The sequence below is a fragment of the Hyaena hyaena genome, unplaced genomic scaffold (assembly GCF_003009895.1).
Source record: "Hyaena hyaena isolate Hyena2069 unplaced genomic scaffold, ASM300989v1 scaffold_490, whole genome shotgun sequence".
Lineage (NCBI taxonomy): Eukaryota > Metazoa > Chordata > Mammalia > Carnivora > Hyaenidae > Hyaena > Hyaena hyaena.
In genome coordinates, this window is record NW_024081123.1 from 325,524 (window position 1) to 386,190 (window position 60,667).

At 36.0% G+C, this 60,667-nt stretch overlaps 1 protein-coding gene across 1 annotated transcript; it reads right to left on the bottom strand.

Annotated features, from left to right (window-relative positions):
* Nucleotides 1-2,741: 2,741 nt before the first annotated feature.
* DSC1 (desmocollin 1) lies at nt 2,742-30,468 on the bottom strand. Its single transcript, XM_039254452.1, has 16 exons — nt 30,406-30,468; nt 27,368-27,452; nt 25,904-26,106; nt 24,576-24,695; nt 23,486-23,641; nt 18,553-18,697; nt 16,887-17,053; nt 16,062-16,196; nt 14,320-14,505; nt 12,163-12,422; nt 11,937-12,079; nt 7,760-7,972; nt 6,106-6,348; nt 4,971-5,089; nt 3,978-4,232; nt 2,742-3,121 (listed from the first exon to the last, which is right to left on the bottom strand). Exons 1-16 carry the CDS (start codon nt 30,466-30,468, stop codon nt 2,924-2,926), a joined length of 2,691 nt encoding a protein of 896 aa, XP_039110383.1. The 3' UTR covers nt 2,742-2,923.
* Between the last annotated feature and the right edge of the window lie 30,199 nt (nt 30,469-60,667).

A 60,667-nucleotide genomic window follows, 5' to 3' on the forward strand; every position in this document is an offset into this window, starting at 1 on the left:
AGGCTCTGTGCTGGCAGTTCAGAGCCTGGAACCCGCTTCCAATTCCGTGTCTCCTTCTTTCTACCCTTCCTCTGTCCATGCTCTGTCTCTCTCTCTCAAAAATAAATAAACATAAAAAAAAATCTACTTGTATAGTTGAAAGTTGTTATTTTATTGTTAGTAGTAAGGATTTGAGATTAAGTGTGGTTATTTTTTTTTAACACAATGCTACTAAAGAGTTTGTTTAAAATTATGCTCACTTAATTTTACTGAACCTTACAAAATATACAGAGGTCTATCCATTCTTAGTAATGTTTTCTCTTGCTATAGTTCTATTTTCTTTTCCCTGCATAAGCAGAAAGGCAAATGCGGTATCTGACAAATGGAATGTTCCTTTGGATTTACTAGAAAAACAGGTAAGAGACCAGAGACATGGAACAACACACACAGTCTGCTTTGTTTCGTTACCCTGATCGAATTGAGGATTTTCTCCTGGTACAGGACTTTTACAGCTAAGACACCACCAAATAGAATTGGCTTTTCTTTTCTGTGATAATAAAAATCCTCAACTCTAAAACATCTATCATGAGCAATTTCCAAATAATACAACATATTCCATTTTCTAAAAGTAAGCATAAGCATAGATATCAAGTTTTATAAAATATTTTTAATAAACTCAGGAGAATCAAAAGCTCGGTAAAGTTAAAGAGGCATTTAACAAAGCTAATTATTATAACAATTATATCAATTTTCATCTGTCTTGGTGTCGCCATGGGATTTTTTCACATGAAATACTTTGAGATCTGGATCAAGATAAGAAAAAATTAAATGTATGTTTTCCCTAACTACAGATTTAATTACAGAAAAATAAGTCATAATGATTTACTTATTGACAATTGATGATTAACCTATATAAAATAATCCATAAAATACAATGTTTTATTAACAAACTAAATTGGTCAACAGTACAGCAGAGTTTCAAAAATTTTCTCAATCATACAAATAACATTTAATTTGGAGTGTAAACTGAGAATGTGAATTTCCTAAATAAAAGACAAATCATCGTTCCTCTGTGAAATAATTTTTAATAATATTTGAAAGTATTTAAAACAGCCAAAACTACTTAAACAAATTCATTTTCCAAACTTTCTAACAATTCTGCTAATAATTTTAGAGTGTCTTATTTTGCTGACCTTTAGCCTTTAATTTTAGTTTATGTTCAGATATAAAATTTCTTTTCCTATCTAAGTAAACATAGGAAATGAAAACATAAATTAACAAATATAAGTTAATGCTCAGCTAAAAATTTTTAATTGCTGAAAAATGTTCTGCACCTATATTCAAGGATATAACATGGCATGCTATATTTCCAAATTTTTAATATTATATTTAAAAATCTCAAAACTGGTACCATTGTCAGAGTAATGTATACATCAGGCAACAGAAATTGCATTATCCCCCAAAATTATTTTACTCACAATTGCTATAAAAATCATACATTGTCGACATCTTATAAAATAAAATGTCATTTATTAAAACTACTTTTTAAATTCTGCTCAAATATCCAATTTCACATAAAGAAACACCTTTCATTAGAAGCTGTAATTGAGAATCAGAAGACTAATTACAAAATTTTACTTACAAAATTTTAAAAAATCAACCACCCTCTTTTCAATTGTTAACTAGTTAATAGATTCTTAAAAAAGAAGCATTTTTTTTTTTTTGTCTGAATGAGAAATTTCCATTTGATATATACTGTCACTGTTTGTAAATGTATAGAGTTTGGCACAAAAGACTATTAAAATATTATTTAAATAGATAGCTTCTTTCTAAATTAATATAATATCCTATTAAGATGTTATACTTTCAAAATAATTTATTAACTCGTATTCATTTATCCATCACTCAATAAATGTGTGATTAGATTTCAATGTTTTAACATTTAATGCCAGAAATTCATTATTTCTGATTTTCAATTTTCTTAAAGTAATTACCAATGTAGGCAGAGTATTAAATCCTATTATGGATGCTCATTCCATTTTTAGCATATTTAAAGGTCGAAGCATCATGGATCAGCATTGAAAGTCTAATGCCTTCCAGGTTGGTTTCACAAATGCTTGAAGATTGTGGAGCCTCGTCAAACTAGAGAGTGCATGTTCTTGCTAAGGTAGTTATACCTTAAAAAGGTAACAGTGCATCCTCCCATCTGATCTTACAAAATCTCTGTGGCTCAAATTGCCATGAGCTTCTTCTGGTCCTGTCTTTCCCCCAAACTAGAAGCTGTAGGAATCTGATTATGCATCCATAGGGTCAGAGATCCAAGGACCAAGTGCCAAAGGCTCCTGAAAGCAAACAGTGCTGGGAACACCACCGCAGGGTGAAAAGTGTAGTGAGAAATTAACACCTATTTACCAAACTGAAGACTGTACCAAAGAATAAATACTCAAAAGTCCTTCAATACATAGCCACTCAGGTAGAGGAATAAATTCTCTGGCACCAAAGACAATATTTCTAAGAGCATCTCTAAGAGCAACTTCCCCAGGTTGTTGAAGAAAATTATTTAATTTTCATCTAAAATTAAAATTCTTTTCTCTATTAACCTCCACAATACCCAGCTCTTCCACCATACACTTCCATAGCATACAGAGTAACAGAAGTTTCCACACAAAAGAGGCAAGAAAGCACATAGCACAAGTCCTGAAAAGGGCAATATATACATGCATACAAAAGAAAATTAACACATGAAACTGCTATCTCTAGAGAACATGGAAGTTATATCAGACGGGGAGAATTTAGGGGAGTTTCGTATTTATAGTATCCTTATCTATACATGACTTGAAATTTTCCTCCAAGAAACAAACATATTAGCAGATGCTGCTATCATTTTACATTCACTAAGCCCCTGCGTATGCATTTGTAGATGTTTCTCCATTAAAACATACATTTATTTCTTGACACACGTCTTTGCTAGCGTCCTAAATTTGGGTTCCAGATGATCAAGAAACTCAAGCCCTTCTTCCTCCTGCCGATCACTGCAGCAGCCCACAGAGCCCGCCACAGACCCTTTTCCTTCGTAGTTATACGAACGAACGTAGTCTTCAGAGTGTTTATGCTCCTCATCTTGTCCACACAGATACACCTTCTGTATCAAAAAAGAGCACATTTTATTATTTTTTTTTATAAAACACCTAAACATATTAGCTTAAAAATAATGTCTTTGATTTACCTTTTACTGTTTAATTTTTAACCAGAGTGTGTCCTCTAACGGATTCCTACATATAAAAAATGCACATGATTGGTCTGTATTACATTCATTCTGAAAATATAGCAGATATACAAATGCTCCTAGTGAACACATTTATGAAACTTAAAGCTACACACAAAGTTAACTTACAATTCCCCATTGGAACATAAGATTTGTATAGTTGCAATGTATCTATGCAGCTTCACATATTTGGGGGACCAATGTAGGTTATGATTCTTCTGTTTATACATTAGTATATAGTGGTAATAATGTAATATCTTAAACTGGTTAATACTAGTCAATATTGATTAATCTGAACATAAAACAAGGAACTAACACCCCAAATAAAAGCTTAACAGTCTACCTGATTGATGTCGGCAGCTAGTCCTTCATGACTGAATAGGGGATTCAATACACGAAAAAATATTTATAATTTATGATCCCTCCACATAAATCTTTCAGTCCAGGTGATTCTCCTGATAATTTTTAGGGAAGAGGCTATTGGTCTTTTTATACTTCCTAAACATGTCTACATATGCCACCCCTAGATGGTTCTGTAGTTTTGTAAACATTATTTTAAAAATTAAACTTTAAAAGGTCATTTTGGGTTTGGTCTGAAATCTAGATCTATGGTAATTAAACACTAAAAGGTGATGAGTTCCACTGCATGAAGAGTAAAACTTTTGGGAATTCCTGACTTCTAAATCATGCTTAAACTTTTATGTAATACCATCTCGCAGACATTGGCACTCACTTCGCCAAGCCGGGGTTGGGTGAAGCTGTGCCAGTCAGTGTACGTGTATCTGCCAGTGTCCGTCACTCCCTGTCCTGCTCCCTTGACAGATTCCAAGGTCTGATGTCCACCTCCTTTGCTGGAATCCAAAGTGTAGCCGCCTTTGACCATCTCAAAGCTTTGCTGTGTTTTGACTCCCTGGCCACCAAGAGTGCCACCAGACATGCTTGTGTCACAGATGTTGGAGGTCTGTGTGGGCAGTCTAATATTTGCTTCCTAAAAATACAGTTAGAGTTATAAAATGATGAATGAAATTGAAACTAACAATTTACATTCATTTCTTTCCCACCAAAATTCATATTTTGAAGGCCTAATCCTCACTGCTTTGGAATGTAAGTCATTTGAAAATAGGCCATTATATACGTATTTCGTTAAACTAAGATCAGGCTCAATTAGGGTGGGTCCCTAATCCAAAGGCAAAATTCGTTTATTTATTTAAAAAATATTTTTAATGCGTTATTTATTCCTGGGAGAGAGAGAGAGACAGTGTGAGCAGGGGAGGGTTAGAGAGAGAGGGAAACACAGAATCCGAAACAGGCTCCAGGCTCTGAGCTGGCTGTCAGCATACAGCCTGACGCAGGCCTCGAACCCATGAACCGTGAGATCATGACCTGAGCCAAAGTCAGATGCCCAAGCAACTGAGCCATCCAGGTGCCCCTCAAAGGCAAAATTTAAACACAGGCAGGCACACATGGAGAGAATGTCAACTGAAGATTTGATTTATGCTCCCATAAGTATAGGAACTTCCAGTTGGTGGTTCTTTGCAGTCCTATGAAACTAATACAATAGGACCATGAAGTTTAAATGAATTAATTCACGCAGGTCATCTGAAATTCTGCTTGGCATAGTAAGTGCTCAATAAACATTAACTGTTACTATTACTATTATTATATTATAATCAACTGTTATTATTGGATCACCATACAATTCATAGGAAAGTGAAATCTAATTTACCGTCACTTCTTCTCCAGGTCCTTCAGTATTTGACACAATTAAATTTTGCTGGGCTACATCTGGAAAACATTTCTTTACTGTTCTTTTAGCGGTAACACAGAAACAAGTAAACAGAATACCTAAAAAATAGAAAGTATTTAAGCACAATAGTGTTTTTTCATGCAGGTATATATTAAATCATTTAAATCATATGATTTTTTTAAAAGTTTCTTCACAGAACTTTAAAAATTTTATTCCAAATATTGAGATTTTTGGGTCATAAAATTTAAAACAGAATATTAACAAATGTATGAGTATATAGACCATCTCTGCCTTATTGAGATTATGTTAGCTAAATGAGAAAAAATCAATAAAAACTAGGAAGATGAAGTGAGCATAGTTTATTAATAAGTCTCTTCTCAAATTCAGAATTAACTTAAATGATTCTCTTATTTGCTCCGCAGTCGAATGGCAACTCCCTTGGATTGAAATTTAAGCGAGTATTACTGGTACTTAAGATGCATACAGAACCCACTTAAAGGGCATTAGGCGTAAACACAAACATGAGAGGCAATTACATAAAATCAGTGGCTGATTTTGAAAGTGCACATCGACAACTAATAGTGCTAAGGGGAACATGCAGTTTAACATGAAACTCCAATCCATGAGTTAGGACACAGTAAAGACTATGGGGAAAGTCTCTAAATGCAAATGGGTTGTAGAGTCAAATAAACTCTTAAAAAAGAAAGCATGAGGGAGTGTAAGTGGGAAGGAGAGAGAACAGAAAAAGTGTGAGCAATGATTTCCATTACTTTTGCATCTCTGAAACAATGGTTTGTAGAACACAAAATCTTAACCTTCTTTGCATGGATTACTTTTCCTCAGTGGTTTACCCCGTGATCGTTTTCCACACACTGGGATCTTTTTTTGTTTGTTTATGTTTTTAAGAGTTCTATTTGTTTTCTTATTTTTTAAGATTTGTTTGTTTTTAAGTAATCTCTACACCAACGTGGGGCGTAAACTCAAGATCCTGAGATCAAGGGTTGAATGCTCTTTTAGCAAAGGCTATAAAGGTCATTAAATAAAGAACTACCATACATATTTTTTAAATATTAGATAAGACTTCAACTAATACATTCTAGATAATTATACTTACATGACAGCAATGCAGAACCCAGCACCATGGCAAGAATAGCCCATCTTCCAAGTATCACGTTTGATGGCTTAAAATCTCTCACATTTTTGACATTCATCTTACAGTCAGATGGGGTCGTACAGTCACATACTCTCACTTTTAACATGTGTTTTGCATCTAAACCATGTCTGTCTTTTATTATAATAGGCACAGTATAATAGTTATAGTCAAGAATTTGCCGCTGATGAAGAATTGCAGTTTTACCTAGAGAAAAGAAGGCAGAGAAAATACATATTTATATGACATTTTTTTTTGAAAGAGAGAGACAGAGAATGAACATGGGAAGGGCAGAGAGAGAGAGGGAGACATAGAATCTGAAGCAGGCTCCAGGCTCCAAGCTGGCAGCACAGAGCCTGATGCAGGGCTTGAACTCACAAACCGTGAGATCATGACCTGAGCTGAAGTCAGACGCTCAACTGACTGAGCCACCCAGGTACCCCTATGACCTCTCAATAGCACTATTCTTCTTCCTTGGTATTTCTGGGGTAGAGGGGGGGGGAAGAGAGAAGGTGCAGAATTTAGCTTAAAGGAAAAACTTCAGTGGTTTATTTTTATTTCTTAAAAATGATTTTGATTTCTTGAAACACTAAGAAAATTAATTAATATTACTCTACACTTATATTAGGCTAAGCTATACTTATTCACATATTATATTTTTATGTTTTCTTAAAATATATTTGGAACAAGAATCTAAACATAAATATATTATTCATTGCTTTAAAGAAGTAATGTATTAGGGCCCCGGGTGGCCTCGTTGGTTAAGCATCTGACTTTGGTTCAAGTCATGATCTCACATTTCACGGGTATGAGCCCCACATCCAGTTCTCTGCTGTCAGCACAGAGCCTGCTTCAGATCTTCTGTCCCCCTCCCCACTGGTTCTCTCTCTCAAGATAAATAAACTTAAAAAAAAAAAAAGGATATTGCTCTTTTGTCTGAGCTGCTACATGCCACTCACACTGAGGAAAACCCAGAAACTTTGGAGCCACATGAGCCAAAGCCACAGTCGCATTGGCAAGTCCCAGAAGCAGCCAGGAGGCCAGGGTAATGCTAGTGGCATGCACCACCACAGGGTCCACTTCAACAAATATCACCTGCATCACTTTGGAAAAGTTGGTAGGAGGCATTACCACTTAAAGAGAAACCAAAACTTCTGCCCAATTTTTCAGCCTTGATACAATGTGGACCTTAGTCAGTGAGCAGACACAGGTATATGCTGCCTAAAACAAGACTGGAGCTGCTCCTATCATTGATGTGGTCCCCCTGGGATACTGCAAAGTTTTGGGGAAGAGAAAGCTCCTGAAACAGCCCATCATCACAAAGGCCAGGGCTTCCAGGGAATAGAGCAGAGGAGAGGATATAAAACCTACAGTGGGGCGTGGGGTGTGGAGCTCTGCATCCTGGTAACCTGCAGCCATGTGAAAGGAGGTTCATTAAATGCTAAGAAGTGTTGTTTTTAAAAAAAAATAAAATTAAAAAGCAAGGTATTATCCTTTTGGCGGGATCAATAAAATAATTTGTTAAAATGAATATTTATTGTAATGAGCTAAAGTGAATGTCTAAACCATCAGCCACCTTAAGGTCCTAATGATTAGAAGAGTTAGCATAATTACATACCATCCCTTGTTTCTAAATTCCAAAGTTTGTTGGCAGAATTATCCAGAAAGAATTCAAAAGGTGGACCATTCTCAGGTCCATCTGGATCTACAGGTTCGAGAACAGCATAATCCTTAGCATGCTGGCAAATTGTCACTTCATTATCAATCTGTGGTGCATGATCGTTATTATCTTCCAAATGAACTACCAGGGTTCCCGTGCAAGATCTGCCAGCTAAGAAAAATTCAAAATAGGATATTTCTTTACTTAAAATTTTATTTTCAACATCTCCATGCTACTCAGATGACAGATATGCTTTCTACTGGCTATCTGCACTTAAATCTCACAGTTTTTAGAGCACAAATACTATTGCTACAAGTACAAATAGTGACATGTCACTCTCCCTTAAAGGTTGATGGCTGTGTCAGATATATTGAGGTGCTTTTTAAAATGAAGAGGCAAGACATTATGAGTAATATCACTACAGAATAAACGGTTGAAAATAAAATTGATGTCTTAAACCTTTCTGAAGAGCATATATTCAACCTGAAAATCAAAGACTTTGGTCATCAGTCAGTTCCTTGACCCTCTTCTGATTCATTTCCTCACATCCTCTTTGCTCAGACTTTGGAAACTTCTCATCAAACCCATGGAGTATGTTCCTTCTTGTCTGCTTTGGTACGTTCTTTTTGTTGCCACTGCTAGGAATACTTTTGTCTTTCTCTTTGCCTGATAAAATCTGATTATCCTTCAAAAGTCCCCTCAAATATCACCTCCTTGTGAAACTTGTTGTGTCTTCTATGGATAATGGTAGCAATATTCTCTTTTGATTTCTCAGAACACTTTGCTCATCATTGACTCACACACTGAACTGTGAACACTTTCATCCTGAGAACTGAGTCATACTCACCTCGAGAGACTATTGATCTCCCTAGCATTTCTTGGGTAACTTATAACTTCATACTGACACACTGAACATAAGGTTATGACTATTTTGCACTTTCCAAAAAACTTAATTGAATAAACTATAAAAATAAATTTTCACTCCCTCCTTCATTCAAAAAGTATGTTTTTGACAATAGGAGCTCTTACTCAGCTTTAGATGGCCGCTAGTGTTGTTCTAATACTTTACACATTGTCTCAGTAAATATTTTTAATGACAACATTGTCCATTATTTGTGTTTAACAGATAATGAAATTCAAAAAAACATGTTTAGAATTTATCATTTGTGATAAGATAATAAACTACAGTAAATGGCAAGCTTTCAAAATTGAAGTAAACAGAAAAATAACTGATAAGGTTTCTATTTTTTTTTTTGCTTCAAATGTCAGTCTACATTTGGAGCATATATGTTGAATTTATCATAAACACCACTATAAATTATATGTAAATAAAATCCATTTTTAGTTTGAAATAAGACGTAAGTCTTTACTTGTATGCTTTGGTGATTTTTTTTTCCTGTTGAGTAACTACAAAATTAATTTATTAAAAGTGACTTTTAAGTTAATTACTTAACAAAAGACAACCACTATATACCTATTTAAAAGCTATTCTTTCTGAACACGTTTTAAAATATCTAGAAATGAAAGAGAGATCTAGGTCCCCCAATAACAAATCTACAATAGCATATAAACACTTTGATACTGCCAGAAATTTGTAATAAATCTGAATACAAGTAACAACTTCAAAATCACCAAACTAACAAAGATGTGTTAATTTTCACAATCAATTTAATTAGAGGAACAGAATATAAATGAGAAACAATGAAACACCCTTTTATAGAGAAGACACATCACCTGTGATAATTAACATTATTTACTCCCTGATAATATTACTCCCTGGAAAGGGGATTTTATGAGATATTAAGAGAAGACCTGAACACAAATGAGCGGAAACACTCACAAATGTCACTATCATTCATTTGCAGAAGTTAAGGGACTTGAATCTCAAACAGGTGGGGCAGTGCTACACTAGTCAGAGGTGTATAAAACAGTGTTTTCTAGAGTGACAGCAGGGAAACCAGCCTGCTTAACTTTACAAAGACTAACATAGAAAACTGACTCAAGAAACAGAAGTAAATAAATTGAATTCTAGGAAAGCTAGAAGAATGTCTAGGTCATCACCCTGAAATATTTATGAACATCAAAAGTAAATGCTCACGTGGAAATGTAAGTAATTACTTATATATTTGGTCCTTGGAAATACAGATTAATGGATTAAAGTGCAAATGAACAAAAGCATTGGTGTCACCATATCATCTTACATTAACACTTGTAATATCCATGTCTTTACTTCTTGAGCACACCCAGGTTATTCATGAGCCTAGGACATAGAATCTTACAGTTTACAGTTTGGCATTTCATTTCCTTGTACGTTTAGCACCAAAAGACAAAGTTCTCATATTTCTGTTCTCCATATTCTCCTTCTCTTCAAATAGTATTTTCATGAAGAAAGCTTCTTCATTTCTGTTAAATTTCCCTTTATCCTTTAATCTGGGCAGCTCTTCACTGATTTCTCCCTCTTATGATATCCATACATTTTTGGGGGAAAGTTGTCACACCAATAGCCTCTTATGAGAATATAATAGTCCTTTAACTGATGTCATGTGAGAATTTGCCCTTCTGTTGTGAATTTTAGTTTTCATGGTGATGTGTCTGGTACTTGGAGCTTACTAGACTATCAACATTCATGGAATAAGTGAGTAGAAATAAATCCTTCTGGACAGCATAATTGTGTTCTTGAACCATTCAGATTTCACTTTTGTTTATACAAGAGGAGCAAATCACCCATGGTTTTAGAGTGGTGGCAACATTAACTATATTTCCCAGCTAATGTTTTCTCCATTCTTTGGTAGCTTTTTTGTCCTTCCTATATTGAAAGAACTACATCAAAAGGCTGTGTGATAGGTATCAAGAAGAAAGGAAGATCAAATGCACATGGTTATATAATGATAGTCACATTTAGTTTTTCTTTTAGATTTGGAAACCCAAATATTTTTGGCACATGGGAATAACACTTAACAACTGCTTGTTTGTGTATTTCTATGGTGCATACATTAGCATAGTAGCACATGTATACAAACATACTGGTAAATATAGGGAGGTTGCTGTGTGCAGATTTCAGCCAGTGGACAAACAATTTTGTGGCTGGACTGGCCCTTGTGAGTCTTATATGATTGCAAGGTGCCCTAGCCATCAGGAGACTTTTGGAGAAAAAAGGTCCTGGAAATTATGTGGTCCAGCTGAGGCCGCACAGCAAGGTTGTTGGGGGTAGGACGAAGAAAGCAAGCCTGGGGTACTGCTTTTATCAGGGCCAAGAGTTGGGACTAAGGGTTTCTGGAGCATGAGTGGGGAAGGGGCAGAGAGAGAGGAAGACACAGAATCTGAAACAGTCTGGAGTTCACTCTTTACTGGTGAATTTAAAACCTAAGAGCAAGAATTTAAAGCACTGGGAAGTGATAACACAAGCAACCAGTGGCCAGTTATTGAAATCAAGCAAGATCTCTAAAAGGAGACTGGGCTGGTATTGGGATGTGGCTCAGGTTTTTTGTCTTGTCTGCTTGGCGGACTAGATGGTGCATAGCCATCTCTGAAGTGGACGCCTTAGCAATCAAAGCTTAGGTCAGGCAAGCACTTGCATTACAAAACAAACAAAAGTGTCAGGGCATACACTACAATGAGCACATTCAAAAATCATTTACTGTAGGGGTGTACGTTCAAAAGGGTTTTGAAAACATTACTTCATGATATTTGAAGGACATTTCTTCACAACATAAGTTCTAGAATTAAGTAGAACTGCAAACCACAGCGCAAGACTTAAGAGTCATTGTTTGATCATTCTTTAGGAAATAGGATGCATGTTTTGTTCCCCATCACAAGAAGCTCAGAGGAAACTTAACTTGTGCCAAATGGTTTTAGGTGAGTTAAACCCTTTCAGCAAGTTCAGACCATAATCATCTAAATCTGTGCTTCTGAAAATAATGGAGATCCTAGAGGATGCCACCGTGTCTTTGGCCACTCATTCATCACCTCCTAGCTTTGCATTACTGATGCACTTGAGATGATGTTGGGTGGTCTCTAATAAATTGAGCAATCAGTGCAAACATATTTCACACCAAGTTTGGATCTGACCATAAACAAAGTTCACCCGAAAGTTTGCTTAAAAACATATCCTCCATTTCTAGGAAACTGTACTCACCTGCATCCATTGCAACCACGGAAACATTGTATTGGTTGTTTTTGACAAATTTTGATTCTCTATCTAGCACTTTTATAGTTCTCAAGTCACCAGTGTTTTCATTAATTTCAAACCAGTTATCTTCATCTCCTATCTTCTTATACCTAATTTTTAGAAATCAAATGTAAATGCTCAGACCAAAGATTGAACATAATCTCAAAATATGTCACTTTGAAGAATACATTACCTTAAGCCTTCACCACTGCGAGTTTCTGGATCCAACGCTTTGTATCCATGGAGTTCTTTTCCAATTGGGAGGCCATCTGTACTCTGAAGAATTTTTACCGGTGGTTGGCATTCAGGGCCCTCATCACTGTCTTTAATTTTAACAGTGACAGTTGTAGTGCACATAGTAGGAGGTTTTGAATTTGCTGCTTTAGCAAATTGTACTTCATTAAGCACACCAATTTGCAAAACAACCTCACGATGGACTTCGTAGTTCAATGGCTGTTCAATAAACATACTTTAAATCAGTCAATTTGGACCACTGTATATAAGTAGAAGACTTATAAGTATGATCCCAGGTTTTAGCACAAAAAGGAGTATCATTTTTGCATATAAAATGTTACCCAAAGCAGGTGCTAATGTGGTTAAAGACTAATAGTTAACTTCCTATAATGAGAAACAAACACTATTAAATACAAAATTGTTGACTATTTAACAAATATTTCTTCACCCTTTCCTTCAGGAAGGTCTTGCCTTCACTTTTTCATTATGGGTTTAAATATTAATAGAAATTGAATAAGTGTTTTAATAAATCCAAATTTATCAAATGAGATAACAGTGATAACTAAGCCAATATGGAAGTATATTAAAAGTATGAAAAGAAATATATAAAATAGACTACTAAAACATGATATTTGGCTATAATGGAGCAGTTACTTTGAATGTATGAGTAAAAATTATGATACTATCGAAGTCCATTACATTTATTTTTTAAAATTATTATACTTAGGATTGTATAGCTCTTAATCAAAGTGCTCAGTTCTGAACTGAATAATGAGAAGCATCTTGAAACCATAGTTAAACAATTAGAGACTAAAATCTATCAGGACAACAAACAAAGGAAAGCAAGTGAAAAAAACCTAGACCCCTCAAAAAAAAAAAAATCAAAAAGAAACAAACAAAAAGCCCAAGGAAGAAAAAGAAAAAGATGGGTGAGAGAAAGAAAAAGCAATATAATAATTAAATGGCATTTTCTAAAAGTCTTAGAAAAGTAAGAAAATCTTAGAAAAGTTGTACTTAGGAAAGTACAACTCATGCATATATACACAAGAGTGCATAGATGCACAACAGTGCATAAGAAAATACAGTGTCCCTAAGAAATTGATTAGGGAAATTATCCAATAGGTTAGTGGGGACTCTCGGTAGAAGCAGTCCCAAAAGAATCAGATATGTCTACAGCTATAAAACCTTGAATACACCTGATCTCATCTAATCTCCAAAGCTAAGCAAGGTCAGTCCTCATTAGTACTTAGAAGAGAGACAAAGGAACCAGATTAGTTCAAGTAATCATTTTGGGTGCCACTAATGGCAACTGAATTTTTAAAATGCCTAAATGCTGGCTACCTCAAATAAAGGAGAATTAGTGGGAATAGCTGCTGAATATTTAATAGTCTGTCTTATATATCATAGAAAAGCAAAAGTATAATATAAGAATGAGGACACTTGAAAAGTCAAGAGGTTTGATTTCCAGTAATAATTCTTCTATTTCTCTCCATCTTGTGTTCCATAAAATAAGGGATTTGGACAAGTGGGTATCGAAGACCCCTTCTAAGTCTAATACTTGATTACTAACACAATATTTCTCTGCCTCGGATTTCCCTCATGTATAGACAATGTGTTTTGTACCCACAATGCCTGTCTTCTTCCTCTCTTTTTATTTTGAGAGAGAGAGAGAAAGAGAGAGAGAGAAAGCATGAGCAGGGGAGGGGCAGAGAGAGAGGGTAAGAGAGAATCCCAAGGAGGCTCCTCACTGTTTGTGCAGAGCCTAACACAGGGCTCAGTTTCATGAACCACAAGATCATGATCTGAGCTGAGATCAAGAGTGGTATGCTTAATCAACTGAGCCACTCAGGTGCACTATTGTCTATCTTCTAAGAAAGAGGATGAGCATATAATAATAATAATAATAATAACAAAACATTTATGTAAGCCAACAATAAATCATTTTAGCATTATACTGTAATTCTCTAGCCACATACATACAGTCAAATACATATAGAGATATATAGTACATAGGATATAGATATAGATATGTAGATATCAATGCCCAAGTGTAAGTTAGTATTTTTTAAAGTATTGCGTGATCTTTGTTGTTGTTGTTGTTGTTGTTGTTGCTTACCTTGACAACACACAAGACTGCTTCATTTGTATTGGGGTCTGTGCTAATTTTGAAGTTTCCATTTTCATTTCCTTGTAGGATTGTATATACAGCCTTTGAGTGAGGAGTGTTTGGTAAGTCCTGGTCATGTACCGCCATTCGTAAAATCTCGACATCAATTCTGTTTTCTTCTACTTCTGTAAAATACTAAAACAATTGTCTCTTGTTATAAATTCATAGCATCAACAACATGATATTCAACTCTAAAACTTACATTTAAAAGAAAAGAAAAAAAAGAAAATAAAGTGATATGGGAATGTACAATCATATATTGGAAATAACTTAAAAATTTCATGTATAGTGTACTTCTCTCCTCACTAAACTGATTTTTCAAATCTTACCCATTCTTTTATATTAACATATTAACTCTTCAATATTTATAGATAATTATAACCTACATTGATTTCTTCTTATTATTTTTTTAAAATATTTTTTTAATTTATTTCTAGGAGAGAGAGAGACAGCGTGAGCAGCGGAGGGGCAGAGAGAGAGGGAGACACAGACTCCGAAACAGGCTCCAGGCTCTGAGCCGTCAGCACAGAGCCTGACGCGGGGCTCGAACCCATGAACCACGAGATCATGACCTAAGCGAAAGTTGGACGCTTAACCGACTAAGCCACCCAGGCACCCTTTGATTTCTTATTATTACTGGATGACTTGTTACTATGCCAATTTTTGTTTTTAATTTACTTCTGTTTCACTAGCAAACATTTTAAAGGAAAACTTTTTCATTTTTTTGAGAAATTAAATCACATTTTTTCTCTTCCTCCCTCCAAAAAAGAAATATGTTTACAGAAGCATATTATATTAATTAAAAGACTAAACAAAGTAGCAAGTCAGGATCTTCTAGAGATGTAAAATGAATTTGTAGAAGGATGATAGGCTGATAGCATCTGGAGCATAACAGATCTTAATTCTAATCCCAGGTTTTCCTCTTACATGTTCTATACGTATGACATTATGAGCAAGTTATTTAACTGAATTTTTATTTTCTCAAGTAAAATACGGGATAAACTTATCCTCACAAGTTGTAGGGATCCACATAAAGCAGTGTATGAATATGCCTATCACTAGGAGTTCTCTTTTTTTAACTTGTACTCTAGTATACATAGATCAATGAAAACAATGAAAATTACCATCAAATGTTCCAGAAATAAAAGTCATTTCCTGGAAGTATCATCCTGTATATATTTCTTGTATTGTGTGCTTCCTAAAGGAAAGTTGGCTCATATGTGATGCTGGAAGTATCTACATATAGATGATGGGGGGTGGGGAGGCACACTGTACTTACTGATCTTCCAGCAGAGCAGAAAATACAAAGCTAGTCTTTTTTTTTTTTAATATCTTGGGAAGTTAAAGTGCAAAGGATACCAGAGAGAGGGTCTCTTCTGTACTCTATAAAAGGAATTTAAATCCAAGGCATCGATAACAGACTTCGGCATCCAAGAAAATGGTGAATACGTGAACAGCAAGCATGAAGGGTTAAGCCATTAGATGGTCAAGAGAATAGTTTTCTCCCTAACATTTAGAAGTAACTGGTCTTTCAATTATTATTATAGAAATCTGGTTTTTTTTGCATGTCATCTGTAAGCGACAGCACTCAAAACCAAAAATGTGTAGTCTCACAGAGCTACCAAATTCCAGGTGTGGTTTTTTTGAAAAAGTAAATGAACCTTGGTAAACGAATACAAAGACATACTCACAGATGTTTCCGTAAAATATGGTGAATTGTCATTTTCATCCTCAAGTGAAATTGTAATTGTTCCTGTATTAAATAAACCAAAAGGTTGGCCCCCCATGTCTCGCACCTCCATTATTAACTGGTATGTATCACATTTCTGAAAAAAAGAAGAAAAAAGAAAAGGGTACATTGATGAACACTTCTATTTCTTATCACTTGTGATTCTCATAGCCATTGCTTAGGCTCTGATTATTTTACATTCTTTATTTTTTTTAAATATTTTTATTTATTTCTAGGAGAGAGAGAGACAGCGTAAGCAGGGGAGGGTCAGAGAGAGAGGGAGATACAGACTCTGAAATAGGCTCCAGGCTCTGAGCTGGCAGTCAGCACAGAGCCCAACGCGGGGCTCGAACCCATGAACCGCGAGATCATGACCTAAGCGAAAGTCGGATGCTTAACCGACTAAGCCACCCAGGCGCCCCTTTACATTCTTTATTTTATTTTATTTTTTAAAAGGCCACCTTAAATATAAATATAGACCAGGAGATGGGTTAGTCAGTACAATAGAAAACTATGTGCTTAACCTAACATTTCATAATTTAAAACTATTTTATCATTCACATATCAAATTAGGTCAATGACCTTAAGTGAGAACTTGTCTAACATCTTGTGCCTTCCCTAAATCTCTGCAGAGACAAAGAAAGGCAAAGGGAAGCCCTAAGCACAGCCTGTGTAGAAGCAAGCTGGGAGATGTGGCCGTAGAATGCCTTACTGTAACTTCTCTGGGAGTTCATTATCAGTTGAAATATAGCTTAGTGACTGTAAAATTAATTAATCAGTTCCTTACTTCTCTATCCAGTAAAGGTGTAGTTGTGGTGATGACACCTGTATCTGGATGTATGGAGAAATGCTTTGGATGATCTGGGATCTGCTGTAAGATTTTATATTTCAGGCGAGTATGTAGAGTGTCAGGTTCATCGTGGTCTATGGCAGTCACTTGTCCCACTGAAGTTCCTGTTTAGATAAACGCAATATCATCAATAATTTAAAAGAACAATATAATTGAATTACAAACAAGGCATGGTTGTAACATATTCTCCCAAAAATCACAAGTAGATTTATTTTATAGGTGGAGTGGAGTATCTAAATGCTCTCCAAAATGCCAAGCTCCCCTTACTTGGAAACTTTAATTATATGGGTACTGTGAATAACATGGTTTATATTCCACACATTTGGGAATATCCACCCCACCTTTGGTAGCAGTGGTTTTCAACTTCTTCCCCTCCACCCACCACCCCAGTTCATGGACTATTTTTGGATGGGGCCTTCTCTGTATATCTTGTTTCTTTTATAGCTGAACTGGACAAAGTTAGAGGAATAGCACAGCTTTGAATATGATAGGAAAGATTTTACACTTTGATATTTTAATAAATGTACTGAATTGTTAATATATGCAAGTAACTATGAATACACTGTGCAGCAGTCTGAGTATCATTTGGACAAGCTTTACGGCCCAGAAATCAGAGTATTAGAAATGTGTTTAATCAAACCATTAACTGTGAAAGAACAATATTAAACATGCATGCATACATAATGACAATAGAATGGATTAGGCATTTCTTGTAACTTTTTCCTTTTTTTTTTTTAAAGTTTACTTATTTATTTTGAGAGAGAGTGAGACAGAGTGTGCACATAAGCCAGCACAGGAGGGGCAGAGAGAGGAGAGAGAGAATTCTAAGCTAATAAAATTAGCTGATAATGCAGAGCTTGAAGTGGGGCTTAATCTCATGAACTGGACCACGGCCTGAGCCAAGATCAAGAGTTGGATGCTTAACAAACTGAGCCACACAGGTGTTCCTCTTGTAACTTGTCTCTTGTTAAACCTGGTAGTCTTACGCCCATTGATGTGCCTAGGTCACAATCTCAGCTGCCTATAGCATCAAATCAGTTTAGCTTTTTAAATCTGCCCTAAATATATGCCAAGTAAGGCAATGTATTTATTTTTATAAATCAGATAAACATTTCCATGAGATGATCTATTTCTGAGTCCTTGACAATGTATTAAAACGTTGTAAAGATTCAAATTATTTATTGCTTTATAAAGGCATCTGTGACACCTACGTACATGGTCAAAACAGAAAACATAAACAGCATTTGTCTGTCACACATTCATATTCATCGTGGATTCAGCTGCCTTCTATATGAGCACCACGGAAATGAGGACAAAAAGGTTTGCCTCTGAAGAGTATATGATCTTGTAAGTCTACAACGTTTTATATAGAATACCCTTGATATTTCAAGCATTTTAAAAAATATTTATTTAAGTAATCTCTACACCCAACATGGGGCTCAAACTCACAACTCTGAGATCAAGAGTTGCAGACTCTTCCAACTGAGCCAGCCAGGCAGCCCTGACATTCAAGCATTTTGAAATGTTTTGCATAATTGTGTTTAAAGCGTGACTGAGGAATTGAATCAAAGCAAAACTCTAGTGTTTTCCTAAGTGAACTCACCAGTTCGACAATTTTCAGGCACACTGAAGATAGTCACTTTGTTTTCAAAATATGGAGCATTATCGTTATCATCTTCAACTTTGAATAGCAAGGGGAGCGGGTACTCGGGTGCGTAGCCGTCTGCAGTGGTGGCATAGGCATAGAGCTAAAAGGCAGACAAACACCATCAGCTCCTTCTCAAATGACAAGTGACACACAAAATTAGACTTAGTGGTTGGGGTAAGACATGATGTTTAAAGAAGCCTCCACAAAAGAATGTGTAACTAAGAACTTATGCGATGGAAAACACACCAGCACAGTCGCTGCTTTCACGTGGCTTGGATCCTCTCTCTGTGTTCATGTTCTCCCACCAGGTACCAGCATCTCAGCTGAATGAGTCTACTCTGCTCTCTGAATCATTCATATGCCCTCTACTTGTTAGAATGTATGCAAATTTTCCCCAGTTACGCTAATGACAAGAATATTTTTTAAGTTTAGAAAAAACAGGATTCCATTTATTTACAGATTTGCATAGACATATATATACATAGATATCAACAATCTTCAGTGATTGAATTATGAATTCTTTACTTATCAGCATTTTCTCATTTTCCTATCATAAATATATATTTATTATGTAATAGCGTTGCCAATAAAGTCATATACATATTTCAAGCTCAATCTCAAAATGCTATATCTTGACCCCAAAGCCAGGATTTAATATCTTTTCCTTCTAAAAACCATCAATTTATTTCTTTACACTTCTTATATGTCTTATGCATAGTAAGTATTCAATAAAGAGTTGTTGAATTAAATAGATTTTCTCCACTGACAGCACCAACTAAATGTGCCCAAAGTAATTCTGCATTAATTCACTTCTTCAGCACAGTCAATTCTTGATTGTTCTACTGTAACCATCTTCCAAAATGAGCCAGGATTAAAATTCCAGGTATCTAACTTTTCCCTGTCTTTCAATAGCCTGTTTAGTCAGTTGCCAAGTTCTAGGGATTATGACATTTCTGTGTCTCTGGCATCCATTATCTCTTTTTAAATCCTTAAAAAAATTTTTTTTTAAATCTATTTATTTTGAGATACAGAGAGAAAGAGGAGAGAGCACACACACATGAGCAGGGGAGGGGCAGAGAGAGAGGGAGAGAATCCCAGGTACTATATTGGGTACCTGGTTTTGTTTTATTACCAATGATAAGCTAAGTATCTCCAAAATAAATCAAAAGTGAAGTCATTACTGTAGAGAGAATGATCCAGATTAGGAATATAGCTAAACTTTAAAGCATAGCCTCACTCCCTAGGAGAATCCATTTATACTCCTATAATAGAGAAATTAATTATACATTTTCTTATTTAGTCATTAAAGTAACAGTTTCAAAAAATAATAGTAATGGTTTTACAGTTTCGTTCCCATTTTTTTATACTGAAAGCAATAATCATATACATTCAAGTATATGATTGTTGTTTAAAAGAAGTATAATATAGGATATTATACTTTCAAATTAGTCACATTTTTAGCTGAATTAGAAGTTATTTACATTTCAGGTGTGTTTTTGATATATTGTTTCTCCCTTGAATTCTTCTGTAGCTTGGAGAATCTCATCTCTTTTTAGCCCTTTCACACTGCAATTTGCTGAAATTTCTTTAATCTTTGAGAAGATGCAAACAGTTGCCAGCAGGAGTGGGGACTTGAGTTTGACCTTGTAATGAAAGATATCTAATGTCGACTGGGGAGAGTAAGGAGAGAGCAGTGGCATCAAAGCTGAGTGGGTGCAGAATGTGATTTGCAACATACATATAAAGACCATGGGTAGACCTATGAGTCTGGAAAAGAAACGCATGTTGCAAGACAATAAGGCTTTGGTTGGATAGGTAAGAGATTAGAAGGAAACTAAGTTTTCCCTATGTATTTACAAAAGATACAGATTATCCTCAGTGCTCAAAGACAAAAGTATTTGTAACTGCTTTCTTTCATAGAATAACTTGGAATTATTGAAGAAAATCCTCTTCTTATACAACTATTATTTGAAAAACTTGGAAAAAATGGCCTTGCACACATCCCTAAAAGATAAGATGAATTTAATGGTTTAAGACAAACTCTTTAAGCTGCAATAATGGTGTGACTCATCCAGAAATATATTTACAAGCCAAGATTAAACAAGATAACATGTGGCAAGAGAGAGAACAGGAACATAGTAAGGATATGCATTGAATTAGACTCATGGCAACTTGTTTTCAATAATCAATAAAATTGAATTATTTCAAGTAATAATAACTGGTTAACACATAACATTTATGTATAGGTTGTACAAATGCAAAAAATAGGGAAATCCCATTAAAATCCTACTTTGAAGACAAAATCCTGTAGCAAGAGTACTGTCTGATCTGCCACTAGAATTTTTTCAGAAGCTGTACAGTTTATATATTGATTTTACCAATATTATGGTATTTAATGATCGCAACAGGTCTAAGGTACGTAAGACAACTATTAGCAGTCCATAAAACAGAGAAGGAAACAGATTCTTGAAGGTTGTGAACTGTCCAACGCTAAAAGAAAAGTGGCAGATACTGAAGATCTACTAATTTCCAGAGAAATAAGCTTTCCAATATAAAGCAGTAAGTAAAATTGATTTGATAGGGAAGCAAAGACATATTATTTTTCACCTTTATGTTGATAAAAAAGGCTTCCATTCTATATTGCCTCAAGTGATTTCAGAACTTGCATCATGTTTACATCTGTTTGTTATACTTCCTTTTATGAATCTTACGAATTTGCAAGTGGCATTTCTTAATATCAATTCAATCTTAAGTATGTTAATCAAAACTAGAGAAACATGAGTAATTCTGAAATAAAAATTAACCAAAAGCCACTTAAACCATGAACTCCATACTGCTTTATTCTTTCATCCTTTAAAAGATATTTAAAAATAGCAAAGTAACTTTTTTATAAGTAATCTCTGCACCCAATGTGGGGCTCAAACTCATAACTCTGAGATCAAGATTCATGTGCTCTACCAACTTGAGCCAGAGAGGCATCTCAATGTAACTTATTTTTAAAGTAAAACTATTCCTTCTGGCAATAATCCAATGGGAAGCAGCTGAAGACCTCCAAATTCCAAAATCCAAAAACAGAATGTTATCAGCAGAATAAGAAATGAAATGTACATTGCAGCATACAGAGTATGCAGCTTTTTATTTCTCCTCAAGAGAGACCACTAGTGTTAGATCTTTTCTTTCTGTGAAGGAGCTATAAAAGGGACAGAGAATTTACATATTTACACCCACCCTCCCTCCCCCACATACACACATCTCTATCTGTATATTTATCAATTATTTATTTGGTTTCTAGATAGATCAAAATGTTTACAATAATGCTGAACATACCTTTCCTGTAAGAGTCTATGTAAGTCATTTTTTAAGATTTTATTTTTAAGTAATTTTATACCCAACATGGAGCTCAAACTCACAACCCTTAGATCAAGAGCGGCATACTCCATTGACTGAGCCAGCCAGGTGCCCCATATGTAAGCAATTTTTTAAAGTAACAATTTGGTATTATTATGAATAAATATGTTTATTCAGAGAAATTATAAAGAAAATATGTCATTTTAATCCAATCATTTAATTTAATTATGAAATCCCTAAAGTGTGATGTTTGTATTTCAAAAATTTCACCACCTTATACAGTGCTTTGACATCCTTAGGATAGGATGTCCACACTCTACCCCATACCACCCCCAATCATTAACTTCTTTCATAGCTGCCTAATGGGGCTACCATTTCCTATTTATGTTCCATATATCTGCTAAGATGTTACTTTCTAAACCTCCAAAGTATGAGATAATTTTCCCTTTTATGTACTCCCTTAGCAAAGAGTTCTTTAATTATGCTCACGATTCAAATCTCCAAATGCTTAAACAATTTAATTTATCATCTCCCTGAAACTCACTGTTAATTTCTACAGTATGTCAGATTAGACATCAGAACATAAGGAAGTATGTGAAGTTTTAAAGAGAAAAAAGAAGGATTTAATTTTCAGGAGAGCTAAAATTTTTCTTTGGATCAAATTAGATAGACTAAGAGGAATTGGTAAACTTATTCTGGATTACCAAAGAAGTAAAATAATATCAACGGTTTCCAAGGGTCAGAGAGGAGAAAAGAAAAGAAGCACCATATTATTCAAGAGGTTAAAGCAGTGGATCTCAATCTTAGGATACATTTAGAATTACATTGGGTGACTTCAAATTTTTAACTGTCTGGGACTCATCCCAGAACAATTAAATCAAAATTTCTGGGAAGTGACTAGAGCATCAGTAGATTTTAGAAAGTTCTCATTTGATTTATAGTGTACAGTTGGGTTGAAAATAATTGAACCATATTATTATGGGAAATTCAAACTCAACAAAATTTACTGTTATTGTTCCAAGCTTCTGTAGATCAAAGCCTGTCATTTAAAATTCTGTCATTACATTAAAATTTTGTTAAGTTTGTTTATTTATTTGCTTATTTGCTTATTTATTTATTTAGTGTGTGTGTGTGTGTGTGTGTGTGTGTGTGTGTGCGCACGCGCAAGCAGGGGAGGGGCAGAGAGAGAGAGAGAGAGGGAGAAAGAGAGAGAGAGACAGAGACAGAGACAGAGAATCTCAAACAGGCTCCACGCTCAAACTCACATGAGATCATGACCTGAGCAGAAATCAAAAGTCTACCACTTAACCGATGCTCCTGTCATTAAATTTTCTATAGCTTTTCTCCCCTATTCTTCCCTACAATATCCATTATCTTTCTTCATCAATGGTACTAATAGAAATTTAAAGTTTATATTATATATTAATATTTAAATATTACATCAAATAATTGATTCTTCTAATATGTAAATAAGCAGCATTGAAAATATTAATACAGTAATTTAAAAGATAATTCTGAATAAACAATCCAATAATCTTACTGGAAACTGTTCATATTGTTCACGGTCTATACTTCGTGTACAAAAGATATCTCCTGTGTCCTTATCTATGTAGAACAGATTGAAGGGCTCTTTGTCCACGCCTGGTCCACTTATGGAGTAAAAGATGGTGTAGTTCTGTGCCGCATCAGATTGGACCTATAACAACAAGTGACAACTTAGAAAAAGAACAAATATGTTATGAGAAATATCTTCAACCTAATATGTTGCGATGTTTCAATTTTTAGCACTTCCGCTCTTTCCTATTCACCTATTCTTTCTTTCCCCTGCTTATTTTCTCATCATCTCCCATGTGTTTTAAAATTCTTATTCATCTTCTGTAATGCGCAAAGCCACAAACTCAATCGTCTATTGATCCCAAGTTCTTTTGAGTTATCTGCATATTTATGGAAAATCTTGGAGTTATACCTTTACAATTCTTATTCACTTAATTATTATTCCTATATAAAGTATAATAACAATGTCAGTGGTTTGAGTTATTTGGAATGGAAACTTCTCTGACAAAAAAATAGAAATAATGCAACTTTCCTCCCACAATTAATTCATAATTTCAAAGCTGGTCTATTTTTACACTCTAGCTATCTGGCAGTGACGTCACTTTTTGGTAAACAAAAATACTGGTCTTTTCTGTGCAGATAACTATTATTTATTTATTTAAAGACTTTATTTTTAAGTAATCTCTACACATAATGTGGGGCTTGAACTTACAACCACAAGATCAAGAGTCACATGTCCTACCCACTGAGCTAGCCAAGCACCCTGGATAAGTATTAATTAAAGGGACAGTTGAATTATGCAAAATCTGTTAGGTATGTCTCCTAAGAATGTTATATTCTGGGGGAGTACTCAGGAGTATCTGGATATAGACCTAAAAGCATCAAAAACTCAGTATCTAAAACTTGTTTTTAAATGTTAACTATGATTTCTGGAGGAAAGTGACAAAAGACATGGATTCTTTTCCAGTTCTGGTGAATAGATGATCCTTATTAACACAAACAGGTTAAAGCCTTGATTCAATTCAAATGGAAAGTTTTAAAAATGAACAAGCAAAGCCTAACTAGGGAAAATGTACCTGCTGAACATGTTGCGGAAATGGACCTAATGAGTTCTCCATCAGTGAACAGGGAATAGGGGCCCATCGTCTCTTGCTGCGTTTGAGAACTGCGTCTTTGGTGTGTCTCTTCTTGGGAATCTGCATGCAATGAGACATGGAGAAATACCGTGCTGCCTATCATCAGGAACTGTGGTTTTCACACATACATTAACATGAGGAAAATAAGTAAGAGTTGTACATGACAAGATCACGGGTAATACCCACACCATTTCTGTTTTGTATTAATAAGATTCATATACACACATACAGATACACATAAGAACCAGTTTCACCTTGATTTAGTGGGTTAATCAAACAGCGCTTTGTAAGGCATGGCGAAAGATGCCATCTTGAGAAGTATAAACTCCCTAAAAATAGGTAATCTGTTAACAAATATCTAAAAATTAATTTTATTCCATTAGGAATGATACAACCAACATTTGTTAAAACACTAGCTACGCTGCAAAGCATTTGTATAGAGAGACAGAGGTCAGCATTTGTTCAGGTATGTTTTGTTTTATGTGATGTGAACACTCTCCAATATGAAATAATGTTTTACAAGGCTTTTCCTAAATTCGTAATATATATAATGTGTATTAATATGTAAGCATATTCTAAATTTGGTGAAGAATTCTTGTAATCCAAAGGAATTTAGCTAGGGGATTCTCTCATATCAAATCACTTATTAATAAATTATTTCATAAAGCCCAATTCATTGGGCAGAATTTGATTAAAATGAGATTTATGTGAATTTCAGTAAACTCTCCCTTCCTACTCTTTGATCACTACTACTCACTTCAAGAAAATGAGCCTAGAGCCAGAACATTCAAACCAGTCTTGTGGACTGGCTATACTTCATTCTCTGAGGAAAGGGACCCCGAGGAATTTTCTATTAAATTGAGAGTAAGCTTTAGACAATCTCTTTAAAGAGACTGAACCCATAGTCGCTTGGGAGAAAGCCATTCAAGGTAGAGTGCCACACCTCCAACCTGAATCCATTTCCACTGAGTTTTAGACTCACCCCTGCGTGTTCTTCAGGTTGGTTGTTCTCATAGCCACACCTCAAACCACCATCTGAAACCTTTGATTTGATATTCTGACTTTGCTCCCCAGCTCCCGAGCTCTTCATTTTTACATCATTTTGCAAATAGCTCTACCACTCCTTAAAACAGTCTAGTCTTTACATAAGTTAATTAGAAGTAAACAAACAAGCGAGTGTTAAGAAATGATTTTAAAGTGGAAGAAAATCTATGAAATGAAGAGCTCTCATAAAGCAGATCATTATGCTTAAGTCTTGGCCTATATACCTTCTTTTCTTTCACATCCAGTACAATTTCTATCTCTTTCTGTTCCTGCCTCTGGTCATCTGAAAGAAAAACGTAAAAGCTCCTCCGTTCAGAAGACAAAATGAGGTCGTGTGTTGTGTAAATGGAGCCATCTTCTAGAATTCTGAAGTCCGGGTCACTTGACCAGATTAAGTGGGCTGACTGGAAGCATTCTTTTGGATTCACTGTAGGGAAGAAATTCGTAGTAATTTGTAAGATAAAACAGGAATAGAACAAGTTTTACAGGAAAGGCAACTGGGAGTTAGTGCTTGAGAAACAGAAAGAGGGAGGTTACGCTTGGAATTTGTTGAGTACCTACTATTATAAAATTTAGGGGCTATGGAAATTAAATAATTAAATAAATGGAGTCATCGTTTCTCGTATTTTCATCATAAATTAATTTGTGAATAGATATAAAGTACTTTGTTAGCATTCCTAGATTTATTGTTTCCACTTTAACTCTTGTTTATGGGTTTGTACATATATATACAAACAAATTTGTCATTTTATATGTAGTATAACTATATGATATCAGTAAATTTGGAACTTGTTTGCAATAATCTTTGGTAGTTAAAACTACCTTGCAATAAGTAGGAAAACTAGTCTATAGTTTACTAAGTATTACTTAGTACATATTAAGTACTAAGTACTAACAACCACATATTGTGTTTGTTATCAAAATACTTCCTTTACAGATTCATATTTAACATATTTAGCGTATTTGCTATGTGTCTATAAGGTATAGACTGTATATCTTTTTAGTGTTTTCAGGTATAAGGCGGTGGATTAATTTAAAGCACTGGGCAAAGCAATGTTTGTCTTGGAAAGGATACCAATTCTGTATTGAAGGTGTAACCTTAAGGCCAATGAAAAACCTTGCTGAAAGGAATGTGAGCCTTGGACCACCAACCTATGCTTTAGGGACTGCTGTGATAGTAAGACTTGTTGCAATTTTGACTTTCACAAGCTCTTCGGTGTCATAGATCACAGATCACAAATTCTTGGTGAGTATTTGTTCGTTATAATCAACCTTAAGCACAAATATTATGTGGGGGCATTTAAATTTTGACACATTGGTTTCATAACAAATGTTATAAAGCGTTTGTTTTATATCTAATCAATTAAAGAATGACTGGCTTTGGAATTTTGGCAGCAGATTAGCTGATATGGATTAAGATATGCTACTGGTTTTGGTGCCTTTTTCGTTTGAACTAAGCTAATTTAGAGCTTTGATGTTTGCTAACTTTTCTGTCAAGAAAAGCATACAACTAACTTGGTACCTTAACTGTTTCTAACTACTACCAAAAAAAGAGTAGTCCATCTTTCATTTTATGTTGAATTTTAATGCCAAGTAGCTACTACATGGCTTTATCACAAACTTTACTGGAGTACCCTGAAGCTAAATGTAGCTGTGAAAACTATGAAATTTTTAATACTGTTTCTCACCTTTGCCTACAAGTGTTTCAGCCTGAAGATGAGAAGGAACTTGAAGAGAAATTTTCTGGCAAGCATCGCAAGATAATATTACAACCTCAAAAAAGAAAAGAAAGTAGGAATTACTTGTGATCACAAACTTTCAAGTTACAGTTTTGTCTTACTGATAAAAATAATGTCAATTTCAGAAATAAATTTATCTTCTAGTCTTTCAGCGGTTTTCATATTGATTTTAAAAGGGGAGATCAAAGGAAATGGCTTTAGGGGCACCACAGTCATTCAGTATCAACGAAAAGTTAGAGTGAATAGTAGTTCTTAAAACCCAAATCATATTATATCATTTTTAGAAAGTGGCTACTAACCATTGACTTTATATAGAGGTTATCATCTCTAAGGCCAATCATAAACATTGTGATTTCTTAGCATGAAGAAAGTACTTAACTTCAGAATTTAATGATGATGGATTATCATCATTATTTATATTGATATTTTTTATATTTATACACAAATTATTTCCACAGAACTACACAATTTGCAGTTATAGTTGATTAAGGCTAGAAACTATTTGAGGATTTTTTTTTACCTTGTAAAGGACAGCACCCACAAATATTCACTCATCTCAGATCTCTCCTGGGACTGGCTTGGCATAAACGTCAAAGATTAAATGATCTCAAACCAAAAAACTAGCTTCAAAAGAAATATAATTTAAAATACAGAGAGTAGCCTTCAATAGGGTAAAGATCTGTAATTAAATTCAAGACACAACTATTGTTTTAAAATGCCAGGTAGTCAAAGGAAAGAAGACAGATGACCTGGGGGAAAAAGTTATTAGTTTAAAAGTATTATCAGGTTCAAAATATAGTTTGTTTCTTTTTCTTCACATTTTGTATTTTTTGCCTTCTGTTTATCAAAATGACTGTTTTTTGATTGCTTAAATACAAAATAGAGCAGAGCTAGATTTCCCCGGAAACAGGTCAATTTTATTATGATTTTTTTTCTGAGGACATATTCTAGTTATGGGGACCTATTATTTGGGAAAGAGAAAGAAGGCATTATCATCCATACTTGGATATATTTCATCAGCCTATTTAAATAGTTTGTAGTTTATGAAAACTCTGTTTAGGCAAATAATACCAAAAACTGAAATTTAAAAGGTCACATTTGTACCCAGTTTAAGTAATTAATTAGTTATATTAATTATTTTAGCCTCCCTGTCATGTTTTTACAACTCCCCACATTTTCCTTCCCGGGATGTAGCAGTAGGCTAATCATGTAGTCACACAATGGTCTTTCTGTTTCCAGGCCTCTCTTCTAAGAGCTTGCTAGCTACTTAACAGGAAAAACCACACCTGCCTTTTTCTCTGGTAAAAACTCAGTGCCTAATACACGGTAAGTATTTAAACAGAAGACATTCTTATTTATTTGACTTTTTACTCTTCCTTAATGTCAAGGAATAAACTACATTGTATCTCGAGAACTTTCGGAACATAAACAATTTATTAGTAATGATCTAAATATATGATGTAGAAAGAGTATTTTATAATTGACAAAATATATGTGTATATATGTGCACACATCTGTATATGTAGATGTATGTGTTTACATGTATACACATATGTAGCCTGTATATACACACACATTATTCTCATAGGATATGGCTACGTCCCTACTCCCACAACCATCTTCTTTCCTTCCTGCCTTATGATCCCCGCTTGTTTGCTTCTGGCTCCGTAAGCAGAGCCAGTGGAGGTCACCGGAAGTACTATTCCAGTCTTCAAGTTAAATTAGCAGCTTAATGGTTTACAGGGAGCTGGGGTCAGACACTTTTAGTTATTATGGGGGTTAAGGATGAATGGGCAAAGGATGATTCAAAGGTTAGTGGACAGAGAAGAGAACAGAAGCAAAAGAAATCTAGATGAGTCCCGCAGAAATCATTCACTGCGGGGCGCCTGGAGGGCTTAGTCGGTTAAGCCTCCGACTTTCGCTTAGGTCATGATCTCGCGGTTCGTGGGTTTGAGCCCCGCGTCGGGCTCTGTGCTGACTGCCAGCTCAGAGCCTGGAGCCTGTTTCAGTCTGTGACTCCCTCTCTCTCTGACCCTCCACTGCTCACGCTGTCTCTCTTTCTCTCTCTCCTAGAAATAAATAAAACATTTTTTTTAAAAAAGAAAGAAATCTTTCACTGCATTTTACCTGGTTCTAACTCAAAGTGGTCTCTGACATTATTGTTGTTGCCTCCTCTAGGCAGTTACAGAATGAGAATTTGACCATCAACCCTGCATCACATATTTATATGGAGAAAATGTTTATTCCCATACAGTAAAATCTTTAAATTCTGAACATAAAATGTGAAGCTAAAATACAGAGAAAGAAAGAAAATTCACAGCTCAGAAATGCCAGCCAGAGCTATGGGACAAGTCCCCTCTCCTTCCTCCCCACCAAAGGAAAATAGCACCTGAGTGCACACTTACAAAGCTATGAATAACCCAAGCGGAAGCCAAGTTCATAGATATTTTCCAATGACTGTCACATTTTTTTTTATTGTTTTTCTCAAGTTAAATCCTTTGCTTGAACTAGGAGTTCTGCACTTCTCTTAGCTTCTGGTGGGTAGAATGAAAGTCCTGGATAATTTGTGTTTGTACCCAGACTTCCTTCTCCTTTTGTTGCAGCTCAGTGGAACTAAGCATGACAAACTACAGCTCATTTAATGGCTAGTAGCAAGAGGAAACCTCAGAACCTTCTGGGACAAATGCCTAAGGAATGAATTCATCCCAATGCTCCTTGGGAAAACACCACAGCAAGACTCAACAGGGGATTCCCATAAAAGACTTCAACATGCTGGCAGTGGACACGTGAAGAATAAACAAAACACCTGCTATCCTGGGTCACAAGTCTCTTAGCTCTTCCTTAGGTTTTTCTCAGATCTGTTTTTGTTTTCTCAGTCTATCTTCTCGGCCTTCCACTGCCACCCCTGCTCTCTTTCAAGCCCAAACTGGAGGGAGGAAGCTCGTAGGAACATGCACGAATTCCTTAATCCTTTGGTTGTTACTCACCAGGAGACAGAAAAGGAGCTGCTTACAGAAGATGCTCCCTGGGGCAGCAGAGGCCACAGCCATCAGAAGTGGTCCCAATGGTCAGGGATGGTGGCTGGATAATAGGGCAGCTAGGGATGCACAGGGCGGCTTAAGCAGATTCCCAATGGCTGGCAATTGTGCAGGGTGTTTCTGCTGCCACCTTGGCACAGCCGAGCGTGGTTTGGAGGAGAGTCAGGAGGGAATTGATAAAAGAGAGATGGAGCAGCAGGAGAATTGCTTTCCTCCTATTCCCAGCTCAGCCTTCCTCCTTCCAATTCAATTACCTCTGAATGTAAAGAGGTTTTCCTACAAGTGGGGAGGGTGGGGTACAAAACACCCCAAAGCCCAGTCACTAGCTCCTCCTCACAGCTTTCAAAATTTCTCCTGCCACTTGACACACAGGCAGAAGTGAGAGGGAACACCCTCCATCCTCAGCCCTCCTCCTTTTCCCCCCAGGTTGATGTTCCCGGTTATTACCCACTCCCACGTCTTCCCCTCCTTCTTCTTGGCCTTATTAACCTGTCTTGCCCCTAGGTACAAAGAGAAATGGTGCACAAACTCCATACATGGAAGTGATGCCTCCTCAGCTGCCGTTTTGGCAAATCAGGGGACATGTGCATGTGTAATCACGGCCATCAGCACTTATCTCCTTATCTCAGCGTTTAGGTGTTGTCTGCCTCAGACAGCACCACAGTTCAGCAGGAGATCTGGCGCTCCAGTCACGGCAGCGACTTCTCTGTGTTTACTCTTTGTCATCGTCTGTCCACCGTGGTTTGGTCTTCGAGGTGTCACCAAGGACTTAGCAGAGTGTATACTGATCTCATAAAAGTTAGAGAATAAAGAGATAGCTGGCATATAATTTGTTACTGCATTCTTTTTCTTCTTACTCATGAGGCAATCTATGCTTTTCCTTGCGTATAACTATTTGGGATCAACTATCTTTAAAATCATTCATCTTAATTACTTACACATTACATGCAGGATATCCTCGCCCAAAAGTACTATATTCCACTGAGTTTAGTTTGCTTCTTTTTTCAAGTTTATTTGCTTTTTAGAGAGAGAGAGAGAAGAAAGGCAGAGAGAAAATCACGAGCAGATTCCAAGCCATCAGTGCAGAACCCGACGTGGGGCTTGAACTCACGAATGGTGAGATCATGACCTAAGCCAAAATCAAGAGTCATATATTTAACTGACTGAACTACCCAGGTGGCCCCATTGATTTAGTCTTTTGGAAACTAATGGCCCTTGCAAGGAGGACCACAGCATCATTTCTCCTGTCACAACTCATTGAGTTCAGTATTGATTGCACCCATCAGCAGCGATGGAAGTTAGGAAAGGAGGGTAAATATTTTCAAATGGTAATTGTTTAATATGGGTATAGAGAAGGAACTAAAATTTGTATTTTCTGAGCCACTGTTAAAAATCAGGACTGTGGCAGGCATTTCAATGAATCCTCCCAATTAGCCCAGTGAGGGCTCCTTTTAGATGATAAAACCATGAGAAAGTATGTGACCATCTTTCACTGACCCAATGATGAGAAGTCAACCCTGGAACTCAGGCCTGACTGCCACCGCCAAAAGGCTATTTTTTTACTCTCTTCTGCTATTTTGATGATAACTATATACATATATGTTGAAAAGGAGCAGAAAGTGATGATCAGGCAAGTAAGTAAGAGTTCAGCCTTGCTCAACAATAAGCCAGGTTGGGACTAGTAAAATGTATTCAAAAGCAATTACAATCTATACCTCTTAACGGCAGTTCATTATTCTTGAATACTGTGGGTACCTGGCCGCTTTTTTGAGAGCCATTCTATAGTCGGGTAAAATGGTTGTTAAACTATTTACGTTATAAATTTTTATAAGTAAAATTACTCTCCTTGCTCCTGCTACTGACATTTCTACCTCGTGTTTAACTGAAAAGTAAAGGTATGGCCCAATACCCATGCTGCTGAGAAAGAAAGTATAAAAGATTTTCTTTTGGTTATTTCAAGTGAAAGCAATTCCTTCCTGCATATAAACATGGGAATAATAATATAACTGCTTCTTTGAAATTAGAGGCTGGGGAGATTTGGGAAATAAAAGACCATGGAACAAGAACTGAGAGATACCTTGTAGTATTTTATTGCCAAAGGTACAGCTACTGATACGTATATTTTGTGTCTGCACTGGAATTTAACTCAGAAAATAAAATCACTTTAACTGGATATGTTAATATTTGATACTTTGGGAGAAAAGAATACAAATACAGAAATAGGAATAATTACTTAAGTATATGTATAGATATACTTAACAAAGGTTATTCTGACTGTGTATGTTTGAGCATGATTATCTAAGTGTATATTTAAATGTATGTATATTTAAACATATTTATCAAATGTATTTTTCAGAAAAAGCTCTATGTTATTTTCAATTTTATGTGTATGTTTGTTATATTTTGTTTTTTAATTGAAAAAAAATTTTTTTTTTTACAAATAGTTTATTGTCAAATTGGTTTCCATACAACACCCAGTGCTCATTCCCACAAGTGCCCTCCTCCATGCCCATTCCCCCGACACCCATCAGTCCTCAGTTTGTTCTCAGCATTCAAGAGTCTCTCATGGTTTGCCTCTCTCCCTCTCTCCCACTATATTCCCCCTTCTTCCCCCCCATTGTCCTCCGTTAAGTTCCTCCCAATCCTCTTATACGTGCAAACATATGATATTTGTCCCTCTCTGCCTGACTTATTTTGCTCAGCATAACACCCTCAAGGTCCGTCCATGTTGCTACACATGGCCAGATTTCATTGTTTCTCATTGCCATGTAGTATTTCATGGTATAGATAAACCACATCTTCTTGATCCATTCGTCCATTGATGGACACTTAGGATCTTTCCATGTTTTAGCTATTGTGGAGAGTGCTGCTATGAACATTGGGGTCCATGTGCTCCTATGCCTCAGCATTTCTGTATCCCTTGGGTAAATTCCTAGCAGTGCTATTGCTGGGTCATAGGGGAGTTCTATTGTTAATTTTTTGAGGAACCTCCACACTGTTTTTCAGAGGGGCTGCACCAGTTTACATTCCCACCAACAGTGTAGGAGGGTGCCTGTTTCTCCACATCCTCGCCAGCATCTAGAGTACTCTGATTTGCTCATTTTAGCCACTCTGAATGGCGTGAGGTGGTATCTCAGTGTGATTTTGATTTGTATTTCCCTGATGAGGAGGGACGCTGAGTGTTGTTTCATGTGTCTGTTGGCCATATGGATGGCCTTTTTGGAGAAGTGTCTGTTCATATCTTCGTTTATTTTGTTTTAATATATGTCTAAATCACCAGCATAACTGAATGACTGATAGCGTAGAACAGTGGTTAAAAGCTTAGATTTTGCAGATTAAGAGTTTAGACTCTACAGCTAGAATACCTGGGTTCAACCTCTCTATTTATTTTTACTAGCAATATACCATTAGGCAAGTTACTTAACAGTTCTGCCTCAGACTCTTCATCTATAAAATGGGGATAATAATAGCTGCTAATCTATAGATTATTATGAGGATAAATGTGATTATACATAGGAAGCACTTTGAACAGTGTCTGGCTCATAGCAAGCACTAATGATTTACACCATGTAATTGCCCACGGGTACAGTACAAAGTTAAAGAGACTGCACTTCAAGTAAAACAAACACAAACTTACTGGAAATCCAAGGTGTCTTATGTAAAAACTATCTAAAGATATACAAACAGATGTATACATGGAACAAACATTTAAGGATCCAATATGGGGCCCTCACCTCTGCCAGAAGATAAGCATCATATACAGAAAAAAGGACAATAGGCATCTTATTAAAATTTTAAAAATGCACAACTTTGTCGAGGAGAGCACAAATGCAGTTTTCTTTCTAGTTCAAAATATAAGGTAAAAGGAGGCACCACAGTAAATATTAAATGACTTAGAAACTTAGAAATTAAGAATAGACATTGAGGGGTGTGTGAGTAGCTCAGTAGGTTAAGCATCGAACTCTTGGTTTCCACTCAGTTCATCATCTCATGGTTCGTGAGTTCTAGCCTCACATTGGGCTCTGTGCTGACAGTGATAAGTCTGCTTGGGATTATTTCTCCTTCCCTCTCTTTCTCTCTCTCAAAATAAATAAATAAACTTTTTTAGGAAAAGAATAGATAATGATTACATTCTTAATTCAGAGTCTTACAGACAAAAAAAGTTATTTAAATATGTAAGTATTGCATAATCTATTTTCTAACAGAAATTTATGGTCATACAGAGAAAGATTTAAATCTAAGGACCCACATGGCCATTACAAGCCTTTAATTTTTAACTTAAAGCATATTGAGAAAATATGTCTTCTATTAATTTTTCAAGAATGTGTCTTATGGAAATACAGTGACAAATTTCATAAGAAGTATTTTTGCACAGCCAACTTGTGACAAGTGCTATTTATGAATAAATTCAAAGCTTCAAAATAACTGCTTACTGATAGAATTATTATCTTTGTCAGGTGACCCAATTTTCTTTTAAAAGACCCGGAACTGGTAGGAATCTGTATACACTGATGAACCCATAACAAGGCGCTTTGTGTTAAACATACATGGCCAAAGATAATAGAAAAGCAAGGGTAAATGAAGGTGTGTGATCTCAATATGAGACAGTAGAGGTGTATGGACAAACGAAAAAGAAGTCTTGGCTGTAGAAAACACCTCGGGTCCATGAGTTCAATGTACTGCAGTGGAAAGCCCCTTAAATCCCTTTGGATTCATAAACTTATCAGGGTAGAATTTCTTGAAAATTAGAAGTAATTCATAAGTACTGACAACTATTGGCAATGATTTCTTAAGCCTGCTTGCACAGAATATAGATTAATTTTCATTAAAAATGACTACTTCTCATTATTATCAAAACTGTTGGCAAACTTATGAAAAAACTGTCAGTATAATGTCTCTGCATAATTTAGAACTCTATTCAGCACTCACATGCAACTCAAACTGGCTTAAGAGAAACAAAACAAAACAAAATAGTTGTAGATAGGGGATATATTAGGTCATGTAAGTGGAAAGTCCAGGGATGTCTTGGATTCAGGCATAGCTCAAGCTCAAGCCAAATGATCAAATGATCTCACTAAGCTGTCGGTTCTCTCCATCTCTTAGCTCTTTCTTTGTGTTGGTTTAATCATCATTCAGTTCTCTCAGTGTGGAGCCAAAGGTGGCCAGCAGAAGCTCTAAGGTTATATTTTATCAGTTCAATAATTTATAGTTGAAAGAGCATGTCTTGCTTCCAATAGTTTGAGCAAAACACAGTTCCACTCATTAAATTTTGTCTGTAAGTCTAATGTAAAGAGTCAGGCCAGACCACGTAGGCAAAAGTGGTGGAGGGTTCCTTGACCAAAACAACTGTGGGCTATTGACAGACAAGGAAAAATAGTAGATTATCAGGAAAATCAGAAAATATCCACCAAACTGAACTTTTCTTTTGTTATTTCAATAATACCCATTATGCACCAAATCCTTTATTAATAGCTTCTATACTCTCAGAACTACCCACGGTGCTGATGATAGAAAGCTGAAGAAAACACGACCTCTGCACTCATGGAGGTTAAAATCTATCACACATTTTGAAAATTAAAGTACTTCATATGAGATAGGATTAAAATCTTGGTAGAATGAACACAATGAATATTTTAGACTTTTATTCACTTCCCTGTATCTCCTACAATTTTTATTTTCTTTGTTGGCCTTCAAACTTAAATGTTTGAAAAGTGTTCTGTGGGGTTTTTTTCTATAATACATGGACTCTTACGGTCAATTATTTTTCTTATATATTAAAAATAATGTTATTAAATATTGATTTTTATAGATAAGAATATATATATAATCACTATCTAAACTTTAAGATAGAAAATTAGGAAAGAGAACTTCACCCATTATCTAAACGTAATCTTCCATTGCATATCTTCCAATCTAGTTTCTGTGTATAGACTTTTAAACATTGTTATACTGTGCTTTAATTTAATTTTGTAGAATATTTTCCATTTAATAATTTTATAAAACAAACATTTGTCCCTTATTATGACAAGTCTTGCACAGATATGTCAATAACTGTATGAAATTCTTTCTAATAAACACATTACAACTGCTTTAACCACTTTCTAAGACTGAGAATTTAAGTTGCTCCAAATTTTTTTTCTTATTACAAAAACCATCCTGAAAGCTAAAGCTTTTTTGGACTTAGGATCGTTTCTTGAGATAGAGTCCTACATATAGATATTCTAAGTCAGAAGACACGAGATTTAATGACTCTTGGTATATATTTAGCCAACTTACATCCCCAAGGCAGAGCACTGATGAACATGCTCACTGACAAAACAAACAACAATAAATATCTTAGTCAGGATTGAATATTAACATTTCATTGAAAATCCTATTTTTATAAATAAGACACTGAATTATTTGTCTGATCATGATGTCGAGCCTTTTTCACAACTGCTAGAGAATTTTTTCATGCTATATATCCTTTTTTAATATATTAGCACATATTTGGAACTATAAGGAAGTTGGCACATTTGAAGTAAATCAAACAAGTTAATAATTGAAACTCTCGGGGCGCCTGGGTGGCTTAGTTGGTTAAGCGTCCGACTTTCGCTTGGGTCATGATCTCGCAGTTCGTGGGTTCGAGCCCCGCGTCGGGCTCTGTGCTGACTGCCAGCTCAGAGCCTGGAGCCTGTTTCAGAGTCTGTGTCTCCCTCTCTCTCTGACCCACCCTTGTTCACGCTGTCTATCTCTCTCTCTCCTAGAAATAAATAAAAAAATTAAAAAAAAAATATAATTGAAACTCTCTTCAGTGGAACTGCTTCTTTGAGATAAGAAGATTGTTGCATTTTTAGTTTCTACCCTATTTGTAACAGAATCTGATAACAGTACAAAAATCATTTTGCTTTGTTAATCCCTTGAAATACTAATATTTCCTAAGAAACTACTGGTATTTTCTGAAACAACAGCCACAAAAGTCACCTAGAGCTTTATAAATTGATTTATTGGCTAGATTGCAAAGTAAATGTTGTAATTTCTACAGAAAATGTGATACATACTCAAAGGAACCATTTCTTTTCTTTATTTTTATTTTTTAATGTTCATTTATTTTTTGGAAGGGCAGAGAGAGAGAGGGAGATATAGAATCCAAAGCAGGCTTCTGTCTCTGAGCTGTCAACACAGAGCCCAACACAGGGCTCAAACCCATGAACCTTGAGATCATGACCTGAGCCAAAATTGGACACTTAATGGTCTGAACCACCCAGGCGCCCCAAGGAACCATTTCTAATGTATGTGTTATTGAACTGAAAATAAAAGCCATTCACCGAGGTTCCTGCAGCTTGTTTTGGATATAACAAAAATAAATGTCTATTGATCAGATCCTGTATAGTATTTCACGAAACACCTCTAAGAACTTGTTCTTACCTAAGGTTAATTGACCAGACTGTCAAGTCGGTGGTCCTCTGTTGCTTCATGGGTCTAAGGTGAAGATGAGGAATTAGATTGCTGGTCTTTACAAGAGTGGCTATGAACTGCTGCTATTTCTTACAACTGGAAGATACTTAGAAAGATGGAAATGGGAAGCAGAAACTGCTCTGCATGATCAAACAAAACAATGTTCCCCTCTGTGGATAGAGAAACATTTTGTAAACCACACTGTCTTTTGGTAAAAGTTGTCCTATATGAATTGGAACCAAAATGTTTCTGAGAGTTTCTGCCCATACTTTAAAGATGTGCACGTGTGCCTCCTAAAACAGGTCAGAGGTCTTAGGTGCAGTGAAAAAGCTCAGAGTTACTTCAGCTTAGCTTAGACTCTTAGGCTGACTATTGCTATTCTACCACTATTCTGAAAGGAAAGCACAAGTATGCTATGTTTTGCTGAAGCCCTGGTACTATTTGTTATTTTACACCAAATAATTTGACTTCTAGAGAATGTGTTGCTATACCACTATGTCCTGTGGACTATCCTGGTCAAGGGAGGAGGATGGATATTGATCTTAATGGAGAGGAAGGTATATAGATTCACACCAAGAACAACTGAAGACACGTTATGCACCCAGCCAGGAAGTGGAATAAGTGAATAATTTCTGGGGACTTTCTATTTTCTTTTCTTGCCTGGGCTTGAGAAGAATATTTAGGCTTTGAGTTGTTTTAATTTTCTCTGATGTTGTAAAATGTTATATATTCTTATATATTTATAATTTAAATAACTAAATGTAAATTTATGTACATATTTAGTATATTATACATTATATATTATATATAGAGAGAACCTAAGTCTAGGAAGAGAATCATAGGGTGAACCAAGTCACAGAGGAGAAGCAGGCTGCAACTGACATTGACTCATGGAAAGTCTGGCAAAGGTCTTGTCTAGTTATCATACTGAAAACAGATACTAGAAAATGAATATAGCTTGTTGGAATAGTTGAGTTGTGCTACTTAAAAAATGGAATGTTGAACATCCCACAATTCTAGTCTTTTTTAAATGAAATAATTGCATGGGCGCCTGGGTAGCTCACTCAGTTAAGCATCTGACTTCAGATGGTCTCATGGTTCATGAGTTCGACCCCTGCATTGGGCTCTGTGCTGACAGCTCAGAGCCTGGAGCCCGCTTCAGATTCTGTGTGTGCGTCTCTCTCTCTAAAAAATAAACATTAATTTTTTTAAATTTAAAAAATAAAAATAAAAAGTAAATCAAGTAATTACATACATCTCAGTGTATCAAAACAATGAATCAGGGTGTTTAAATTCTGTGGCATAAAATTGAAGGTAGTAGTAATGGGTTAAAAAATTTATAGACAATACCCAAGTTTATAAGTTTTAAAATAATACCATGAATAAGAGGTGAAAAGACCAGGGGTAAGAAAAAGAGACAAGATATGAGAAAAGACAAAAAGAGGGTAGAATGATTGATGCAGCTCTCTGTATTCTGTGCCCATTATGTATCATGCACTAGATCGGGATTTGCCCAAAGAGAAGTGCAAAGTGACAGGGCTACAATAAGCTCACTGTCTGATGGGGCACAAAGGGGTCATAATTAACCAACTTAGAGCAGAAGGGGCAGGGAGATCTGTCCAGAAACATGACATTTGAAATGAGCCTTGAAAGAGGTGTAAGAATGTATCAGTAAAAAAGAAACAAGAAAAAGGTATTCCATGTCAATTCCAGGGCAATAAACAATGGCGCAAAAGGGAGATAACTCAAGATTTACAACATGATCAAAGCACTCTGTTTTGCTAAAACAAAAGGGAGCACAATAAAAACAGATGTTTATTTCAGAGCAGATTAAGAAAAACACTACAAATCAACCTGGGATAATTCCTTCAAGCTGCACACCTTATATGTGTCCAGACCTACCTGGGAAAGTTTGATTGAATGTAAAATTGCTTTTACCAAAAACAACAGGGAGCCTTGTTAAATTCATTTTCTGGGTCCTTGATACTAAAGACCATGAAAAAAGGAGCTCTTACGGTTATTAGTTATTTAGGTTTTACTTTTTTTTCCTTTAAATTTAACAATTTAGAGTATCTTCTTTAAGTATTAAAATATCATATTAGAGTTTATAGAACCCTTTCATATACATTATCTAGCCCAATTCTCCATTTCCAGATGAGAAAACTGAGAGAAAAAGGATGTGCCCAAGGTTACACCATTGACCTTGGATATAATCAAATCTAGATCTTTCACCCGCTAAGTCCATAGATCTGGTTTACTGATTTGAGTAGTAAATTAGTGAAAAATGGAAAAATCAAGGCTATAAGATAAAAGGATTTTTTTTCGCAATTAAAATTTTTAGAATTGGATGTTAGGTGTTCTATGATCTCAGCATACAATTCAGATTTCTAAATTCTGCAAACCTCTTAGTGAATTTCAGTTAAAAGAAGTGGCAAAATTGGGAAAATCTTTAATATTATTAGTTGTATCACAAAACAAACAGACAAAAGGTAGAACGGAAAGAAATTCTTTTTGAGACATCTATACTTCTATTTTCATTAATAAAATATATAAGAACTTTTAACTGTCAACTGTAGTGTAAGATGTATAAAATAGTTACAGATGGAGAAAGAGAACGTAGTATCCCATGAATATTTTTAGACTAACCCACATTAAAAATATACTTCTACACTTTACATTATGGTAATTGTGGTTTCCCCAGTGTAAATGGATTAAGAGCGTGCAACATTAAACAAAAGAAACTACACCCTTTTAAAGCACACTCCCTCTTAAGAATTAGCCTCAATTAGCCACCGGGCTCAAATTATTATTGCATTATAAGTGCTTCTGCAATCAGTTGGTAACAAACGATTCCCATGCCATGGGATAATTCAGGAAAAGTTAGCCTAGAAAATGCAGAGTTTAGGAACTCCCCTATTCCATTCACAGAGTTTGGATTCAGACTCAGTGTTTTACCAGGTCCTCAGATAGTATGAGTCTAGAAGAACTTCACTATCTATTAAGTAACTGTTATGAGGCAAATAGGGAAGAACAATTATGTTCTAAAAATGCTTACAATGTCAAGCAGACAAAAAATATGTATCAAAGCAAAAACAGAACAGCAACTATATAGTCACATGCTAAGTATGGGCACAACATTAAAGTGTTTCCAGTATTCAGAGGAAGGACATTCAGTAAAGAATAGGATAATCAGAAAACCAAACAATCAGCACATATTAGTTAGCCAAATTAGTTTGCCTAGTAAGGTAACCTGTGAAGAACACAAGCATATAAGACACAGGTCCTCAGCTCAGATAAACTAAAAGTACATTAAAACAAGGAGAGGTAAATTAATGGTGTCTTGCTAACTATAAATGAAACAGGCTCAGAGAGAGATGAGTATATCCTGTGAATGGAGGCATGAAAGATAGATAAGAATTAGATAAGTAGAAGGATGGGGAACACCAGACACAAGAGAGATGCAGGAGAACTGACCAAAATGGATTAGAAAGAAAAGCTAGCCCATGTAGGACCAACTTCATCAACTGGTATCCCCTTCTATGTGTCTGTGCTTTTCTAGGTTTTCAGCATACAGACATGGCCTCCACTCACAGCATAATAAGAGACAGAAATGAGAAAAATATTACAACAGAGACTGATGAAATAACAGCTATGAACAAATGCCATGAGTACAGAGAAGAAAGTCATTTGGCATGTCAGACAAGGAAGGCGAGGTTGTTAGATTTCATGTGCCACAAGGGAGGAGGTGCTATTTTCATGTCTCTTGAAAGAGAAAAGAGAACCAGAAAGGTTCTGCCCAGGAAGGGCAATCTCCAGACAACTGTATAATCAACCCCCCCCCCAAAAAAACCAAACAAACCATAAAGAGCAATGCTTATTCAGGAACTGATCAGAAACTCCTAGACAGAGATACATTTTCAAGTTGTATCAGGCAAAGAATGGTTAAAGAAAATCCTCATCCTATAGAAAATGACAGTGATGATAGCATAGAATATTTGTTTTCAACTATCATATAGGAGAAATTTTACACTTGGTTTTTCTGTTAGTCTTGTTTGTATGCTTTAGAATCAGATTCACAAAAATGGTACAAAGAGTTCCCATATACTTTGCACTCACTTTCCCATTTTTACTATTTTATTAATAATTATTAACATCATTAGTTATTAATGTCATTAGTATGGTACATTTGTTATTATTAATGAACCAGATTGATACATTATTATTAACTAAAGTCCATCCTTCATTCAGATTTCCTGTGCTTTTTCTGTTCCAGTATCCCATCAAGGATAACACATTATATCAGGTAATGATGTCTTCTTGGGTCCCTCTTGACTGTAACAGTCTCTCAGGCTGTCCTTGTTTTTGACAACCTTGACTGTTTTAAGGAGAACTGGTATTACATGTCTTATTTGGATTTGTCGGATGTTTTTCTCATGATTAGATTGGGGTAAAGTACCATTTTCATTACAATCTATATCGAGGGTATATATTATCAACAGGACTTACCTTATAATTAATTTGAAACATGCTAAGAAGTAGAAAACATTCAAAAGGAGGTAATTAAAACAGCAAGATTTAAATACATTCTTTCCAAAGACCCAGGTTCAGAGAGAATGAAGTTATTTGCCTGAGTCCATCTGGCCAATGAGAAGCCAGACTAAGACTCAGACCCAATTGTCCTGATTTTACATTACGTGTTTCTTCTTCTCCTTCATCAGATTGTAATGGTTATTAAACGAGCAAGTGTCAGTAAAGTTCCTGCCTGGGGTGTGCTATAAAGCTGCGTGTCCTGCTTCTCTACAGCCAATTGTGCATTATCTCTTCTAAAATCGGCACTCAGAGACATCGAGTTGGTAGCTGGAGATCAGCTATGGTGGCAGTATTTACACCATGGCAATCATCACATGTTCTAAATCAGAGGGGCATTCTTTTTAATTGTTTTGCAGAGAGTTCATTGTTAAGCAGCCAACAAGGAAAGCACTGATTGTCTATTCTGTAATGGTTTTTGTTTTTAGACTTGGGCAATCTTATTCTATTTCCAGTAGTAAATTAAGAAAAAAAAAACGGACAAGGAAATAATATCAACACATTTCATTTTCTCACAGAGGAATTATAACAAAATAAAAATGTCAAGCCTGCATAAAAAATCTCACTGCAGAGGGTTTGAAGAGCTAAGTGAAAAATATCCATAGGTAAAAAGGGAAGAATATAGTGAAGATGGAAAAGAACGAAAACCTTATTTGTTATTGCCTCAAAATGTATCATTTTGATATTATTGTTGATGCTGCTGCTGCTTTATTTATTTGTGTTTGTTTTGTTTGTTTGCTAAATATGGGAATCCTACTGGGTCTAGAGCAACAACATGATATTTACTAAACACTAGCTGCAAAGTGGTCCTTCTAAGTGAAGTATGGATTTCTAGAACCCCATGCTGATTTGAGAAGTACAAGTGTACATAGCAGATACTATAAATTAAAATTTATAGTATGCTGTATATAATATTTAATGCTGTATATAATATGTAATGCTATATATAATATTGAAACTATGACAATATAGGAGTTCTTTCACCCCTACCCCACCCACTTGGACTTGGTAGTTGCAATATGAAACCAGGCTGAAAGACAATTCTCTGACAAAAGGCCAGTTTTGCAGAAAGTCTCATTGGGCAGAGCCACTTGGGAAAGCTGGTCAGCACAATGGAACTCCCTTCCCACCAGCAGTTAGTGGTATTATCTTTAAAATGAGGATGAGCTTGGGGGGGGGGGGGTGATGGGCATGGAGGAGGGCACTTGTGGGGATGAGCACTGGGTGTTATATGGAAACCAACTTGACAATAAACTATTTGTAAAAAAATAAATAAAAGTAAAAAATAAAATGAGGATGAACTGAAGGTGTTCTAGTGGGGAAGATTCAAAAATTGAAGGAAAATGTGCTTGATTATATGCATTCTAGACCCAGTGCTGTCAGACTCTAAGAATGTCAGTTAAGGATCTCCAATTTGTTTGGATAGAACATGATGATTCAGAACTGGTAAGGAAAGAAGGATCTGATTGTAGAGAAAGAAATGCTCCCCAAAGAAAAAATATTCCTTAAAAAAAGTGTTTTGGTGTTTAGAGTGATTATATATACACAAATATTTTACCCCTATTTAGTTTGTTGTTTTTATGTCGTGTGCATATGTGAATGTGTATAAAGTAAATATTGCAAATTGGTTTTTGAGTGCTCTGCAAGGGATCGACAGATAGCTAAACTAAATATATGTACACAAACACATACACACACAGAAAAAAGTAGAAAAATTTAAAAGGAATTTTTTTCCAGTGAGAGGCTGCAGTAAGATGAGTTTGAGAAAATTCTGTCATAAAGCAAAAACCAGACCAGTCTAGCATGTTCTGTATTTTTATTGGATGCCTCCAGTATTTCTCAAACTTGGCTAGTTATCAGAAACACTTCGGATGCTTATTAAACCGCAGGTTCCTGTGGTCCACTTGGGCTTATGGAATCAGATTCTTGAGGGAGGGGCCTAGGAATTTTTAACAAGTGCCCCAGGTGATTTGGTCGAGTAGCCAGGATGAGAAACACTGGGTAGATCAGGGATTTTCAACTTTGGCTACACACTTCAATCAGTGTAGAGTTAAAAAAACAAAATAGTGATGTCTGGGCACCACCTCAGACCAAGTAAATCAGAATCTCTGGGATTGGAGCTCAGGCACATTCATGAAAACAAAACCAACCACACAAACAAAAGCAACAAACCAGTGATTTTAATGTAATTTAAGAGTGAGAATCACTGGCCTTACCTCAATAGTAAGCTGACATAAATTTTCAGTTCCCTTGCTGGATCATATGTGGTAGGTATATGTTCAGTTTTGTAAGAAACTGCCAATCCGTCTTCAACATCGCTGTACTGTTTTGCATTACTGCAAGTAATGGATGAGAGTTCCTATTGCTCCATATTCTCACCAGCATTTGGTGATGTCAGCGTTCTGGATTTTGGTCATTCTAATGGGTGTGTAATGCTATCTCATCATTATTTTAGTTAGCATCCCTCTGATGATATATGATGGGGAGCATATTTTCATATGCTTATTTGCCATCTGTGGTCTTCTTTGGTAAGGTCTCCTAAGTTCTTTGGCTCATTTTTAGTTGCCTTCTTTGTTTTCTTACTGATGAATTTTAAGAGTTCTTTGCATATTTTGGATACCAGTCCTTTGTCAGGTATATCTTTTGCAAATTTTCTTTCCTGAGGGTATAATGTTTGTTTGTGTGTATGCATGTGTGTGTGTGAGTGTGTGTGTGTGTGTGTGTGCGTGCTTGTGAAACACTGCCAAGTTATAGGGGAAGATATGCATTTCTGCATATTTATTTCATTTAATAGGCTATTGTAGGTAATTCCAAGTTTATGTTTGTATTAGTTTGCTATGGTTACCATAACAAAATAACACAAAGTGGGTGACTTAAGCAACAGATATTATCTCAGAGTTCAGAAAATGTCAGCAGAGTTGTTTCCTTCTGAGTGAAGGATTTGTTCCATTTCTTTCTCCTTGACTTGTAGATTGCTGTCTTTTCCTTACATTTCCTTACATATGTCTTTACATTGTCTTTCCTCCACATGCACATCTGTGTCCAAATTTTGCCTTTTATAAATACCCATTATATTGGACTAGTGCTCACTCTAATGACCTCTGTGTAACTAATAACATCTGTTTCCAAATAAGTTCATATTCTGAATACTGGGGATGAGAACTTTAACATACAAATTTTGGAGACACACAATGCCACCCATAACAATTTTGAAGTCATTTATTCAACTTTTTAAATCCAATAGGGGAAAAAACAGTTATGCTCCATGTATTTTCACTCATTGTTAGTTAAACGTAACTCCTTTTTGTGTCCAGGTATCTGCTTAGACATCACTTTGTAGGCAAACCTTTTCTGGTTCTGCTACCCCCACCCACCCTGGTTTTAGGTACTCTTCTGATATGAAGCCTCTTCATTCGTAAGTCACCTCCAGTGGACTTGTAAGGTTTCCTTCCTGGATGAGAAATTCTTTAGGTTCAGGGACTGTATATTCCCAGCACTTGGAATTATGCCTCCCATACAGAGGAAAGCAAATAAGTATTTATTGAATGAAAAATAACAAGATTAAGTATTGAGAAATTACTTTGTCTACACAAGATCACACACTTCAGTAGTCATTCTTGTCTTGAGTTGGCCGCTTCCTGTCCCTGTCTGGAGTGCCTTCCCACGACCTAGCATGTGGTGCCTCATTCTCCTCTACCATGAATCAGCTTACATTATCTTCTCAGAGAGTTTCTCCTGGTTACCCAATTTAAAGTATCCTGGACCCCATTTTTTTCTCAGATAACCTCTTCTTTGTTTCCTTCTTAGCAATTATTACAATCCCTGTATTTTATTAATTTTTTTTTCTTGTCTCTTTGCCTATTTTCCCCATTAGAATGTGCCCTCCCTTACAACAGGGCTTTATCAATCTTGTTCATCATTGTATCCCCAGAATCCAGCACAATGCCTGCCCAGCACACAGATTTTGTACCTTCTGCTGCTGTTGTAGTTTCACTGGGAAAAAAATATAATGAATACATTATCTTTTCCTTTTAGGAAGAATTAACAGAGTTTTGTATTCTGAGTTTAGAACTCCTTTCCAAAAATTGTTGCAGAGGTTTTTTTGTTTTATTTTGTTTTCCAAGCAGAAAAAAGAGAGGATAAAGATAAAGAGAAGAAAGAAGAAGTAGAGAAAGAGGAAACATTGCCAGGCTCCTGGAATAATGTTCCCACTTACCTAATGGGTCAAACAGACCTAAGTCTAAATGCTGGTTCTGTCTCTTACATTTACATACTTTGAGTAAGTTAAAAACAGTAGCAACAACAACAAACAACTTCTCTGCAAATCAGTTACTTAATCTGTGACATTTCATATTTAACTCAATTAAATAAGAAAATGTTTTTTTTCAGAGTAAGTACATCTTTTGCAAGCTTGAAAATATTTGAAATTGAATTTCCATTGATTTCACACAAGGTAGATAAACTATTTGTTAGGGTGTAATAATCTTGGGTCATAGCTTTTATTTATTTATTTTTTAACTTTTTTTTATTTATTTCTGAGAGAGAGAGAGACAGTGTGAGCAGGGGAGGGTCAGAGAGAGAGGAGGTACAGAATCTGAAACAGGCTCCAGGATCTGAGCTAGCTGTCAGCACAGAGCCCGACGTGGGGCTCGAACCCATGAACTGTGAGATCATGACCTGAGCCAAAGTCGGACGCTTAACCGACTGAGCTACCCAGGTGCCCTGGCTTTTATTTTTTTTTAAGTTATTTTATTTTCTGTTAATATTTATATTATTGCACATTCTTTCAGGATTTTTTTTCTGGTTCTGGAATGGAAAGATTTTGCAAATATATCTCTAGATGTGGGTTTCTGAATTATTTTACCTGGAACAGATACAGCTCCATCTATCTTTATCCACTGTAATTTTTGTAGCTGTGCTCCTTTTTCCTTTTTAAATTTAATGTTTTATTTATAACAATGAACTGTGTAAATTAAAAATACATTGGTCAAAAAATATAGCACTTTGTTGCCTTTTTCCTCCCAAATCCCAATTCTTACTCTTACTCTTAAAACTACATTCACTGTTTTAAGCTATTTGTTCCATTATATGCCATCACTTTGCTAAATGCCATGTTTTCACAGATAATGTTATTTTCCAAATTTAGATTATTGGCTTTCTACAATAGAAAATATAACTGTCTATTTCTTACATCCTCCCCATTCCTAATACTCTAACTCTGACCCAACTTCCTTCATAAATTTAGTTTAAGTCAATGTCAGTTTCTGCATTATTATGACTACCGATCAGATTAGACATATATAGCATTCACTCAGTTCCATTTATATGTTGCAACAATTCTTCCTGCAAATTTCCATCCTCCCACTCCACACAGGCCTTGTGGAGCCCTGGGCATCCAGTACAGCTAATTTTCTGAGACCACTCATCAATATATCATCACGGAAATTTCCTTCGTCATTTTTGTCTCTTTCGTATTTTTTTTTTCCAGTAACTTTTGATGCCCCAGTAGGAATGAGCACACCCAGGACTCAGATCGTGGTTCTAAATCTCCAACTAAAAAAAATGAGAAATCCTTGAAAATAGATTGATTGAAGGTTTGAGACAGACAAAATACAAGATGAGTCTAGCAGATCTCATGATGTCAGAAAGTAAGGAAATGCTCAAAAAAAGAAAGGGATGGTGGCATGCCTAAAGGGCACAAGAACCAGCCTAAAAGAGCCCCCACTGACCAAAGTTAGAACGACATGAGCAACAAAATAATTACATATTATTGAACTATAACCCAAAGAATGAAATAAATATTACAAGTCCATACTGATGTAAATAACTAGGCAAATAAATACATGGGGTAAATAAACTATTCTTCTTCATACATAAACTCTAATTAATAGATGTAGAGGGAAAGAAGGATATAGAAAATTACTTCTAGAATACCGCAACAGAAAATGCCATTATATAGCCTGCAAAACTGACTATATCATCTTCCACATCTAAATCATCTCATATCCCCGTGCTGTCTTGGTAAGTAATGCATACGCCAAAATTATCCTTGACTTTTCTCTTTCTCCTGTTCTCTTCTCTCATTGCTACTGCTTTATTTATGACCTCCCTTCTTTAGGTGGAACAACTGCAAGATATTCCAATAGTTCAACTGAGGTGAAGAGATTATAAATCAAGTTTGAAGCTTATTGGTCAGGGTCAGCAGAAACCCAAGGGTCAAAAGTTAAGAGAGCAGATAAAGTGATGACCTGTAGTATCTGAGCTGGACAAATATCATCATTATTATAATCACCATTAGTCATAACAGTTACCATTTATTGACTGGCTTCTACATATCAGACACTGCTAAATGTTTTACGTGCATCATCTCAAATCACGCTCATAGCAATTCCACAAAGGTAGTACTTTTATTATGCCATTTGATAGACAAAAAACTGAAGCCTAGAGAGTTTAAGTAACTTCCCCAAGTTCAGGGAACTAGCAAATGATGGAGACAGAATTTGAACCTACTTGAAACCAGCAGGGCACTGTGAATAGGACAAAATGTAAAAATCAAAGATTAAGAGTTGGAAAGCACAGAAGATAAAACTGAGAAAGTGAAAGGATTGAATTATAAGAGATTGGTTATGATCAGAGAATAGAATGTTTAACTCTTTTACCCCTCAAGTGACAAATTTCAAGGTTCATTATGGAAGTAATGAATCCATATGGTGCTCATGTATAAATAATATAGAACACAATCTTGAACAATGGAAGCTGATGGATAAATAACTCTTCCTTTTATCCTCTGGCCAGAAAGTTCTGGGAGACATGTCATAAGGGTCCCTGTGCATCAGTCACCTGCGCTGGTGACAGACCCAGTAATGTACCTGTGTATTGGCTTTTCCTTCTCCCATGTTTCATTCTCCTGCCCTCCACTCCTTGACATTGCTTCCTAAATAAACAACCTGCACTGAAGGCTCTAATTTGGTCTGGAAGAGTGGCCCTTGAAGTAGCTCTTAAAGACAAACCCTCAGGATGAATCCTCCTTGCTGGAAGTGAGCAGCCTCTTTCAAGATATACCCCCTCTCTCTTTTCATTGCTTTCAAGACTATAATCAAGTTTAGATCTTTTGTTAGCCAGAGTTCTCCAGAAAATCCAATTGTGTGTGTGTGTGTGTGTGTGTGTGTGTGTGTGTGTGTGTGAGAAGAGAGAGCAAGACAGATTTATTTTAAGGAACTGGCTCATGCAATTCTGGGAGTGGGGGTATGTGTGTCAAGTTTGAAATCCATACAACAGACTAGCAGTCTGGAAACTAAGGTAAGAATTTGAATCCAAACTCCACTGATCAGTAGTCAGGAAACTTACACGGGGTCCTTAGGTTGCAGTCTTGAGGAGAATTCTACATCAGGAAAACTCTGTCTTTGCTCTTAAGGCCTTCAACTGATTGGATGAGGTCCACCCATATTATGGAGAGCTCTCTGTTTTACTTAAAGTCTACTGACTCATCACATCTTTAAAAAAATGCCTTCATTAGCAACATCTAGACTGATGTCAGCAACAATTAGCACCATAGCCTAGCCAAGTTGTCACATAAGATTAAGCATCACAGATCTCAACATGGTCTTTATGTCTTGTAGACATAAAATCTCTGCTCTGGAGAAAAATAGCTTATACACCAAAGGAATTGAAAGTGCTGGTCCATATGGACTGGCATGAACTATTAGATCACACATGGAAGTTAGTGTTGGACTACAGAAGGTGGAACATAAAACTGGATAAGAGAGAATTTTTTGATATGAGAGTATTCTTCTATGACTAAGGATGTAATGTCCAGCAAGTACTCTTAGAGCTGATCTTAATATGCTGCTGAGGATGTTCCTTGAAATTTGGACATGGAAATGGCCTAGAGTAAATGAAGTGGAGATGTTGAATGTTGGGAGCCACAAGATTTGCAAAGTGGGAATATTTTAATGAGTTTATTATGTGAGATAGTAGAACCCATCACCTGATTGTGTTTCTTGAGAAGGCCTAGGGGGTACTACTTAAACTAAGGAAAGAGCAGTATACTCATTTTTTCATGTTGTGTGAAGGAAGAAGTGGCCTGAATTACAGTGATTAAAAACTCATGGGCAGTGATGAATGGCCAGGCTGATTGATGAAAGTCCTCAAAGAAATAAGAATAAACGGTCAGGAAAATTTGGGACGAAGGGTAGTGGGGATGGTGATAATACTGGTAGAAATAAACAGTGATACTTACTTAGATCCATCAGCTAATATTAGTTCCCATAGCAGTCTATTTGTAATAAATGCCCAGTCTTCTAGCTTTCTTCCCTCTTTCCTTATTAGCTATAAGATTTTTCCATCTGGGAGTCAGTGATGTTTATTCAAATTTGGAGAGTTGAAAAGAACATACATTTCTGTGGGGTTGTGTTGGGTTCAGCATGGAGTTTTCTGATCTAACAAATACCCCTTGGATCCTCTGTGGCCTCTGCTACAGAATGTAGTATTTCCCAAACACAAAAGTCTATAAATACTTGCACAGATAGTTGGTGTCTTTAAAATATTTGATACTCACAAGCTATGACTCTTAATTTATTATCTTTTGTTTATCAGTAACTTTGCAATTTTCTTCATATATGTTATGATCATATCGTATTCAGGTAATTTCTCACTATATTATGTGATATTATTTAATATGATATGATATTGCTGTAGCTGCTAATAAGATTTTTTCTTTTCTTTTGTTTTCAAATATGTTTAAATTCTAGTTACATTTTTTTCTTTTTCCAAAAATCTACTGCATATGTTTACTTGGGCTGTGTTCTGAGTAAGGGTCCCTAGGGAAGGGTGAAAACAAGATGAAATCTGGTCATAGCCCATTCATAATCAACTGTGCGTCCTGGCTTGAAGCCGTGTCTGGCAGAAGAGAGAACCTTTTTTTTTCTATTTCGTAGAAAGTTTTCTCCTAGACTCCATGTCGTGTGTGTGTGTATGTGTGTGGGGGGGGTGGGGGGTGAGAAAGAGAGAGAGAGAGAGAGAAAGAGATTTTGTTTTGTTTTTTGTAAATTTTTTAAAATACTTATTTTAGAGAGAGACAGAGTGTGAGTGGGGGAGGACAGAGACAGGGAGACACAGAATCTGAAGCAGGCTCTAGGCTCTGAGCCATGAGAACAGAGCCCGATGTGGGGCTTGAACTCATGAACCCTGAGATCATGACCTGAGCCAAAGTTGAACCGACTGACCCACCCAGGCACCCCGAGAAGGTTTTAATCTGGTCATCTCTTATATTTTAAAATATGTTCATTTTTACACATTTCTTTGCCTTTTAATTCAATAAACAATATTTTAAATTATTCTTTTCCACTAACCCCTAGCATACTTGCTCTAAACAAGGGTCCACTGGGCTAGAAATACTAGTTGGTGCTGCTTGGTTTCTAGGTAGGCATCAGTCAAGGCCTTGTGTATGCCAACCATACCTTAAGGGTTGAATTCAAAACCTTATAAAGAAGGTAAAAGAATTTATGAGAATGACTAACTAAATGTATATTCTGTAATCAGAACAGTAGTCAGCTTACCATATATATTTCTGTATAATAAATTATAAGGATGTGTTTCACAAACATTCCTGGGAAGCCCCAGCGAACAACCCTCTATTAGTTGTTTACTAATTTCAAGCCCAGTAATGTATAGATTAAAATGTTATGTGCAAACAACAGCAATTTTTCTATACTCTTTTCTAATCCTTTCCAATTCTCTAACTCTTCCTATTTTATCATACTTGTTAGCATGATGCTAAGTAATAGCAAATAAAAAACATGTTTCTTTCATTCTTGAATTAATTGGAAGAGCCATGTTTCACCTTCAGGTATTTTCTACTCTATGTCCACATGCTTTAAACGGAGCTGGCCTACAAACACATCATGCCACGGGGAACAGCAAGAGAGTGTGAGCGACCGCTCTGTCTCTGTTGCTTTAGCTGTTGACTCTCATTCCCAACTCTCAGCGCCCAGCCGAGGCCCTTCTGTCTACACCTATTATTTAGGTGTCCACTCTCAGGTCATCCAATTTGAACTTTTGACTTTTGTTGCTCTCAGGCAGGATCCAGCTATCATCCTTTCAGCTCTGAAGTCATCAGAGGCATTACGGTGTGGTGGTTGAGTGCTCTGCTCTGCTGTAGATCTGGCGGCATTTTTCACATCTTGACTCTGCCGGTGGCTAGCTGTGTGATCTTGGATACGTGAATTACCCTGTTGTTGCTTCGGTTTTCTTGTCTGCATAAAAGGCACAGTAGTCCCTGCCTGATGAGGAGGTTCTTGTGAGGCTTCAAGGATAATATGGGTAGAGTGCACAATTAGTGCATGGCAGGTAGTATATGCTCCATATATAAAAATATTTACTAAATTGGAAAGGAAGAAAGTGGCCCTGCCCTCTCCTGAGTTAGGACAACCCTGAAACCACTTTTCTATATCCCTGTATGTTTTGCACTAGCCTGTCATTCTCTTTCCTGTGGTCACCACATGGGCTTTCCTGATACTCCTCCTCTGTGTTTGAATGTCCAACTAGCCAGATCTTCTTTTATTATCCCAGCCTTTAATGACCAGAACACAACCCTATGGAAATGCATAAACATAACAGGCTTCGCTGGAGGTTTATAGAGATGAGTGAGTAGGTGGTAGAAACTAGGAAGCAAAAACAACGAAACAAAACAAAACCTTATAATATTAGAAACACCTCCTCTTAAAATCCCGCTGTAATCTACCCAACCACATGACGGGAATTTCTTAGCAACCTCTGTAACTCAGGCTCTGGCTCATGTTACAGCATTTGAATTCCCTCTCTTCTCTCATTCTTTCCTCTCCTATCCTCTGCTCTGCTTTCTCCTTTCTTCTCTAGATTCATCTTTATTTCTAATGTTGCATGATTTATGCATTTCTTTGTTTCCTTAACTCCTTCCAGTCTTTGCTTCAAGTCCTCAGATTTTATCACTAACTGTGATAAAACAATGACATATCTCTCTTCAAGCAAAGTTCTGGTGCTAGGTGCTAAGATGACCTCATTACAACTGTCAAACATCTGTAGGGACCCTGATCAGGCAATGAGACAGGTCGGAGCTTGTTGGTTCAGCTGGGAGAGTTTTGTTAATGTTAAGACAATGTGCTTCTCTTCCTAGATTAAAGAAAATAATAATGACAGTAATATTATTAGGAATAGTTGCAACTGTCAAATGGCTTTTTGAGTGTCTTGTAAGATAATTCTTCATTACTGATGCACACATTGATAGAAGAGATTTGACATCATTCACAAAAATCCCATTTATTATTTTCATAGTGCTCTTCTGCTTTCTTTACATGGGTTACTTTGCCTATTTATGTATTTATTTATGTTTATATGAGAAGCCAATGGTTCCTGATGGCTAGTGAAAAGAGTATTCTTGTTTCCTTTAAACCCAAGACTCAAAACCTTATTCAAGTTTTACAATATTTATATAGTTTTAACATTTTCCTCATGCTGTTTTAAGTGTTTTATATTAGTTTATTTACTCCTAACAATAATCCTACCACATAGATGCTACTGTTATCCCCCTTTTAAGGATAGCACACCCAAGACATTAAGTGACAGTCTAAAAACACACAGTTAGAACATAACAGAGATGAAATTTGAATCCTGGTAGCCTGGCTTTAACCTCTACACTAAATTTCTTCTCCAACAAATAGAGGAGCAGTTGATGAAAAACAAATTTCAAAAGTATACCATTACAGTGAAAACATCCATTTTTAAAGGGACTCACTGTGAGCTCATCTCAGTTATCATCAGATTCAGAGTAATAGAGTCTGGTCTGAAGGGTGTACAGAGTGGAGAGTGGATTTGGGGGAGGAATTGATAAGGACTAAGGCAAAATGGCAGGAAATACAATTTTATAATTTTGTTTCCATCCATGCCATGCTACCTCCATGGACCAGGCTATAGGAGACATTCTATAGCTACCTTTACCACACCCATTATAAATTTCCCACCGTTGTTCTAGTCACCGATAATCTGGATAAGTGTTCTCAGAGTGGCGTCTGGATTACAAGCATTGGGAAACAGACACTCAAGTGCTTAGCAAACCTGAAATTCCTGATCTCATTCCAGACTAGAGGCACCTGACCTGGGATGGGGGAGAGGGAAGATCAAGGAAAATGCATGTTTAACAAGAACGCAGGTAGTACTTGTGCACACTGGAGTTTGCAAACTGCTGCTTTACAGTTCTTCGGCACGTGCATTCTTGGTTTTGGCCTTAGTACAGAAATAACTGCGAAGCAATTCTCTTTACCTGGATTCTACAGTCCTGAGGACCAGACACCAACATAAATAATGAGCCTGTTTACCGTGGAGCTCAGTTTTCCCTTTGATGTGGCAAACAGATTGCAAAATGCAAAAAAACCTCTTGTCTGTGAAAGAGGGCCAAGGTTACACTTCAAAAAGATTAGTATGACTAACCTATCACTAATAAATCTATAGGCAGACTTTACAAAATTTTAAAAAATCCATTAGTCTACTCTTAACAATAGCTTCTGCTTGTATTTCTAGGTGCTCTGAAGTATCTCAGTTCATTTATTTGAGAAATGTTTGTGTAAGCAGCTCACAGTACATCCTTGCCATCAAACATTTTGTTTCTGAAGTAGACTTTGTGGTTTAAAATATACTTCCAAATGCCAAGCTCTACAAAATGTTGATACACATAAATATCTGTTGCTAAGTTAATATAATTCCACCACTTACAGGAACTACCAGGACACTGCAGATCATGCAAAATATATTTGAGCCAAAAAACTGATATCCTAAATCTGTAAATTGATGAGAATTAAGAAAAAGAGATAAACTGAGTAGTCAAATAATTTCTCCACACTGAATTTTATATTTTTAAATTGCATGACAAGGTATTTACTAGAATATAGTCAATTTCAATGGCTTTGTTCTTCAGTTTAACATAAAGTGGCAATTAGCACTCCTTTTAAGATGTGCAAGTTTTAAGATAGTACAGTAAAACTGGACAGGATTCTATTAATTTGGCTTCATCCAGTCTTGAATCATTTTGGATAATGCTGACAAATTTAGTTTCTTCTGTTTGGTAGTTGGCTCTTCCAAGGCATATAATTGAACAAGTTCCTACCTGTAGTGCTTATCCCAACTCAAAATATGATTCAGTCCATCTGTGCATGTAGAACAAGTTTAAGTTTCTTGTTAAGTAATGATCACACAGAGCATTTCTCACTATGTAATGACTATACATTTGATGTTTCAGTATAATGGAAATCATTAAAAGATGGTACCAAATGGATGCCTAAAGTTCATCTCTTCATATGTTCATGTTGACAGAGTATCACTTACAACCCCAAGGACACAATCCCACAGACTGTTTATTATAATGTCTTATATTATCAAATCATCTTTTATCAGAGATCTCAAAGGGATTCTACAACACTAATTTCACCTTTTCCTGTGATATGTAGGGATAGCAATTCCACAGTACTGAGCAAAGAGTTGAAGAACAGCTCCAACTTGTTCAACCCTTGAGAAACTGAGCAGATGGGAGGCCACAAGTGAGCCCATTTCTTATCAGTAGCAGGCACAATGCCATGTAAGAGAGTGCTCAGACTCAACTTTTGTTCTGAGAGAGTTGGAGAAGTACTCTTTTGTTTGGAATTTTGACAGGAACTCAAGTGAATTTAGCTGAAAATATAACCCTTATAAAAGTGAGAGAAATTTTTGAGTGGATGTTAATATAAACAGATACTTTCTCATACAGGGCATACAGACAACAGTCAAAAGATGCAATTACTATTATCAAGTCCCTGAGCTGAGCTCAAGTTCTCCTGGCCAAGACCTCCTGGTAGCTTAGGAGCAACCAACCTTAAGTTACAGTGATCAAAGGTCAAGGTTTGCCCAGACAACCCCAATTTATACTTTTGGTTGATTCTTGTCAATCTCAAAAGTATTCTAGATTGACTGAGAATATATACAATCACCAAGATCACTTTAGATGCATTGTTTTATACTTAAAGGCGTCTCTTGAAATAAAGAAATAGAAAGCCACAGTGTGTAAAGAGAGAATGCTCATCTTTGCTAGATCCCCCTAACCTTCATTCCTCATAAGTCATTTGGAAAATTATACCCACTGCACAGTGTTGTTCTGAGGACTAAGTGTGGTAATAAAATGAAGCACCCCACAACCTTGAAGGGCCTAGAACAGGGTAAATTCTCAAGAAGTTCAATTCTCAGTCCATTCATTTCCTATTTTCCTTTATGACACCAAAAGAGAAGTCTAAGGTGGATTCCATTGCATAAAGAAATGTGGGAAAGTTAGAGCATCTTCTTCACCTTAGTGAGTCCTTAAGCGAAGGTGATTCCAGAAGCCTCAAGGTCCTTAACACTCCTTTTTTGTGGAATGTAAGATGAGAAGACAGAAGCTCAGTTCCTCCTGACACAGAGTCAGATTATATGACCAGCCAGGGGATGGTAGGGACCCAGCTACCACATAGGGCCAAAACTTTGAGTTCAGATTAAACTCAAGTAAACATAAGAAAGAAACTTCCAATTAAACAAAGATTGGATGAGTATTCCCCACAAGATACAGAATTTTTTGCCACTAAGGAAGACAAATATGAGTGGGTTAATCATTTGATTGGGATATTATGTAGGAGGTTTCCACCTCAGAGGGGGTTAGCTCAGTACCAGAAGTGTCTTCTCCCTTGTTTCTGTTTATACATGTCACTCATATTAGTAGTGTACAGTTCCTATATTTCCCAAGGAATATGTAATTTAAACCTTGTTGTTTTCTGTTATTGTTAAGTATATTAAGTCAAAGGGACCATGACCTCCACTCATTTTGACTTTCCCACAGTTCCAATCTCAAATGCTGAGCACTAAACAAGTCAACAAGGACTAGTCAACTAGTACTTACCAACTCGAAATGCAGACACATTTCCACAGAGATTTCCCCATACTTGCCGTAAATACAGATTGACGCTTCAGTCAGCATCACCTGTGGCTGTACAACATATTTTTCATGTCTTCATGGGAGGCAAGAAACATGGCATTCATCCAGCTCTAGAAATGCACTGGCCTTTTGATTATGACTCAAACGTTTGACTATAGAGACTGAAACTACAAAAACTGTGTCAACAGGCTAATGATGAATAAAAACAAAATACACTTAAACATTATGGTAAATATTATAAGTGAAACCTGATCAACGAATAAAAAATACAAATATGTTAAAAATAATTATAAGTGTTCTTCAGAACATAAGATATCTTGAGATAGTTTGACGTTTGAAAATGTTTGCTAAGTGAAATTAGTCAGAGAAAGACAAATATCATATGACTTCGCTCATATGAGGACTTTAAGATACAAAGCAGATGAACATAAGGGAAAGGAAGCAAAAATAATATAAAAACAGGGAGGGGGACAAAACATAAGAGGCTCTTAAATATGGAGAACAAAGAGAGGGTTGCTGGAGGGGTCGTGGGAGGGGAGGGGATGGACTAAATGTGTAAGGGGCATTAAGGAATCTACTCCTGAAATCATTGTTGCACTATATGCTAACTAACTTGGATGTAAATTAAAAAATAAAATAAAATAAGAAAGTTAGAAAATGTTTAATATGTTAGGTCAAATATAAACCACAACTAAGATTATAGATAAAATGAGATGAAAGTGACAGATTCTGGTAAAAACGTTGATCATTTCAAATCACCTAGGTTTCATTAAAATAATATAATTAACCAATAGATAAAATCTCCTTAAAGTGGAGAAAAACATCTACTAAACTGTCAGAACTTATCAATGTGTGAACAATAAATTTAGCTTATTTGGGAAGCTTTTTCCAAAATCACTGGTATTTTTAACTTAAAATACATTATTAAATTCAGTCTATAGGAAATGGAGCTGTATAAATATTTATGTTTATGCAAAACAATAAATCTAAACTGTATTTAATAATAACTATTGAAATCTAAGTAATATCTATTGTCCCTCTCTTGATTTAATCCTACATTTTCTCAGAAGCCATTGTTGTTTTAGTTTTCTATTTTCCAGAAACTAGCCAGCAATGAAAGTTTATATGACAATAGCCAGCAATAAAGTCTCTGCCATCCCCTCTGCAGCAAGCGGACCAAACGAGAAACTCAAATACCATCTACTTTCTCTAAATGGTATATGAAATCTAAGAACATCTTGAATTTTTATTGAAATATAACTCTAGGATGCAAGTTCTAACAATCCAATTCAAACTGGGTTTCAAGGACAAAAAGAAAAGCTTATTGATTCACAAAAATCAGGCTGGGAGGAGAGGTAGGAGGCTCATAGATTCTAAGACAGGGACTCCAGCACTGTCAGGACTCTCTCTATCTTGCCCTATGTTTCGTCCCTCCATTCTCCTTCTCTCTTTTCTATAGGAGATTGTCTCGTGCCTTCACTAGCAGAAATGACAGGATTTTTTCCCCTTCTAACTGTCCCTTGAATTGATCCCAGAAGACCTTGTTCAGTAATTCTTGAGTCATGTGCCCAGCTATGTGGACACACGTGTGTTCAAGGGATATTATGACTGAGATTTCCCTCTGAAAATACGAGCACAAAAAGAAAGGGAGATCGGTTCCCAGAGGAACGAAGTGCTGTTCCCAGGAGAACAGAAGAGTGCTAAGGACTGAATGCTATAGTTTTCCTCCATAACTAATAACTCCCCTAATGGGAGCCAAGGTGTCTGGCTCTGGCCCTGTTTGGAATATCAAAATAGGACACCATCAGAAATATCTTTCTTGATCCTTTAATATATAACTTGTTGAAGTGATGAGCATGGGTACAATTAGGAAGAGAATGAATGAAAAACTTGTAATATTGGGGTTTATAATATCCTATGTGAAATGTACACTCTACACATCAAACTTGACCTGTGATTTTGTCTGATATACATAATATCATTTGGTTGATAACATGGCCTATGATGCTGTGGCTTCTGGGTTGTTTTTTTTTTAATGTTATTCTTGGATATCAATCAACTACAGGCATTTTTATACAACAACCACTACTACTAATGAAAAAATGTAGCCTTCATTAATTCTTATTGGGTATTTATTCAGGATTTAGTCAAGATGGTGAGCTGTCATTTTTTTCCAGGTTATTCATTTATTTTGAGACAGAGAGCACACACATGCAGGGGAGGGGCAGAGAGAGAGAGAGAGAGAGAGAGAGAGAATCCCAAGCAGTCTCTATGCTGTCAGCACAGAGCCTGACATGGGGTTCAAGCCTATGAACTGTGAGATCATGACCTGGGAAAAAAACCAAGAGTTGGACGCTTAACCAACTGAGCCACCCAGGTGGCCCTGGGCTCTCATTTCTAAGTCTTCTAAAATCTATTTTGTTCATGGAGTCAGTTGTTCCTACATAAAAATTAAGTGTTCATGCCTTCTCATGGAACTCAGAGGTTCTCTTACATATGCCGTAAATGAAAGTGACAAAAAAGACCTTGGAAAGAAATAGCTTGAAATTGAAATTATTAGGATTTCTCTAAGTTAAACTTTTACTATTGCATTCCTTATATAGCAGATACTTTCCTACTTTAGCTGGATATTATTGACCACTTTCTGTTGAACCATTTTGGAAAGCAAACATGTGCCTATTTAATATCCACTATTTCTTAAACACTGACCCATTCTTATGATTTTAAAAACACCTACAGAGACTTTTTAAATATATTAAATCTTAAATCCAACCTGCCCAGATTCTGAGCAGTAGATCTGCATTGGGTTCCTTAAGCATTTAATTGTTTTGGTTTCTGTTTTTAATTTTCCAGATGATTCAGAAGCACTGTCATTTTGAGAAACCATAAATTTAAACTCAAATGCCTAGTCTTTCTGTAGATTTCATTAGCAATAATTTGTAAAGTATATTCATTATATATAACTCATGAAATAACTCCATTTTTAAAAATTGGAGTGTCTCTAATACTTCTCTAAAGACTACATTTTTGCTCAGAAAAAAATCCCATCCCATGTGACAGTAGATAATGTCTCCATTTTGCTCATCTATAAAAAGAGGGTTTTAGATGAGATGATTCTTTTTTTTTTTTTTTTACAAATAGTTTATTGTCAAATTGGTTTCCATATAACACCCAGTGCTCATCCCCACGAGTGCCCTCCTCCATGCCCATCTCCCCCCTCCCCCC

Coding starts and splice junctions, on each gene's coding strand:
- DSC1 (XM_039254452.1), bottom strand. CDS start 30,468: ATGGCTGTGGCCTCTGCTGCCCCAGGGAGCATCTTCTGTAAGCAGCTC. Junction 27,453..30,405: donor AGCTCCTTTTCTGTCTCCTG/GTGAGTAACAAC, acceptor TTCTTTTTTGAG/GTTGTAATATTATCTTGCGA. Junction 12,423..14,319: donor CAGTCTTGTGTGTTGTCAAG/GTAAGCAACAAC, acceptor TTTATTGAACAG/CCATTGAACTACGAAGTCCA.